Below are 72,089 nucleotides of genomic sequence, written 5' to 3' on the forward strand. Positions count from 1 at the left end.
AAGTGTAAAGCAGGGTTAGGTTATAAACAAAAATATTCCAATCTCTAAACATCTCATGCAGTCCTGTTCAATCCATCATCCAAAATGAAAGGAGTATGGCATAACTGCAAACCTACCAAGACATGGCCGTCCACCTAAACTGACAGCCCAGGGAAGGAGAGGACTAATTAGAGAAGCTGCAGAGGCCCATGGTCACTCTGGAGGAGCTTCAGAGATCCACAGCTCAGGTGGGAGAATCTGTCCACAGGACAACTATTAATCCTGTACTCCACAAATCTGGCCGCTGCAGCTATATGCTACGGGGATGTTTTTCTTCAGCAGGGACAGGAAAGCTGGTCAGAGCTGATGGGAAGATGGATGAAGCTAAATACAGGGCAATCCTGGAGAAAAACCTGGTAGAGGCGCCAAAAGACTTGAGACTGGGGCGGAGGTTTACCTTCCAGCAGGTGAGAGCTGGTAGAGACATCCCCCAAAATACTTGCAGCTGTAATTGCAGCTATAGGTGGTCCTACAAAGTACTGACTCAGGGGGTTGAATACAAATGCATGTCACACTTTTCAGATTTTTATTTATTAAACCTTTTGAAAACCATGTATAATTTTCTATCTATCTATCTATCTATCTATCTATCTATCTATTATCTATCTCTAGCGAAAGAAAAAAAATGTAGTGGGCAGCACAGCAGTAATGATATTAATCCGGAGTGCCTGCGGCTGAAAAGGCGATTCACCAATCCCAAGAATAAATAAAAAAAATTAACTCAACGTGCTATCTTTATCTATCTATCTATCTATCTATCTTCCACTAACCTGAAAACCCACCTCTTCAGACAAGCCTACAACCCGTGACCCTGCTGCCTCTATACCGCCATGACCAGCTTCACCCTCTCCTTCTGTGTCCTTCTCCCATAGCATGTAGATTGTAAGCCCTCACGGGCAAGGCCCCCTCTCTCTCTCCTCGTCTTGTTCATGCTTAGTGCAATTGTCTGTATTATGTATGTGCGCCGCTTATCATATGTACAGCGCCATGGAATGAATGGCGCTTTAATAATAAATAATATCTTTCTATCCTCTTTTTTTCTTTCACCTGTCAATACTGGGCAACAAAGACAGTTTGGGTTCCCTTCGATACCAGGGCCACTGCTTCCTCTGTGCATCTTATAGCTATCCCCTCCCCCGGCTGTAGATTATTCTACTTATATTATCTTAAAAGGAGTCTGTCACCACAATTTGACATTATACACCGCTTACTATGTCCGGGGCCGTTCGGGCTGTACTTGCCCACGGCTTCGCTGTAACGTGCCCAGGGCGTCGTCGGGCTGTAAGTGCCCAACCGCTTGCCTCTTACAGATAACCCCTCCCAGCCTCATGCCTGGCCGCCTCTGTAAGCCCCGCGGGTCCTGACACTGTACAGCCCCGCGGTCCCCCTGTACCCCTTGCGTGGTCCGCCCTGTAGCCCCTTTGCGTCATCCCAGTGTACTGGCGCGATGACCTATAACGCACGCGGCCCCGTGCGCACGCATACTGGGGCACGCATCGCCCCATGCCACGTTCCGCCCAAGCTGCCAGTACACTGATGATGGGCTTGGCGGCAAGCACCAACTGAGGGTGTGCATAGCGTCCCCCACGCGCCCCGACCTTACAGCCCAAACGCCGCCCCTGAGCACTTACAGCCCAAGCGCCGCCCTGGGCGCTTACAGCACAAACGCCGCCCCTGAGCGCTTACAGCCCAAACGCCGCCCCTGAGCACTTACAGCCCAAACGCCGCCCCTGAGCGCTTACAGCCCAAACGCCGCCCCTGAGCGCTTACAGCCCAAACGCCGCCCTGGGCGCTTACAGCACAAACGCCGCCCCTGAGCCCTTAGAGCCCAAACGCCGCCCCTGAGTACTTGCGAGCCCTCATTTACATATGAATAAAACAGCGATTTTGCCTCTGGTGAACTTCAGAACAACACAACAAAGGTACCATTTGACTCATGTATAGTTATGCTACAGCGCTATGTAAGCGGTGTTTAATGTGAAATTGTGGTGACAGACTCCCTTTAACTGACAGTTCTAACCATGCGTTCTGTAGCCACAAAGGGTTAAGTTACGAGGCCAGCTCTGCTACATCTGCATGGTATGTGTTTCCTGGTATTTTATAGTGAGGACTGTCAGTCCGCAGACCCTGTGCTTGTTAATCAGTAATATGTGGAGTCTGCTGGTAGCTGGCTAGCTGCACATTTACCACGTACTGACAATACTATGGTCAGGCAAATTTACGCCTGTTGGCGAGTAGTTTTTACGCCAGGCGCGCGGACTGCCATTGATGAGGCGCATGCCTCATCATAAATTAGGCAAATTTTATGGCAGCGTAGGGAAGAATCGAAGACTGGTGGAAAAAGCTGATCTTAGTAAATGACCCCCTCTATTTCCAAATAGGAGACAGGTTTTCGGCTGAGGAGATTAAAGGGGCATCTCCATCTCTGACAGCACAGGATAGGATCCCTAGGATATGTCACCAGATAGGTGCCCACAAAGTGGCCAAGAGGGCACTGCGCATGCACGTCGTGCTCTCCATTCATCACTGACGCGCCCAAAAACACCGGCGAATGGAGAGCACAAAGTACCGGCACGGCCACCGCTCCCTTCACTTCTATGCAGGAAATAGCCGAGCTGCCACTTTGCTATTTTCGAGCTCCCTTAGCTGTGAATGGAGGCTGGCAGGACTTGTGTGGTGCGCTGTCCTTTGGTTTGGGGACCCCGTTCTGCAGATAGGAGCGAGTCCCAGAGGTGGCACACATTCGGGTCGGGACACATTTACATCTTCCTATTAGGAGACAGAGGAGGAGATTTATCAAAACTGTTGAAAAGGAAAACTGGCTCAGTTGCCCATAGCAACCAATCAGATTCCACCTTTCATTTTCCAAAGGGGCTGTGAAATATAAAAGGTGGAATCTGATTGGTTGCTATGGGCAACTGAGCCAGTTCTACGTTACACCAGAGATCTAGCTGTTTGGCAGATTCGTTGATTTCTTTGTTACAGTTTGGTGGTTTTAGGTGTTTATGGACATTTCCACAATACTTGGTATTCTTGCTCCTCGTACTTACTCCTTTTTTTTGTCTACAACATACATGTAACACGCGGAGCGCTGTTCTGAACGTATGCGGTAATACTGTGTTCCCTGCTTAGCGGATGCATTTTTGGTCCCACTTAGATTTTTAATTTATTGCTCTGATTAGTCATCTGAACAGTTATCTATCTATCTATCTATCTATCTATCTATCTATCTATCTCCTATCTATCATCTATCTAATATCTCCTATCTATCTATCTATCTATCTATCTATCTCCTATCTATCTATCTATCTATCTATCTATCTATCTATCTCCTATCTATCTCCTATCTATCATCTATCTAATATCTCCTATCTATCTATCTATCTATCTATCTATCTATCTATCTATCTATCCATCTATCTATCTCATATCTATCTATTTCATATCTATCTATCTATCTATCTATCTATCTATCTATCTATCTATCTATCTATCTATCTATCTATCTATCTCCTATCAAATCAAATCAGCTTTATTGGCAGGACTAAATACATTTTTGGCATTGCCAAAGCAAGTGGTAAATAATTGGGTAGGGTTGGGGGTGGGGACAGGTCCAGGGTGGGGGTATAGGGGTCCATGGTATATCAGGCTCCTCTCAGTCTATGGCACGCAGTAATATATTGTGTATCTATCCATCTATCTATCTCCTATCTATCTCCTATCTATCCATCTATCTAATATCTTCTATCTATCTATCTATCTATCTATCTATCTATCTATCTATCTATCTATCTATCTATCTATCTCATATCTATCTATCTATCTATCTATTTCATATCTATCTATCTATTTCATATCTATCTATCTATCTATCTATCTATCTATCTATCTTCACATACACAGTTCACAGAACTCCAGAAATGATTAGGGCTCATTTACAAAGACCAGTTTTTTACGCCAATGTTTTTTCCCCCTCCTTTGCGCTGGTGTAGGACACCTCACCATAATTTAGGGGCACCTCTGCCAGCCCGTGCGCCAGGTGTAAAATCTACCCCAGCTCCTTCCCTGAGGTGGTTAATTGCCAACATTTGCTCGTGTTTCCAGGCGTAAATGTTGGTACATTTGTTGGGGCTGATGTCCCGAACCCTGCCACTCTCTTGACACCCCAAGTGTCGAACACAATGCAAAAATACCTGTACGAAAAATTATTGTTGCATGGGCATTTAAAAAGTAGCATTTTCATTTTCAGCGATTATAGTATAATATCACTTACCTGCAGGGGAGCGGAGCGGTGTAAAGAGCCTGTAGTATCCTGTCATTACAGATTTCATATTTGCAGTGATTGTCGTGTCTTCAGGAAAGAAGATTGTCCCTTTTAGAGTCACTGCCAAGATTGGGAAGAGACAGAGGAAGAGAAGCCGATCACCTCCTCTGATCCCTCCCACAAAATCTGAACCTCCTCTGATCCCTCCCACAAAATCTGAACCTTGCACTCCACACCACGTACCGAGACTTCACTCGGTCTAGGATTTGTTCATATGATATGTATTTTTTCTCATCTATCTATCTATCTATCTATCTATCTATCTAATTATCTATCTATCTATCTATCTATCTATCTATCTATCTATCTATCTATATCCTATCTATTATCTATCTATCTATCTATCTATCTTGTATTATCTATCTATCTATCTTGTATTATCTATATATCTATCTTCTATCTATCTATCTATCTATCTATCTATCTATCTATCTATCTATCTATCTTGTATTATCTATCTATCTATTGATCTATCCCATATCTATCTATCTATCTATCTATCTATCTATCTATCTATCTATCTATCTATCTATCTATCTATCTTGTATTATCTATCTATCTATCTTGTATTATCTATCTATCTATCTATCTATCTATCTATCTATCTATCTATCTATCTATCCTGAGTCACCTACAGTGCCCTCCTATTGCCACCACAATGTTCCTTAGCCCATTTTCAAGATCTCTGCTTACTGCTGTGAATATGTAATGCCCCAGGGTGCTGTTACCACCTGCGCACCTTACTACTGTCTCCTATGGTTAACCTACTGTCATCTTATGTATTTATTTCCAGGTCTTGCATAATGTGCATATCTATTTCCATGTAACTGTTATGTTCATGTAATATGCCTGGTTCACCAGCAGACGGCAGCAAGCATGGCAGAGCTACACTTGCAGAGGATGGCATCTTCTTTCCATTCTATTTTCTCCCTCTAGAGAGAAGTTTAGTTAGTTGAGGTCAGTCTAGTTTTACCCCCTGCCAAGGGAGGTTGTGCAGCAGGTGCTCGTCCTTGTTGGACGAGCCTTGTCTGGGCCAGCTTGAGCACCTTTAGCTCTGCTAGGACACAGAGGCCAAAGCCTGAAGCCTCAGAGACCAGGAGTAAAGTTTTCCCTGGATAAAGTTAGAGACAAATCAGACCACAGAAAGTGAAGTACAGCATAAAGAAGAAGCTGAGTTCTACTGGCCAGCCTGTTAGCATAGCAGAGCAGAGAGCTAACTGATGTAGCAGAGTTGAGATCGTTTGCCTGCCAAAGTTCATGCCAAAGCCTGCTGGAAACCAAGACAAAGCCTGTAAATCGTTTTGGAGAAAGGTTTATTCAAGTAAGGTCCTCATGCATACTGACCATTGTTCTGGTCCGCATCCGAGCCGCAGTTTTTACGGCTTGGGTGCGGACCCATTCACTTCAATGGGGCCGCAAAAGATGCGGACAGCACTCTGTGTGCTGTCCGCATCCGTGGCTCCGTTTCGTAGCCCCACAAAAAAAATACAACATATCCTATTCTTGTCCGTCTTGCGGACAAGAATAGGCAGTTACATCAATGGGCCATCCGTTCCTCAAATTGCGGAAGGCACACGGGCGACTTCTGTGTTTTGTGGATCCACAATTTGTGGACCGCAAAAAACTGAACTGTCGTGTGCATGATGCCTAAAGCTGTTATCAACCTCATCACAAGGTCTGGACTCAACCTTGTGATCTGCTGCGGACGAGACCGCCCGGAGTCCAGCGTATCCAGGTAGGAGCACCGTGACAAGTGCAACACCATTAAGGGACATTTAGGCCACCCACCACCACTCTGGCATTCCTACCCTGGGTACCATCCATATCAGTAAAAGGGGCCCTGTGCCCTTGTTGCTTCACTGCAACTGGCGTCACGACAAAATATTAATTCCGTTACTAAAAGGGGACCCCTGGCCGCGGTCGTAGCCCACCGCAAATAGGTTGAACACCTACCTTTACCTATAAGATTTTCTAATCCTGTACAACCCCTTTAACCTAAATTCTGCAACTAAAACCACAGCTTTAGACATAGTTTTCTCTACAACTGGTTCTGGAGGTTTTCGGTATTCTAGACAAAGCGCTGACCATGGGGGTTTGTATTGTTTGTTCCCTTCCTGATACTTTCTGTGTAAATAATGCATAGTTTCCGTGTACTGAAACTCGGTAGCTTTCTGTAGCTTCAGGATATACATGATATGAGGTTCGTGATAAATAAGGAAAAAGTGACTCGGAAATATCAGTCTTTTTTGGGGAGGGGAGGGCTGCAATTGTGAATTGTAAAACTATGACCACTGACCTACATTCCTGGAAAGTCGCTCGGCTTCGGGTTACTATGGAGAAGGCCCTGCTGTGAAGCTACCATCAAGGCAATGTGTGACAACTACTGAGGCCCGTGATATCATGTTAAAGTCAAAATATATTTGTACCGTGTTAGCCAATAAATAGAAGACAAAAAAGATTGAGATTCCTCAGTTGTTGATACCTTTTAATGGCTGACTGAAAAGAGGATGACACAATTGCAAGCTTCCGAGGGTGCTTAGGCCTGTTCCTCAGGCGTCTGTTAAGACAGTATCTGAAGATTTATACACAAAAGTACATAGGAGTAATGAGGAAGATGAGACACGTGATGTATGGCGGATCAATATGAGTGGTGGAGGAAACAAACAGCTACAGCAGTAAATTGTTGGAGCACTTATGGATGAGGATTAGAGATTCACACTTCAGACAGATGACAAAATCTATCATCTTGGATACGGACATACAATCTTATCATAACTAAACCAAAAGACACAGGAGGCACTAAAGTCATAATGAAGACATCTTTCTAGGCAACTGACAGACACATGCTACTATACAAAACTGCAATCAGACCCCACACAGGAGTACTCTACTGGACTATCTACACCGAACAACCTGATAGCGGAAACTCCAAGAGCAGGGACATTTTACTGGCTTCCCAAGATTCACAAACCTGGAAATCCAGGGAGACTGATAATTTTATGTGTGGACACCCTCACTGAGAACCTTTCTGGATGGGTGGAAGGTGTCCTTAAACCCCTGGGGAGAGATACGGCCAGCTACCTCCAGGACACAACTGACCTACTGTCTGTAGTAGGTCCGCTACCAGAGGGAACTATCCTAGCCACCATGGATGTAGAATCTTTATATTCTAACATCCCACACCAGGATGGATTAAAGGCCTGCAAGGTTTTTATGAAAGATAAAGGAATTGGCACAGAATCTGTGGTGGAACTTATAAAATTCATCCAGACCCATAATTATTTTTTCATTTGGTGAAAGCATATACCACCAGAAGACCGGTACAGCAGTGGGGAGCAAAATGGCACTACATTATGCAAATCTGTTCATGGCCAAGCCTGAAAGTGGCTTGCCCACCTCCTGCCCCATCAAACATTTGGCCTATTACCGTTACATTGATGACATCATAATTACCTGGACTGGATCTGAAAAACAACTAAAAACATTCCATGAAAGCTTCAATCAGTTTCATCCCAACATCAATTTAACACTCAACACTACTCCTTTACTGAAATATACTTTTTAGAGACCATCATCAAGATACAGAACAATGAAATAGAAGCACCGCTTTACCAGAAACCAACTGACTGCACAACATACCTCAGTTGGGACAGATTCCACCCCAAACACATACAGTCAAGCTATCATATATGACTGCATATGTCCAAGCTCTACAGACAGGGATGAACACCTTGGAAACCTCAAAAAGACATTTTTGAGTCAGGGATACCATCCAACTGCAGTGGAAAACCAAACTGCCAGAGTCACCAGATTACCAAGGAGTGAGCTCCAGGAGCTCCTACAATACAAATCAAGAAAATCATTGGGTGCCTTCAGGGCCGTCTTTAATATTGATTGTTCAAAGAAGTGGATACCATTTCTATCCCGTGCAACGTGCAAACAGAGTGAGTGCCGACTGTTTTTCCTTGTGATGTAATATTGAATGGACCCTGGGCAAGAATTTACTTGGGCCCCCTGGATCCCGCCTTCCCACACCCTAGCATGCAATTACGTCCTCCACCACAGCCTCATAGCAGCCCCCAGTAGCCTCATAGCAGCCCCCAGTAGCCTTATAGCAAACCCCAATAACCTTATAGCAGCCCCAATTAGCCTCATAGCAGCCCCCAGTAGCCTTATAGCAGCCCCTAGTAGACTTCTAGCAGCTCCCAGTAGCCTTATAGCAGCCCCCAGTAGCCTTATAACAGCCCCCAGTAGCCTTATAGCAGCCCCCATTAGCCTCATAGCAGCCCCATTAGCCTCATAGCATCCCCCAGTAGCCTCATAGCAGCCCACAGTAGCCTTATAGCCGTCTACAGTAGCTTCTCATCAGCCCCCAGCAGCCTTTCTATCAACCCCCAGTGCCTCTCACCAGCCCCCAGAAGTGTCCATCAGCCTCATAAATATAAAATAAAAATAAAACACTTACCTCTCCTGCTCCTGGATGCCGCCGCTCCTCTCCTCTAGAGCGATTTGCATCCTCCTGCTGTCACCTGTGCTGTGAAGGCTGCGCACAGCTTGACCTCACAGAGCGCCTCACTCTGTGCGCAGCCCTGCACAGCCGACAGCCGAGGACCAGTGAGTACAAAGCCTTCACCGCTTACCGGTCCTCCGGTACTAATGAGCGCTTCCATAATGGAAGCGGCTCATTAGTATTCATCCCATAAGACGCAGGGGCATTTCCCCCCACTTTGGGGGGGGGGGGGGGGAATGTGTCTTATGGGACGAAAAAGAGGCAGCTGCCTTGGGTCCCCCAGGAGCAACTGGGCCCGGGGCAGCTTCCTCTTTTGCCCCACGGCCCTGGGTGCCTCTAGTAGTCACCTATAACCCGAATCTAGAAATTCTAAGGAGGGTTGCTCAGAAAATTCATCCAATACCACAAAAAGATGACTGTTTGAAATCCATATTTCCAGACCCCCCCCCCTACTCCTGTGCTACAGACAGCCCCCTAATTTCAAAAACATCATTGTCAGAAGCTCACTGTCCTCTCCAACAACGGTGCCTTCTCAAACAGCTAATCAGGAAGGGGGGGAGGGGGGGCCCAGGTGTCTAACCCCCATGGATCAGATACTGATGACCTATCCTTGGGATAGGTCATTGGTATTTTTGTATTAAAGTTTTGGAAAAACTGACTGAATCTTTAAACCCTTTATAACCCATGACAGATGTATCCATACTGTTTTCTTTGTGGAGACCACTAGTTGGTCCAGGAGGAAGAAAGCTGCCAGCTTAGTGCCACCTACTGGAGGCAGCTGCCCTATAAGTCATTTTTCGACCCCTTGCAGCATGATTTGGATATAAGCCAAACCAGAGTCTTTCCCGTAAAGAGAAGACGCCCATCTACAGACAGCCATTTCGGGGTTCTTGCCCCTCAGCAGTGCAGAGCAGAGTCCCGGTTGGCTGGGTAAGAGGCCTTTGACATGGGTCTAGGAAGACACTGTTTCTCCTTATCTAGACCCCCAGTTGGATATATCTCATGAGTTTCCAGAGGTAGATCTCAGCGGTTGACCCTGTCTCTGCTGCAATCACAGCGATCGCAGCACTCTACAAGGGGAGGGGCCTCTCCATGTCAAAGGCCCCCCCGGGTTGTCTCCTGTTATTGCCTTATAAAATATGCAAAGTCACAAAGAAAAGTTATGTAGAATGATCAGTCCCAGCATGTTTCAGGACCGTCCCAATATTAAACCCATGTGGCTCACGTGTAAAGGTAGTTATAAATGTGGCCATACGAGATGGATACCCTCTGATGATGTCACTGTATCTTACCTGAGTGAATCCCGCTTGTGATGTCATAGCAGTTACCTGATGGATACCCTCTGATGATGTCATAGTATCTTACCTGAGTGAAACCCACTTTTGATATCACAGCAGTAAATGACCCGACTGAAAACCCCCTGGTGATGTCACAGCAGTTAGTGATCTGACTTAACCCTTAGAGGACCCTGAGATTTTCCCTTTTGTGTTATTGTTTTTCACTCACCACATCCCAGAGCCTTAACTTTTTTAATTTTCCGTTCATACAGATGTTTGAGGGCTTGCTTTTTGCGGGACAAGTTGTACTTTCTAATGGCACCATTCGATATTGCATATGATGTAGTGGAGAGCTGGAAAAAAATTCCAAATGGCGTGGAATTGGAAAACAAAATGCAATTGTGCAATAGTTTTATGGGTTTTTCTTTTTATGGCGTTCCCTATGTGATAAAACTGACCCATTCCTTTCATCCAGTACAATTACAACGATACCACACTTATATAGTTTTTCTTGCGTTTTAATACTGAAAAAATTTAACTAATTGAAAAAATTTTTTTTTTCTTTTCATTGCCATGTTCTGACCCCTATAATTTTTTTGTAGTTGTGTATATGGCGCTGTATAAGGGCTTATTTTTTGTGGGCGATCTGTGCTTTCAGTGATACCATTTTGGAATATGTGTGACTTTTTGATCACTTTTTGTTCAATTTTTTGGAGGAGATGAAGTGACCAAAAATGGCTAATTGGTCATTTTGAATTTTTTTCCCCATTTACGCTATTTGCTGTATGGGATAAATACTGTTATATGTTAATAGTATGGGTGTTTTTGGACGAGGCAATGCCTATAATTTTTTTGTTTATTATACTTTTGGGGGGTGATTTTAAAGGGAACCTGTCATGTGGACATTTGATTATAATCTAACTAATTATATACAATCATTAACTACTAAAAAGTGCCTTAGATGTATTCACTTACTGGTGTGACAGATGGTTACCTCATAATATACACACAAAGATGCCTGCATGCTAATGAGCTGATTTGAGTCCAGCGTGATGTCATCGAGTCCAGCGTATATTTAATTCAGAGCTATAGCCACTCCCCTGCCCACCTGCTGCTGATTCATATGGAAAATAACTGTCATCAGCAGCAGGTAGGGCGGGGAGAGTCAGGAGCTCATGAATATTCATGACTCATCATTATCAGCTGGAGCTTTTCAATACAACATGTTGGCAGATTGACTGGGTCAATTAAAGAAAGTGACCCAGCATTTTGCTAAGAGAATCAGTCACTTATTTATGTTGCCCTTAGTTAGGACACCATCAAACTGGTGACAGGTTCCCTTTAACTTTTTTTTATTTGTTTATACTTTTTAAAATGGCTCCTGTGTCTTCACGGCGGCATCTGAGGAGTTAAATGTCTGCGATTGGCCTTATGGCTGATCAGCAGATGTTTACCTCGGGCCTCAGGTGTTTGAAACAGCAGAAACCTGGCAGCGATGGAGCCGTTGCACTTGTGAACAGACACCATCTTTAAAGTGCCGACATTGTATGGCGGAGGTCGCGAAGGTGTTAAACCCTCTGATGATGTCACAGTCTCTTCATTGAGTGAAAGGCCACTTGTGATGTCACAACAGTTAGTTACCTAACTGAAAGTGACTTCCGCACCTTATGTGACTGAACCTACCTGTGATGTCACCGCAACTTACCTGACTGATGCCAGTAGTGATGTCACAGTAACTCACCTAATACAAACCCACATGTGATGTCACAGTAACTCACCTAATACAAACCCACATGTGATGTCACAGTAGCATACCCGACTGACACCCTCTTGTGATATCATTTTGGGGTGAGACTCCAGGCCCTGAACAAATAAAGGGCTTCTTGATTTCTAGCTTCTAATTTGATGGTAGAGAGGTAGAAACCATAGACTACCCCGTGCATGATGGTTTAGTAACTCCCTCAATACTGTACCAAGCCCCCATGAACCAAAAGCCATGGATAGGAGCATAACCCCTATTTGATAATAGGGAGCACTTAATGTAGTAGTGTATCTCCTTTCTCCAGGGCCTCTATGCAGCTGCCCAGATTGCATATATGATATGTTCATCCCTGCATTGTTTACTGGCTTTTATACCTTTTGACTCTTGGACCAATTTTCCCCTTTTATTAGTTTTCCAAGAGTGGGGACAGGTTCTTGCCAGACAGTAGAGGATGGGACCATCAGGACTGGGCCACCCATCGTCATGGGCCATAGCGTCTGTCACAATGGTGGATAGACCTTTGTCACGAGTGGTTCTGTAGTGATATTTTTGCATGCCGCCCTATTCTACCCATCAAAGCTGAGGGAGTTAGCAGTAGAGCCTCAAAATGCTAATCGTTAGCTAAGGTCACGGTTAAATAAAGTTCAGCCAGCCACCTTGTACCAAGATTTAGGAAAAGATTGACAAAGGAGGTTAATAAGAGAAACCAACTACACCACAAAACTACGGTCTTCAGAACTGGTATCTACGGTACTACTATATGGTCACTGTATGGTGGTAATGGTCTTTGTATAGTGGTTATTGCTCAGTAACAGTATGGTCATAATATTCAGGCACTCTGTGGTGGTAACATGTGGTCATTTTTTAGCAGTATTATGTGGTAACAGTATGGTGGTATTATTCAGACACTATGCACTTGTAACATGTGCTCATGATGGATCAGTATTATTTGTTAACAGTATGGAGGTTTTAATTAGTCATTTGGTGGTGGTAACATGCGGTCATGGTGTGGCAGTAAAATTGCACTGGTAAGAGGTGATCATAATGTAGCAGTATTATTTGGTAACCTTATGGTGGTTATTTTCAGTCACTGTGTGGTGGATATATGTGGCCATGGTGTAGCAGTGTAAATTGGTAACAGTATGGTGGTTTTATTCAGTCATTGTCAGGTGGCAACTTGCTGTCATGGGGTGGCAGTATTATGTGGTAACATTAAGGTGGTATTATTCAGACACTATGCACTTGTAATATGTGCTCATGATGTAGCAGTATTATTTAGTAACAGTATGGTGATTTTAATCAGTCATTGTGCGGTGGTAACATGTGGTCATGGTGTGGCAGTATTTTTTGGTAATTGTATGATAGCATTTTTCAGACACTATGGACTTGTAATATTTGTGGTGGTAACATGTGGTCATGGTGTGGCAGTACAGTTCGGTAACAGGTGGTATTATTCAGACAGTATGGACTGGTAACATGTGGCAGTATTATTTGGTGACAGTATGGTGGTTATTTTCAGTCACTGTGTGTGGATATATGTGGCCATGGTGTGGGAGTATTATTTGGTAACAGTATGGTGGTTTTAATCAGTCATTGTGCAGTGGTACCATGCTGTCAAGGTGTGGCAGTATTATTTGGTTATAGTATGGTGCCATTATTCGGTTACTATGTGGTGGTAATATGTGACTATGCTATGATTAGGATTGCATTAAAAACACATTTGAAATGTTCCAGCAGTCTGAATGCATCCCTGTTTGGTGTTTGTACATTTTGGCTGGATTTTAACTTGGACCAATAAATAAAAAATGTTACCGATCGTTGGCTGGAGTACCTTTCTGTATGCTATATCCTGTCCATCATTCTTCGTGCCCCGGGATCCTTGGTGGGAGCTGGCCGCATTGTTGGTAGAATATATGACTATGGTATGGCAATATTATTTTTCTTTGTATAGTGGTATTACTAGTAATATGGGTCTTGGTTTACTGGATTTTGTTCCGTGACTGGATTATGATAATATATGTTCCTTGTATAACTGTATTATTTGGTAACAGTATGACTGTATTATTTAAAAGTATATTATCATACATAGCAAATGTGGCTTATAGCTATGTGTTGTGTTTCAGATTTTCCCTGGGGCCCTTAAGACTTGTAGTTATTAAGGTTTCTGGTCTGGGATTTACCTTTAGGGGGTCGCGTCTGGGGTCTATAATTGCTTAGGGGGTTTGGTAGGGAGGCAGTGTTTGTTCATGCATTTGGTCTGGGGATTTTATTTAGGGGGTTATTCTGGGGTCTGTTTGTGTTTAGGGGTCCAGTCTGGGGTCTGTATTTTTTTAGGGATATGGTCTGGGGTCTGTATTTGTTTAGGGGGTCTGGTCTGGGGTCTGTCTGTGTTTAGGGGTCTGTTCTGGGGTCTGTATGGGTTTAGGGGGTCTGTCTGTGTTTAGAGGTTAGGTCTGGGGTCTGTATTTGTTTAGGGGTCTGATCTGGGGTCTGTCTGTGTTTAGGGGTCTGTTCTGGGGTCTGTATGTGTTTAGGGGTCAGGTCTGGGGTCTGTCTGTGTTTAGGAGTCTGGTCTGGGGTCTGTCTGTGTTTAGGGGTCAGGTCTGGGGTCTGTCTGTGTTTAGGGGTCTGTTCTGGGGTCTGTATGTGTTTAGGGGTCAGGTCTGGGGTCTGTCTGTGTTTAGGAGTCTGGTCTGGAGTCTGTCTGTGTTTAAGAGTCTGGTCTGGAGTCTGTCTGTGTTTAGGGGTCAGGTCTGGGGTCTGTCTGTGTTTAGGGGTCTGGTCTGGGGGCTGTATGTGTTTAGGAGTCTGGTCTGGAGTCTGTCTGTGTTTAGGGGTCAGGTCTGGGGTCTGTATGTGTTTAGGAGTCTGGTCTGGAGTCTGTCTGTGTTTAGGGGTCAGGTCTGGGGTCTGTCTGTGTTTAGGGGTCTGGTCTGGGGTCTGTATGTGTTTAGGAGTCTGGTCTGGAGTCTGTCTGTGTTTAGGGGTCAGGTCTGGGGTCTGTATGTGTTTAGGAGTCTGGTCTGGAGTCTGTCTGTGTTTAACGGTCAGGTCTGGGGTTTGTCTGTGTTTAGGGGTCAGGTCTGGGGTCTGTATGTTTTTAGGAGTCTGGTATGGAGTCTGTCTGTGTTTAGAGGTCTGGTCTGGGGTCTGTCTTTGTTTAGGGGTCAGGTCTGGGGTCTGTATTTGTTTAGGGGTCTGATCTGGGGTCTGTATGTGTTTAGGGGTCTGGTCTGGGGTCTGTCTGTGTTTAGTGTTCCGGTCTGGGGTCTGTCTGTGTTTAGTGTTCCGGTCTGGGGTCTGCCTGTGTTTAGGGGTCAGGTCTGGGGTCTGTCTGTGTTTAGGGGTCTGTATGTGTTTAGGGGTCTGGTCTGGGGTCTGTCTGTGTTTAGTGTTCCGGTCTGGGGTTTGTCTGTGTTTAGGGGTCAGGTCTGGGGTCTGTCTGTGTTTAGGGGTCTGGGGTATGTATGTGTTTAGGGGTCTGGTCTGAGTTCTGTCTGTGTTTAGGGGTCAGGTCTGGTGTCTGTATGTATATAGAAATCTAAGAGGGGGTGTGAATTTGCAAGTTACTCTATATCAGCCTAAGTTCGCCTTTTCAATAGAAAAAAATGGAATTTGAATTCAGTAAAAAAAAAAATGTGAGAGAAGAGAAAGTAATTTCAAATTGTTTTATTACAAATAGAAATAAATTTTGGAATTTTCTCTGAAAAAAACAAAAACAAAACAAAAACTGCAAAACCATTCATCAAGTGCTTCAGTGGCTCATACAATCATGTTTCATCTGAATGCATGCAATTATGCAAACAGCCTCGAGTGTAGTCATCGAAATAATCCGGAATCTATACGATCCCCGTGTGTTACTGTGATTAATACTATATTAACTACAGGGGTGTGGATATATATATATATATATATATATACACACAGCATTAATGTCTGAGTGCTACCACCACTTTAAATAAACTTTGGCAGCGGCTTGATAACCTCTTATTACATCAAGTAAAGCGGCGACATTCATAGTTCTGCGGTAAAGCGTCCGCACGGAATTGTACATCTACGTAGACAGGTGAAACATAGATATCTATATATACTATACAATCTGAATAAAGTACCTTTGCTTTCTGTACAAGGTTCGACGCACCAGTTCGGAGTCATCTCTATATTAAAGAGATTGTGCAGGATTAGAAAAACAGCGCCACTCCTGACCACAGGTTGTGTGCGGTATTGCAGCTTTGCCCCATTGAAGTGAATGGATTGCAATATTGCACACAACCTGTGGACAAGTAGAAAAACGTCGTCGTGATCTTCTCCTCCTGGACAATGGAGTTTCCTCAGGGTAGACATTGGTGTCATATGTCGTGAGGCTGTGCCCCCAATACCCAATTAGCAGAGGTGGGCAGTAGTGTTAGGATAAGGAATGGCCCTGCCACATCCACATGGTCTCTTCTCAGGTATTACTAGGGGCCCCATTCAGCTTCCAGAAAATGCCGCGTTCTTAGCAGTCAACGGCTGGACCTCCACCAATTGGGCACTGGTGGCATGTGCTAGTGATGTGCCATCAATGTCTGTCCCAAAACAAAAGAGAAAAAAAGGAGTTGTCCTAAATTTGGCGCAGTCTATAGGCTCTACCAATGCTGACACCGGTCAAGGAGCTGAGCGTTGCGTCTTGTGCCAGTCGCATCCTAACCAAAGGTAGAAAGTAGGCGTAGATTTAAAAAAATATATGTATCATTTACAATGTATCTTCTTCCTATCTCAAGTATCAAGAGGGATCTATGTTGTCTTCTGCTCCTCCCCCTCCCTTCCAATGCTAGTGCACATGAAACAATAAGCTTTGTAGAAACGGTGGGGCTCAGGCTGATTTGGCTCTGGAGTCATCTTTCTGTCTACCTATTCCCAATACTCTATGTGTATCAGGCCAAAAACTCTAAACCCAACATTCTTGGCTAAGCCTCAACCACTTCGGATCCCTAGGAAGAGATGGGTCTCTACGGAAAACCTTACATATTTCATATTGAGATTTTAGTGCCCTTTTTAATGAGGTATAATGACCTGACCCCAGAATTAGTGAAGTGATGTATTATGTATAGTGGAAAACCTATGCACCATAGGACTATGTTTCTACAAGAAAAAACCATTCATGGGCCAGTTGTGCATAAGAAGTAATAGAGTGGGCCACATGGCACTGAGGCATCTTCCTGTGTAAGGCTGGCCATCATCTTGATCATGTATGGCCTGCACATGCTCAAGAAAGGCATGCGGGCCAACAGTCAGTGTATGTTCTTATGGAGAACCATATTGGAGACATATGCAGAGATGGTGGTACGAGTGTCATGCATTGACTTATGACCACACGCATGTTCAGCCACTATATTAGGGTACTCATTAGAAAACTCACTGGGTTAGGAAAGAACTTAAGTCTCCACATTCACTACTAAGATGAACTTTTGTTGCTGGAGGACCCAACATGTCCATCCATTGATTTTACCGGACATCATGTAATGCATCATTTCTCCTCTAGAGGTGCTGTGGAGAAACTGAACACTTAAAATAAATCCACAAATATTAAAACCAATGTATCTGCTGAAAAAAAAACATACTATGTCTGACTTTATCAGAGAAGATTCGCTTATCCATGGGTTTGGCAAGTGGAACGCTACTCTTCGGAAGGACCTATAGAGCACCCTCTTTCCCTTTTCTCCCCCCCCCCCCCCCAGAAAAAAAGCGGTGCCATCAAAATGTGTGCTTTTTTACACTATAGGTCACATTTTTGGGCCTATCAAAGATGGAAATATTTGAGTAGATACATGATGAAACTTGTAACCAAAATCGTAATTTCATGTTTTGTAAAATAAAGTATAATCCAAATATCCGTAAAAGGATAAAGCATTATGCAAATCCGCAAAGTTGCTAGACCCCCTTATGTATCCGAAAATAAGCACTTTGCTGCACCAGTCCTGGATCTATATATCTATATTGCTCGTTGGCAACTTCCTGGCACTAAGCTCTCGAAGCACATAGTCCGCCAGCTACTAATCTAGCAGAATCCCTATACTTGGATATAAACGTAACACGTAGAGCGTGACCCGCCACATCCTTAATTCCGCTAATATATTACGTCATAGCTTTATCTAACAAATCTACATGATCCCGAGGCACATACGGCAGGAAAATCATAACGGTGTACAGGAAGTAAATGGTCCATGCAGAAAATGGCCACCTGTATCGAATCCTTCGTACCTGAAATGCTATCTTTCCCTATATCTTTAGCCTGAAGGTTATTATACCTTTGCGGCCATGAACTGTACTGAGCAATAAATACAAACCATAAGACGCATAGACAGAATAGTCAGAAAACCAGAATCACATTTAAGGTGAATCTCCACCTGTAAACACCATGTGGTTCTGATTAATTTCCTATTACATTATATAATATATATCTTTACAGTGGACAGAGCTCAGTATTCCTGGTACAGAGCTCCAAATCCTCTGCTGACACTTAGGCTACTTTCACACCAGCGTTTTTGCTATACTGATAATACAACCATCTGCATCCGTTATGAACGGATCCAGTTGTATTATCTTTAACATTGCCAAGACGGATCCGTCATGAGCTCAATTGAAAGTCAATGGGGGACGGATCCATTTTGTAATTGTGTCAGAGAAAATGGATCTGTCCCCATTGACTTGCATTGTGGGTCATGGGTCATTGCTCCGCATCCCAGGACGGAAAGCAAACTGCAGCATGCTTCGGTTTGCTCTCTGGAATGAGAACGGAATTGGAGCATTCCGTTATGTTCAGTTACGTTTTGTCCCCATTGACAATCAATGGGGACAAAACTGAAGCGTTTTTTTTTTTACGGTATTGAGACCCTATGACGGATCTCAATACCTGAAAATATTAACGCTAGTGGGAAAGTAGCCTTAGATTTAAATGATACATTTCTGGCTACAGGCAGCCACCACTAGAGGGAGCTAAGGGACTTATTGCATACATAAATATAAACAGCTACCACTAGAGGGAGCTCATTAGATTACTGCATACAGATATATACAGCCACCACTAGAGGGACCTCAGGTGATTACTACATACAGATATATACAGCTACCACTAGAGGGAGCTCAGGTGATTACTGCATACAGATGTATACAGCCACTACTAGAGGGAGCTCAGGAGATTACTGCATACAGATCTATACAACCACCACTAGAGGGAGCTCAGGAGATTACTGCATACAGATATATACAACCACCACTAGGGGAGCTCAGGAGATTGCTGCATACAGATATATACAACCACCACTAGAAGGAGCTCAGGAGATTACTACATACAGATATATACAGCCACCACTAGAGGGAGCTCAGGAAATTACTACATACAGATATATACAGACACCACTAGAGGGAGCTCAGGAGATTACTGCATACAGATATACACAGCCATTACTTGAGGGAGCTCAGGAGATTACTGCATACAGATATATACAGACACCACTAGAGGGAGCTCAGGAGATTGCTGCATACAGATATATACAGACACCACTAGAGGGAGCTCAGGAGATTGCTGCATACAGATATATACAGTCACCACTAGAGGGAGCTCAGGAGATTACTACATACAGATATATACAGCCACCACTAGAAGGAGCTCAGGAGATTACTACATACAGATATATACAGCCACCACTAGAGGGAGCTCAGGAGCTTACTGCATACAGATATACACAGCCATTACTAGGGGAGCTCAGGAGATTACTGCATACAAATATATACAGCCACCACTAAAGGGAGCTCAGGAGATTACTACATACAGATATATACAGCCACCACTAGAGGGAACTCAGGAGATGACTACATACAGATATATACAGAGACCACTAGAGGGAGCTCAGGAGATTACTACATACAGATATATACATCCACCACTAGAGGGAGCTTAGGAGATTACTGCATACAGATATATAAAGCCACCACTAGAGGGAGCTCAGGAGATTACTGCATGTAGATATATAAAGCCACCACTAGAGGGAGCTCAGGAGATTACTGCATACATTTATATACAGCCACCACTAGAGGGAGCTCAGGAGATTACTGCATACAGATATATACAGTCACCACTAGAGGGAGCTCAGGAGATTACTGCATACAGATATATAAAGCCACCACTAGAGGGAGCTCAGGAGATTACTGCATGTAGATATATAAAGCCACCACTAGAGGGAGCTCAGGAGATTACTGCATGTAGATATATAAAGCCACCACTAGAGGGAGCTCAGGAGATTACTGCATACTGTTTAAACATTGAACATTCAATAATAACACAGTATTTAGTAAGCTCCTCTAGTGGTGTTTGCAGGTAGCCAGAAATGTATGATTTAAAAAATACAAATGTATACTGTTGCACAATTTTGATCAACTTAATAACATTTTATTAAAGGCAACCTGGTAGTAAGTGTGAGACTAAGCAAGGGTTATTTTAAGGGGTTCTCCCTGGATTAGAAAAAATAGTTTTTTTTTCTCCATCAGAACAGTACCATTTCTGTGTGTGAAATGTGTCAGGTATCGCAGCTCATCCCTATTCTAGTGAGCAGTGATGAACTGCAATGCCAGATACTGCCTGTGCACAAGAGCGGTGCTGTTTCTGGAGCGAAAAAAAGTCAATATCTTTTATTTTTTTTGCAATCTCAGAAAAAACCCTTTAATTTTATACAATAGAAACTACAGCAGTGGTCATTATTAGATAAAGATCTGTTATATGAAATACAAGGTGCATATGTTGGACAAGTAAAAATATCTCTAGATTTGTATCAATCATAGTCTGTACCATAAATAGATCTTATATATATACACACTGTACTTTTATATCTTTTATGTTTTTAAAGATAATTATCTGTAAAATATAATGTAAAATCTCACAGCTCCTCACAGAATGGAACATAGCTATAAGTTCCATACAAAGGTATGTACTGTATACTTTTGCAACCATGTTTTTTGTTTTTTCTCTCCAGTGCATTTATTATTTAAATATATGCATCTAGAGTGGATTGAAAATATGCTACCGTTTCGTGTATGCAGCTCCTATATATCCCTAGTCTCTTCCTGCAGTCCTGTGCTACTCTTCTATCTGCAGATGTAGTAGAGTGGGGGAAAATACAGGTCTGCATAGGAGCTGTATACATAAAACGAAAAGATTACTTGCAAGGTTGCTTTATTTTCTTATGGTACATGCATTTAGACCAATGCAAATGGTTGCAAAAGTCTTCATACCCATGAAAGCTGGCTGTTATAGGAGCAGGAGAACGGAAAGGACGGATTGGGCACATAACTGAGCAGAGCGGAGCCTACGGACCCCATAGACTATAATGGGATCTGTTAAGTTTACGCTCAGAAGATGATTTTGGAGCGGAGACGAAAGTACTGCATGCAGGACTTTTGTCTCCGCTCCAAAATCATCTTCTGAGCGTAAACCTAACGGGCCCCATTATAGTCTATGGGGTCCGTAGGCTCCGCTAGGCTCAGTTATGTGCCCAATCCGTCCTTTCCGTTCTCCTGCTCCTATAACGGAGCAGGAGAACGGAAAGGCTGAACGCTGGTGTGAACGAAGCCTTAGGCTACGGCTGAAAAGTTAGTGGCAGTGGTGAAGAACAAGGTCGGACTCAGTTCTCTGCGTTAAATCTTAAACCAGCAAAATGCCGGGCTAACAAAGTACGATCTACGGAAAATGGAAAACCCCTTTAAATCTATGGGGGTATTCTCAAGAGTTAGAACTGCATCATAGACTGAGGCACTTAGAAAGTGGTTAGATGACCTATAAGACATTACAGTAATTTGCAGGTGAAGGCTGAAAACTGGACAATCCCTTTAAGAAAAAAAAAAAAAAGGAAACATGTAAAAGATTACAGGTGCAGCCTGAGTATTTTAAGCAATGTAGAACATCTGACAATGGACAAGAAACTGTTCGACATCCTTCGCCTCGGAGAAGATAATAACATAAAAAGGAACTGGGACAATATCAAGTTTAAAGAACTGCAGGTCCCAATTCCTGTAATGGAAACCTTCTCTGTCTAGGACTGGAGGAGAATTGTCAATTTCCAACATATAAGAATTATCTACAGCAGACAAAAGGTAACCTAGATTATTAAGGTTTGAGATTGCGCTGAGACTTGCTGCTGTGAGAGAGGGAGATAAAGCCTATAAGCTGGAAAGTATGTGACAATGCTGCGTAGCACTTACTATACAATTATACCTATGTAGGTGATGGGTATAGTTTGGACTGCTATTCATATTAGGGGTTATTAATTTTAAATCCTGAAATTAAATTGTTTTCCTGAGTGTCAGGTAAAGGCAAGAAGAACTTCTATTAAAGTGCACAAGCTGATGAGACAAAAAGTGACCTGTATATGTTTACTAATTAAAAGAGTTGCAGTATGCATCACAGTTCACTCATGTGACAATTGCAAGAGGTTTTGCAGCCACTAGGGTCTACATATTTGCTTAAAGTGGATCTCCGCTATCAATCAGTATATTTTTAGGTCCACCGTTCTGTGTTGATTCATTTCTTTATATACCTTTGCTGTAATCGTAGCTCAGTTGTTTTGATACCAATCTCCAAATCCCCTACATAGGTACGGGTTATAAAGAAAAAACATTCTGTCTTCTTGCAGCCACCACTAGGGGGAGCTTAGAAACTTACTGCATACTTCAGCTCTGTATATAAATAGTACATTCCTGAGCTCCCTCTAGTGGTGGTTGCAGGCAGACAGAATTTAATGTGTGTGTCTATGTGGGAAATTTGGAATTCTGTATCAGGAAAAGTATTGTAAGAAATTAATTAGCATAGCATTTTGAAGCTATTTTGATTTGAAAAATTACAGTGTGAAGTGTGATTTAAGGGTAGACCTTCACTTAAAGGGGTTTCACTGGGAATGAATAAATGTCATAAGTGCTTGTATACACTATTTGTTACTCCGGTATGTCCATAAGGGCAATCTTGAGAAACGCAGCTGAAGGAATGGAGTAGAGATAGGGATATATGTCATCCCCAAAATCAACACATTAGACCCAAAATTTAACAGGAAGTATATTAGGAACTATTGAGAATTATATTAGCCATATGACTAGGTTCCCATGGGTTGCCAGCAAGGTTTTAAATTATTTAATGTTCACTAAGTAAAAAAAAATTCTAGAATCACTGTGAGAAGTCCCTGCAGTACCTTCTTATGGCCAGCAGATGTCACTGCTGCTAAAGCCGAAGTCAGCAGTAGTACACGACTTACGACATGCTGGAAAGTGCAGTTCAGTGATAGCTGCAAATTCCAAAACCCTTCAATGTGCAGACTAGAAGTCGACAATATAAAGCATACGAGTAAAAACTTAACCCTTGAGTTGGCTGTCAAGTAGGACATGGAAAAACAAAAGTGACACAATATACATCTTATAAAAATATTCTGTTAATTTTACATCTAGCTGGTAGTTTCAATGCAAGTCGTGAAGGATAATGTTTAAGAATAAAATATCTATGGAGAGCACTTAAGAGAATAAAGGTAGAGCCTGAGTGTCATAGACATTCTAGAACATCTCATCCCAGTACACACTGCTTTACTTAAAGAGAGTCACAGCAAATGAACACTCCCTTTAAGCTCCATAAATGGAAGGTGGAAATTGCAAGTGTCATTATTTCTAACCGATCAGATAACAGCTTTCAACAGACTAAAGCGGCTGCTATTTCAATGAGGAGATAAGGGGCTGCCAGGCACATAAATCGTCACTTATCTCTTATGGAGAAAACAAATGAGGGCACCCCTCCCGGCCCCCCAGTGTGAAGAGTTAGGTTCTCAACACCCATGGGCTTCACTGAATGTCTGTGGATGCATGTATCTGATGCGGTTTCTATGGGATATTTCAGTTTTAAAGTGTGTACATTGCAAAACATAAAGTGACAAAAGTACAAGGTAGTCAAGAAAAAACACTCAACAAGGCAGAAAGCAAAACCTAATAATTTGTTCCGCTTTGGAATAGTGGGCCTGATGGTCAAAGCAGATGTGCATCTCTAGACCTGGAGTTTCACTTGTCCTATTCCGCATGTTGCCTTTGATAAGCCAGTCATAAGTAAACAACTCAATGAGTAGCTCCTCTCTCCTGCCCTTTTAAGAGGCTCAGCCCATACCGAAACTAATGATATCACTAATTCTTGAGGGATAAAGTGACTGTGTGATGACTCAAGTTCCTGGTGAGCCAAGCATCGGCGTCTCCACCATGGTTCTATTCCAACGGGATCAGGGCAAAAAGCTTGATGGGTCCATGTAACCCATTCCAAAACTTTTCATTTCACCTTCATTTACAACAGGTTTTAAAAGGCCCATGAGCTTTTCCGCTTGAGTTGTCTGGGTCTTTTGTATGAATTCCTTCATGACATCTCCATCACTCGGCGGACTTACCTGAGGCTCTAGGTTTTGCATTAACACTAACGTGCTGTCAGCCTCAACCCTTTCCACCTTGGAATATTCCTGGTTTGGAACCAGTATAGAATATTGGTCCGTTCGCACTTTGTTTTCTTTGTGTTTTGGTACTAATGCTAGGGCACTGTTTTGGTTCACCTTATGGACTTCGACATAGTCCATTGATCGAGGCGCCATGAAGGGCGTCTTCTCGTTGAGCAGCAAGTTCAACATGTCCGCCTCAACACCCTTGGAATGCAAATCTCCCAAGTCATTCTGTTTATTTGATTTATTGTCATCAGTGTTCTCGGTTGTTCGAAAGTACACAGGTTGTCTCTCGTCTTCCGTTGGCATTGAAAATTCCGACAGTCTGGCATTCATGACACCAAGCGCCAACTTACAGACGTCTGTGACATTGTGATAACTGGATTTTGGTGACTGGTTGCTGGATGTTTTACCATCAGACCAAATTAAAGAATTGTTATCACTGAAATTTGAAAATGTTGTGTCCAGTGCTTTGTTTTGTAGAGACCAAGGAGATTTGGCAGTCAAGTGATCATGGATACCATTCTGGATGCTTTCGAAACCCTGTGATGAGACTCTTTGGTCCTTAGTTCCTTCGAGAAGAGCAAAGGGGCTATCGCAGCTTCCACGGCCGGAATCATTGTCTGTATCCACAGGGTTGACTTTCATGTGTTGGCACTGAGGTTCTCTTTCTGGACTTGAAATGAGGTGCTCTTTGCTGTCATCTACCTCTAAAAATTCCACCAGAAGGTCTTCACAATCTGAGGTTGGAGGGAATCCTTGACAGCCAAGAGCACCCAACAGGTCTTCAGATTTTCCACTCTGGTAAAGAGAAGAATAATATTAAAATGATAAACACCCACATATACTTAGACATATCTGAAGACTCCACTGTCCACAGCCAATTTAAGTAGTGCTACTCTTTTTGCTGTTTCATTGATAGTTGAAGGCAGACCAGCAGTGGCTCACAGTTGTAAGAGGCCTCTGGGAAAAAAAGTTTGGTGGGGATCAGATACCACTTAACTACCAAAAAAACACTTGCAACCACATATACCACATATAACTGCCCTCTCCTACTGTGTCCTTCTCCCATACCATGTAGATTGTAAGCCCTCACGGGCAGGGCCCTCTCTCCTTCTGTACCAGTTTGTAACTCGTCTGTATTCTGTATGCATACCCCTTTTCATATGTCGTGATCATCTCCACTGAAGTTTATGGTAGTTACCAAGATTGCTGAGCCATTGACTCCTTGACTTCAATGGACAGGGTTGCATAGATGCCAGGCCACCTCTTCACACCTGCAGCTTACATGGGGAATGGTGGGGTTGGGAATCGAAAGCTCAGTTTCACCCCTGGACAGATGATGCAGTTGTGATTTTGAGAACTGAAGAACTGGCCTGGGCAGGGGATGTAGTTGGTGGAAACTCCATGTTCCCTCCCTATAATCCAGCCCTGTCTAAACAGGTAGTGCAGGACCATACATACCATAGAAGTTTCAGCTACCATGGACCAAGCTCAGGAATACCCCACAACCCTTCCCTAATCCTGTCATGGACTGAATCTTTCTATAGCCACCACCATTGTAAGCAATTAGCCTAAGGCGTTTTATGTCGGTAATAAAATCAGGAGATTTTGTACAAAATATAGCAGCACTTACCTTAAGTAGTTGAGTATCAAATCCCATAATTTTTGGTCCGGGAACAGGAGGACATATACAGGACATCCAACTAATGCAAATCAATAAATAATTAAAATAAGGCAAGGTTCTAAAAAATGTATTAACATAAATTATTATCGAGACTGAATACGATTCTGTAGTAGAAAATGTAGGCTACGTTCCCTGGTGTCGAGTGGGTAGGTGATGTTCTGTGGCTTCCAGTGGGTAGTGGGGGTTGTTACAGAGATGGAAGTTTATAGATGGGACCAAGTTAAGGTGAAAATTACAGTCCTCCCTTGTATTCAGTTCTTTATGAAAGGATTGTTAAGTAAGTTTCTTTGGTTTGCAGTAAATAGTGAGGGGGAATGGGGGTAGGTAATGTTCCCTGGTGTCTAGTTGGTGGAGGTAATATTTCCTGGTGAAAAGTTTTGGTGGAAAATCAATTTCTTTGTTCAGTGATTAAAGAAATGGTTAGGTTATATTCCCTGGTGTCCTGGTGGAAGGGAAGTACTGTCATGTTCTATGCTTTTAAAGTCTAGTGAGTGGACAGGGAAGTGAGAGCAACATCTATGATCTAGATAAATACATCATTCTGTGCTCAGCGATTGAGGAGAGGGTTAGGTTATATTCCCTGGTGGAAGGGAAGTAATGTTCTATGGTTTCCAGTTGGTAGTGAGGGGGATGTGGGTATGTCCTATACTTTAGTGTCTAGTGGGTGGGCAGGGAAGTGAGAGCAACATCTGATAAATACATCATTCTGTGCTCGGTCGGTGATTGAGGAGAGGGTTAGGTTATATTCCCTGGTGTCTAGTGGATGAGAACGAAAGCAGTAGGTAATATTTCATGTGTTGAGTGTCTAGTGGTCTCACAGGTGAAGTGCCTAGTGTGCGGGAAGGTTCCTTGGTGTCTAGTGGGTGAGGGGGTAATATTTTGTGACTTCCAGAGGACAGGGAGGGAGGAGGAGGTAGGTAATATGCCCCAATGTCTAGTCAGTAGGTGGAACATTTCCTGGTGTCTAGTTGAAGAGGTGGATACATTCATACCCCAGGGATAAGAGGGAGGGCAATGTTATATTCCCTGGTGGTCAGTGGTTAGGAGGGAAGTGCACACAGGTTTTCTATTCCCTGGTGGTCAGTGGTTAGGAGGGAAGTGGACACAGGTTTTCTATTCCCTGGTGGTCAGTGGTTAGGAGGGAAGTGGACACAGGTTTTCTATTCCCTGGTGGTCAGTGGTTAGGAGGGAAGTGGACACAGGTTTTCTGTTCCCTGGTGGTTGGTGGTTAGGAGGGAAGTGGACACAGGTTTTCTATTCCCTGGTGGTCAGTGGTTAGGAGGGAAGTGGACACAGGTTTTCTATTCCCTGGTGGTCAGTGGTTAGGAGGGAAGTGGACACAGGTTTTCTGTTCCCTGGTGGTTGGTGGTTAGGAGGGAAGTGGACACAGGTTTTCTATTCCCTGGTGGTCAGTGGTTAGGAGGGAAGTGGACACAGGTTTTCTATTCCCTGGTGGTTGGTGGTTTCTTCTGCAGCACATCTACTCATATATCATCTCTTATCAATGTATTTCTCTGTATAATAACCAGTGGGTACCTACCTGTATCCTTTCAATGCCAATGTCCAGATCAATGTCAAGCATATGATGACCGACAACACAGCGATGGATATCCAGAGTGTCAGGTCTCGTTTCTTTGTGACTGGAGGAAAGATAATGTCATTGATAGGTTAGTATTTGTATGGGTGGCATATGACTGGGTCACAAGAAGGGAACGCCCATCCAATACATAATACGTCTAGGGACCTGGCATTGGTACATACAAGTCATCGGCACCATGTGCAAAGGATGGGCACAAAGGTCATTCTGCAAGTGCAATGAGCTATGAGATATGATGGGAATGAATCTAGAGGGGGCAGTTTAGTTCTAGCTTTATCCCAGGGGTGCACTAGAAACCATTCTCTGAGCTCTTCATAAGAAACGTAGTTGCGTAAAAAAATTATTTGTGCTGCCATTAGGGGCAGCATAGTTTTATTATTGGGCTAATTATTGGGAGTGTTGAGCTCCCCCTAGTGGAAGCTGCAGGCAAAGATAAATTGCGCATTTTCCCGAGCGAGTGCAATACATTTTAATGCGTTTTGCACGCGTGCATGAGAAAAATCGGCATGTTTGGTACACAGACCCGAACCCGGACTTCTTCACAGAAGTTCGGGTTTAAGTTAGGTGTTGTGTAGATTGTATTATTTTCCCTTATAACATGGTTATAAGGGAAATAATAGCATTCTTAATACAGAATGCTTAGTACAATAATAGCATTCTTAATACAGAATGCAAAGTACAATAGGGATGGAGGGGTTAAAATAATAAATATAAAAAATAATTTAACTCACCTTAATCCACTTGTTCGCGCAGCCCGGCTTCTCTTCTCTTCCTCTTTCTTCAGGACCTGGGTAAAGGACCTTTGATGACATCACTGCGCTCATCACATGGTCCATCACATGATCCATCACCATGGTCATGAATCATGTGACATACCATGTGATGAGCGCAGTGATGTCACCACAGGTCCTTTTCCTCCTGCACAGCAAAGAAGAAGAAAGGAGAGAAGCTGGCTGCGTGAACAATTGGATTAAGGTGAGTTAAATTATTTTTTATTTTATTATATTTTAACCCCTCCATCCCTATTGTACTTTGCATTCTGTATTAAGAATGCTATTATTTTCCCTTATAACCATGTTATAAGGGAAAATAATAATGATTGGGTCCCCATCCCGATCATCTCCTAGCAACCGTGCGTGAAAATCGCACCACATCTGCACTTGCTTGCGGATGCTTGCGATTTCCACGTAGCCCCATTCACTTATATGGGGCTTGCGTTGCTGTGAAAAATGCACAATATAGAGCATGCTGCGATTTTCACGCAACGCACAAGTGATGCGTGAAAATCACCGCTCATGTGCATAGCCCCATAGAAATGAATGGGTCCGGGATTCAGTGCGGGTGCAATGCGTTCACCTCACGCATTGCACCCGCGCGGAAATCTCGCCCGTGTGAAAGAGGCCTAAATGTTTCCTTCTTGAGCAGCAAGTATTTTACACAGTTGCAGAACTTCCTAATATGCAAGGACTAAATCCATTTACGGTACATAAAACTGGCCTTTCCTTTAAGGCCATGTTCACACTTTGCAGTTATATTGCTGTTGCATTCAGTCTCAACAATGCTCTGGAGTCCAGACTGATACATTGTAGCAAACCAGTAGAGAGATTTGTGCAGCAGCTACTGATGGGTTTAGCTCACAGAGCATTGTCTAGACTGGATACAACTGTGCTAGTTTGTTACAATGTATCAGTCTGGAGTCCGGGCTGTTTAGCTCACAGAGCATTGTCTAGACTGGATACAACTGTGCTAGTTTGTTACAATGTATCAGTTGCTAGTTTGTTACAATGTATCAGTCTGGAGTCCGGGCTGTTTAGCTCACAGAGCATTGTCTAGACTGGATACAACTCTGCTAGTTTGTTACAATGTATCAGTCTGGAGTCCGGGCTGTTTAGCTCACAGAGCATTGTGTAGACTGGATACAACTGTGCTAGTTTGTTACATTGTATCAGTCTGGAGTCCGGGCTGTTTAGCTCACAGAGCATTGTCTAGACTGGATACAACTGTGCTAGTTTGTTACAATGTATCAGTCTGGAGTCCAGGCTGTTTAGCTCACAGAGCATTGTCAAGACTGGATACAACTGTGCTAGTTTGTTACAATGTATCAGTCTGGAGTCTAGGCTGTTTAGCTCACAGAGCATTGTCTAGACTGAATACAACTGTGCTAGTTTGTTACAATGTATCAGTCTGGAGTCCGGGCTGTTTAGCTCACAGAGCATTGTCTAGACTGGATACAACTGTACTAGTTTGTTACAATGTATCAGTCTGGAGTCCGGGCTGTTTAGCTCCCAGAGCATTGTCTAGACTGGATACAACTGTGCTAGTTTGTTACAATGTATCAGTTGCTAGTTTGTTACAATGTATCAGTCTGGAGTCCGGGCTGTTTAGCTCACAGAGCATTGTCTAGACTGGATGCAACTCTGCTAGTTTGTTACAATGTATCAGTCTGGAGTCCGGGCTGTTTAGCTCACAGAGCATTGTCTAGACTGGATACAACTGAGCTAGTTTGTTACAATGTATCAGTCTGGAGTCCGGGCTGTTTAGCTCACAGAGCATTGTCTAGACTGGATACAACTGTGCTAGTTTGTTACAATGTATCAGTCTGGAGTCCAGGCTGTTTAGCTCACAGAGCATTGTCAAGACTGGATACAACTGTGCTAGTTTGTTACAATGTATCAGTCTGGAGTCCAGGCAGTTTAGCTCACAGAGCATTGTCTAGACTGGATACAACTGTACTAGTTTGTTACAATGTATCAGTCTGGAGTCCAGGCTGTTTAGCTCACAGAGCATTGTCTAGACTGGATACTATTGTATCCACAGGTGAGAGCAGGATTACTCCCTCTGAATGTAAACTACAGTGTTCTCATTCACTGCCAGCAAACAGATTTCTTAAAAAGGCGAAGAATTGAAACTTAAACTGTTATAATAGTATTAAAGAAAGTATAAAAAACTTTTAATTTTACATTACGCCGGCATAAAGCTGGAGAACTCCTTCAAACCAGCATCTGGATCTGAATACTTTTATAATTGCATGTAGTTAAAAACGTAGTATATCCAGTGAGTTATTCAATAAAATGTATCCGTATAGCGCCACCTGCTGTTTGTTCCTTTCCTTATTTCTTGTCCACCTCACTGAGGTGGTCACATGCACTCAGTTTGTCACCAGCCCTATCTTCTGTTAGAATCTGTGGCAGTTACAAGAAGATCGCCACAGCAAAAATTACATGCCCCCTAAGCAAAGACATGCCCCCTGTGCTGCCAACTTGAAAGAAATAAATCTAGCAGAAAAATGGGGAGACCTCTGGATACATGGGAACCTTGAGATCTGTAACCCTACATTGCTGTACAGGCTCATGGTCAGATGCTGTAAGATACTGTCTGATCCTTACCTCCAGGGATTTGAACATAACCTTCCTCACCCCATTCGCTCCATTTTCCGGTATCGGCCTTGCATTGTACTTGGACCACGTAATTTTTTCCTGGGGTTAAGCTAAATAATTTCAGCTTGGTTTGTTGTTCAACTATATGTTCCTAGAATGGGGAAAAAAATTTGGAAATCATTTAAAAAAAAAGATGTGTATTTGCAGTAATAAAACATTGCAAATCAAAAAATTATTAAAAAAGGGACACCTTATGGTACCTTGAGATTAGACAAACGGCAGGCGGACTCGAGCCCATCTGCCTGTTTATACAGCAGCCTTTTTGCAGTAAAGCCAATGTATCTAAACTGATAAATTTGCTTGGTTAATGCACTGTAGGAGTCAGATACATGGGGATGCTGGATGTGTAAATCAACATAAAATATTGGAATCGGTCGAATTTCACGAGTTACATAATCTACTTGAATCACTTTTAAAGCTCATTTCGGATTTCTCTTAGATGACCAGAGAGCAATGCATTGTAGAACTTCAGATGACAGCAGCAGAGTTTAGAGATAGTGGTATTGTATTCATAGTGATCGGGGGCGTAACTACCATAGCGGCAGACCAGGCGACCGCTATGGGGCTCAGGGCAAGAGGGGGCCCAGTCATAGTTGGGATCATCTCCTCTTCTACTGGAGGTGAAACTGGAAAACTTGGTCAGGACTCTACCCTCTAAAGGAACAACTTTTAGCAAACGAGGCAGTGGAAGAATGGCCCAAGGGTCATTAAAAGGGTTTAGGCAGAAACCCTTCTGTCCTGTGTGGGGGGCCTGGTTGGATCCTTGCTAGGGGGTCCTTACTTTCTCTATGTACAGCCACTGATAGTGATGTAACGTCCCATGAAAGCCACTGAATGCCACCATTGATGTTACACTGCAGGGGCTTACAGCCATCAGGATTACAGTTTGTCATTAAAGCACAATCATTACGAGAAAAAAATTGGATGACAGTGGTCGGAGGCTCAGAGAGACTTGGCAAGTATCACAGTTTTTTTCTAGATTTTCTGAAAACGATCCCGGACGAGCCCCCAAGTTTTTAAAGGTCTACAATGAATAAGCCCTATAAAGCTCATTTTACCGTGACTTACCTCCCAGATTTGCTTCTTCTCCTCTCTAAGGCGCACTTGATACTTTAGTGTCATCCACCCGGTTTTAACATCAGCCTTCTCTGGTGGCTTCCATTTTACCATAAGAAAGGGCAAGCTGGATTCTAAACCCTCATAGGAGAAGGAGAGGTTTCTGGGAGGGTAAGGTTGCACTAAAAAGAATAAAGAAGATGAACATAAAATTATTCAATAAAATAATTAAGAATTTATTTTCTATAATGGCAGAAGTGCAACTTGAAGCTCGTAGGTCATAGAGCCCTAGGTACCATGTGCTAGGTGACCCTAGGTACAGGGGAAATCAGTTCTACTACAGTGACATCTGTATCTGGTAGGATCCCCAATATCACTGCCTCGTGTGACCCAGGGATCAGTAGTGTATATTTATAATTCTAATGACATAAAAAAATCTTTTACTTATTTTCCAAACAATTTGTGTGTACTGAGGTGAAGACGTGCTACGTGATGTCTACAGCTACTGGGGAGGTCAACCTAAAACTGCTGATAAATATAAAAGGGACATATTTATAGACGCCATGGGATAAATATACACAGGCTATAGGATGGTACAGCTCAGCTTCTAAGCTATGGCCTATTTACGGAACGTATAGATGCAAGATGACAGCTCAAGAACAGATGTTACATCCATAAAGAGAGAGGCAGGGAGAGAAGAAAGGAAGAAGGAAAGAAAGAAAGGAGATAGATAGATAATTACATAGATAGATATGAGATAGGTATTAGATAGATAGATATATAGATAATAGATAGATAGATAGATATAGATAGATCTGTAGATAGATAATTAAATAGATGTGAGAGATGGATAGTTGTTTGCAATATAACAATGGATTTGTATTTATGCAATGTTTCTCACACTTATTGATATGAATACTGTATTTTTATACACCAGATTTATTAAGCACCCACTTAATAACATAATTGACATATGTGTATATACAGGTCCTTCTAAAAAAAATTAGCATATTGTGATAAAGTTCATTATTTTCTGTAATGTACTGATAAACATTAGACTTTCATATATTTTAGATTTATTACACACAACTGAAGTAGTTCAAGCCTTTTATTGTTTTAATATTGATGATTTTGGCATACAGCTCATGAAAACCCCAAATTTCCTATCTAAAAACATTAGCATATTTCATCCGAGCAATAAAAGAAAAGTGTTTTTAATACAAAAAAAGTCAACCTTCAAATAATGATGTTCAGTTCTGCACTCAATACTTGGTCGGGAATCCTTTTGCAGAAATGACGGCTTCAATGCGGCGTGGCATGGAGGCAATCAGCCTGTGGCACTGCTGAGGTGTTATGGAGGCCCAGGATGCTTCGATGCGGCCTTAAGCTCATCCAGAGTGTTGGGTCTTGCGTCTCTCAACTTTCTCTTTCCAATATCCCACAGATTCTCTATGGGGTTCGGGTCAGGAGAGTTGGCAGGCCAATTGAGCACAGTAATACCATGGTCAGTAAACCATTTGCCAGTGGTTTTGGCGCTGTGAGCAGGTGCCAGGTCGTGCTGAAAAATGACATCTTCATCTCCATAAAGCTTTTCAGCAGATGGAAGCATGAAGTGCTCCAAAATCTCCTGATAGCTAGCTGCATTGATCCTGCCCTTGATAAAACACAGTGGACCAACACCAGCAGCTGACATGGCACCCCAGACCATCACTGACTGTGGGTACTTGACACTGGACTTCAGGCATTTTGGCATTTCCCCCTCCCCAGTCTTCCTCCAGACTCTGGCACCTTGATTTCCGAATGACATGCAAAATTTGCTTTCATCCGAAAAAAGTACTTTGGACCACTGAGCAACAGTCCAGTGCTGCTTCTCTGTAGCCCAGGTCAGGCGCTTCTGCCGCTGTTTCTGGGGAATGCGGCACCTGTAGCCCATTTCCTGCACACGCCTGTACACGGTGGCTCTGGATGTTTCTACTCCAGACTCAGTCCACTGCTTCCGCAGGTCCCCCAAGGTCTGGAATCGGTCCTTCTCCACAATCTTCCTCAGGGTCCGGTCACCTCTTCTCGTTGTGCAGCGTTTTCTGCCACACTTTTTCCTTCCCACAGACTTCCCACTGAGGTGCCTTGATACAGCACTCTGGGAACAGCCTATTCGGTCAGAAATTTCTTTCTGTGTCTTACCCTCTTGCTTGAGGGTGTCAATGATGGCCTTCTGGACAGCAGTCAGGTCGGCAGTCTTACCCATGATTGCGGTTTTGAGTAATGAACCAGGCTGGGAGTTTTTAAAAGCCTCAGGAATCTTTTGCAGGTGTTTAGAGTTAATTAGTTGATTCAGATGATTAGGTTAATAGCTCGTTTAGAGAACCTTTTCATGATATGCTAATTTTTTTAGATAGGAATTTGGGGTTTTCATGGGCTGTATGCCAAAATCATCAATATTAAAACAATAAAAGGCTTGAACTACTTCAGTTGGTGTGTAATGAATCTAAAATATATGAAAGTCTAATGTTTATCAGTACATTACAGAAAATAATGAACTTTATCACAATATGCTAATTTTTTTAGAAGGACCTGTATATATATATATGGTGCTGGGAACACGATTCATTGCTTGACAGAGGCTCCATTGAGTTGAGCTGAAACGTTGCAGAAGTATGGACTCTGCTTATACACAGAACTGCATTATTTCAACTCATCGAGCGTTATGAGGCACAACTCGTACTGTCCCAATTAGTATTAAATTCGGCTCTGACACCCCTGTATTTAACTATGGCAGGGATGCCCAACCTGTGGCCCTCCAGCTGCTGCAAAACTACAACTCCCAGCATGACTGGACAGACTACAGATATGGGTCTACAACAGGGCATTGTGGGAGTTGTAGTTTTACAACAGCTGTAGGGCTGCAGGTTGGGCATCCCTGAACTAGGGAATCTGTTTATAAAGCTGATACAAGGCTGAAACTTAAATGTTACCAGCGTGGTACCTCCATATGTCAACCATTAGTCATGTGTCTGTGTTATTTTGCAGATTACTTACCTATGTCAAGTGCCTCAAATCCAAAGAGTTTAGATGCGTTCCACCCGAGAGCATTGGAGGCGTTCACGATGACAACATAATACATCCAAATGGAGACATGAGCTTTACTGAAGTAGCAAGAGTTTGGACCTGAAGTGTGATAATCTGGACACTCAACTGGTGTTTTATTTCTGCATTAAAAAAAATCATGAGATATTTAAGTTAGACACTGCTTCGTGAGCAAAAAACAAAAACCTTAAACAGAAAATAACTATTATAATATTGCTATCTACGGTATTTACAAGAATATAACTACTATAATACTGCCCCTATATACAATAATATAACTACTATAATACTGCCTTCTATGTACAAGAATATAACTACTATAATACTGCCTGCTATGTACAGGAATATAACTACTATAATACTGCCTCCTATGTACAATAATATAACTACTATAATACTGTCTCATATGTACAAGAATGTAACTACTATAATACTGCCCCCATGTATAAGAATACAACTACTATAATACTGCCCCTATATACAAGAATATAACTACTATAATACTGCCCCCATGTATAAGAATACAACTACTATAATACTGCCCCTATATACAACAATACAACTACTATAATACTGCTCCTATGTACAAGAATATAACTATAATAATAATGCTGCTATGTGCAAGAATATAACTACTACAATACTGCCTCCTATGTACAAGACAATAACTACTATAATACTGCCTCCTATGTACAAGACAATAACTACTATAATACTGCCTCCTATGTACAAGACAATAACTACTATAATACTGCCTCCTATGTACAAGAATATAACTACTATAATACAGCCTCCTATGTACAAGAATATAACTACTATAATACTGCCTCCTATGTACAAGAATATATCTACTATAATACTGCCTCCTATGTACAAGAATATAACTACTATAATACTGCTCCTATGTGCAAGAATATAACTACAGTACTGACTCCTATGTACAGGTATATACATACTATAATACTGCTCCTATGTATAAGAATATAACTACTATAATACTGCTCCTATGTACAAGAATATAACTACTATAATACTGCTCCTATGTACAGGAATATAACTACTATAATACTGCTCCTATGTACAAGAATATAACTACTATAATACTGCTCCTATGTACAAGAATATAACTACTATAATACTGCTCCTATGTATAAGAATATAACTACTATAATACTGCCCCTATGTACAGGAATATAACTACTATAATACTGCCTCCTATGTACAAGAATATAACTCCTATAATACTGCCTCCTATGCACAAGAATATAACTACTATAATACTGCCTCCTATGTACAAGAATATAACTACTATAATACTGCTCCTATGTACAAGAATATAACTACTATAATACTGCTCCTATGTACAAGAATATAACTACTATAATACTGCCTCCTATGTACAAGAATATAACTACTATAATACTGCCTCCTATGTACAAGAATATAACTACTATAATACTGCCTCCTATGTACAAGAATATAACTACTATAATACTGCCTCCTATGTACAAGAATATAACTACTATAATACTGCTCCTATGTACAAGAATATAACTACTATAATACTGCTCCTATGTACAAGAATATAACTACTATAATACTGCTCCTATGTACAAGAATATAACTACTATAATACTCCTCCTATGTACAAGAATATAACTACTATAATACTGCTCCTATGTACAAGAATATAACTACTATAATACTGCTCCTATGTACAGGAATATAACTACTATAATACTGCTCCTATGTACAAGAATATAACTACTATAATACTGCTCCTATGTACAAGAATATAACTACTATAATACTGCTCCTATGTATAAGAATATAACTACTATAATACTGCCCCTATGTACAGGAATATAACTACTATAATACTGCCTCCTATGTACAAGAATATAACTCCTATAATACTGCCTCCTATGCACAAGAATATAACTACTATAATACTGCCTCCTATGTACAAGAATATAACTACTATAATACTGCTCCTATGTACAAGAATATAACTACTATAATACTGCTCCTATGTACAAGAATATAACTACTATAATACTGCCTCCTATGTACAAGAATATAACTACTATAATACTGCCTCCTATGTACAAGAATATAACTACTATAATACTGCCTCCTATGTACAAGAATATAACTACTATAATACTGCCTCCTATGTACAAGAATATAACTACTATAATACTGCTCCTATGTACAAGAATATAACTACTATAATACTGCTCCTATGTACAAGAATATAACTACTATAATACTGCTCCTATGTACAAGAATATAACTACTATAATACTCCTCCTATGTACAAGAATATAACTACTATAATACTGCTCCTATGTACAAGAATATAACTACTATAATACTGCTCCTACAGTCATGTGAAAAAATTAGGACACCCTTTGAAAGCATGTGGTTTTTTGTACCATTTTTAATAAAAGGTTATTTCATCTCCGTTTCAACAATACAGAGAGATTAAAGTAATCCGACTAAACAAAGAAAACTGAAGAAAAGTCTTTTCAAGATCTTCTGTAAATGTCATTCTACAAAAATGCCTATTCTAACTGAGGAAAAAGATAGGACACCCTTGCCCCTAATAGCGAGTGTTACCTCCTTTGGCTGAAATAACTGCAGTGAGACGATTCTTGTAGCCATCTACCAGTCTTCGACATCGGTCTGAGGAAATTTTACCCCACTCCTCAATGCAGAACTTTTTCAGCTGTGAGATGTTTGAGGGGTTTCTTGCACGTACAGCCCTTTTCAAGTCACCCCACAGCATCTCAATGGGATTCAAATCTGGACTTTGACTTGGCCATTCCAGGACTCTCCATTTCTTCTTTTTCAGCCAATCTTTGGTTGATTTACTAGTATGTTTTGGGTCATTGTCATGTTGCATGGTCCAGTTCCGCTTCAGCTTTAATTTTCTAACTGATGGTCTCACATGTTCTTCAAGCACCTTCTGATACACAGTAGAATTCATTGTGGATTCTATGATGGTGAGCTGACCAGGTCCTGCTGCAGCAAAGCAGCCCCAAACCATGACACTTCCACCTCCATGCTTCACAGTTGGTATGAGGTTCTTTTCTTGGAATGCTGTGTTTGGTTTACGCCAAACATGTCCTCTGCTGTTGTGTCCAAATAATTCAATTTTGGACTCATCTGTCCAAAGAACATTATTCCAGAAGTCCTGGTCTTTGTCAACTTTATCTTTGGCAAATGTCAGTCTGGCCTCGATGTTTCTCTTGGAAAGCAAAGGTTTCCTCCTTGCACACCTCCCATGCAAGTTAAACTTGTACAGTCTCTTTCTGATTGTAGAGGCATGTACTTCTACATCAACAGTAGCCAGAGCCTGCTGTAGTTCTCGAGATGACACTTTAGGGTTTTTGGAGACCTCTTTTAGCATCTTGCGGTCTGCTCTTGGGGTGAACTTGCTGGGGCGACCAGTCCTGGGCATGTTGGCAGTTGTTTTGAAAGCCCTCCACTTGTAGACTATCTTCCGGACAGTGGAATGGCTGATTTCAAAATCTTTTGAGATCTTTTTAAATCCCTTCCCAGACTCATAGGCTGCTACAATCTTTTTTCTGAAGTCCTCTGACAGCTCTTTTGCTCTCACCATGGTGCTCACTCTCACTTCAACAGTCAGGAGCACACCAAACTAAATGTCTGAGGTTTAAATAGGGCAAGCCTCATTCAACATGCAGAGTAACGATCTACTAATTATGTGCACCTGGTGTGATATACCTGTGTGAGATCTGAGCCAATTTAAGAGGGAATACATGTGAGGGTGTCCTATCTTTTTCCTCAGTTAGAATAGGCATTTTTGTAGAATGACATTTACAGAAGATCTTGAAAAGACTTTTCTTCAGTTTTCTTTGTTTAGTTGGATTACTTTAATCTCTCTGTATTGTTGAAACGGAGATGAAATAACCTTTTATTAAAAATGTTACAAAAAACCACATGCTTTCAAAGGGTGTCCTAATTTTTTCACATGACTGTATGTGCAAGAATATAACTACAGTACTGACTCCTATGTACAGGTATATACATACTATAATACTGCTCCTATGTATAAGAATATAACTACTATAATACTCCAATCTTACTTTTCTGTCCAGTACATTAGCGAGTGGTTAGTCGGGAGTCCACCATCAGACCCGGGCTGCCACCAGCAGGTAAGCGTTTCCTTCTCATAGGATCGGCAGTGACTGACACTTGGTTCTCCTGGGGGTGACTGAGCTGCAGGATGATACTGAATGAGTAATCAGCTTTCTAAGAATCTGATACATCTAAGAAATTGAATATTAATGGAAAAGACAGGATGTGATAACTTTTTTTTTTTTTTATTAAAATACTTGCCATTTAATGCTGTTGCTTTAAATACAAGTGGTACCAGCAGGATACAGATCACCTTCTGCAGCATTATGGCTGCTGGTTTCAAGTTCAAAGCTGGACAATTAAGGTTTAACTATAAGAGAAAAAAACATTTGGTTTCATGGATGTATTCGTTGCATGAGCATTGCTTTTTAAACCTGGGAGTGTAGTACCCTCTCTGGCCTGCAGATGTCACTGTTGTTTTACACAAAGGCCATAAAACTTGCAACAATGCAAAACACTGACCCCTAGTGGCTGCAATTTAAAAGCACCTAAAACAAGGGCCCCCAACGTAGCATGTGCTATTTATTATACTGTTGTCTTATGTCGCAGAGGGGCTGTAAGGGCCCCCATCAGACACCCTGGCTGGACTACTCTGTTCATTGTGGCCTCTTATGACAGAGAAACCAAAGTAAGGATATGAGCAGGATACAATAACCCGGTCAATATGAAGCATCAGGTTACGGTATGAAGCTCTCTGACAATGGCTTACTGGAATATATCCAGGCCGGGTTACGGGAAGCCTTCCAGACCTCCATGTACTGGAGCTCTATCATAAAATCACTCCACTGCATGATCACAAAGATCTGTGTACATTTTATGGAAACACAGTTTAAGTACTGATTGCAGATCTACCGGATTCCGCATCCTAACCCAAGACGCCCCCGGTACCACAGGCCATGTGAAAAGGGTTCAGTACAGTAATATTCAGTGCAGACTCTCTGCCCTATCATAACAGGGCTCTGTAATGCACCCAAAGTATTAAATTCGACATATTACAAAAATAACGGATCTGTAAATGATGGTTTCCACGTAGTAAGATGTCACAAATGGAAAACAGTAGAAATTGTAAAGTAAAGGGGTTGCTTTCTTCCAAAGGTAGCCCCTCCAAGGTCGACCAGTTGTGTGCGATATTGCATCCCTGCCCCATTCACTTCAATGGAGCCGAGCTGCAATACCAGACACAACCTATGGGCGGGGGAGGCGCTGTTTGTAGGAAGAAAGCAGCCATGTTTTTGTAATACTGGACAACCCCTTTATTTAACCCTTTGATTTATTTAAGGTGGTTATCATTCCTGCCTGCTTGTAGTATCCTGGCTAGTATTCCACCCTTTTGGCCGTCACCCCCTAGGATTTTAACCTGATACCCACCATTTTGGACATGTCCTTCTGAGTACTGACCATTGGCTGCCCAGAACTTTGCATCTGGCTCATTATCAGCAGTGGGCTTGCTGTCAATGGCAGTGGGAGCAGTGGCCAGACTGGGAAAGAACATTTTTCCATGAATGGGGTCAAGCGTGGGACGATCCCTTACACTCTGCTAGCCGGCTGTCTAGGTAAGTTCCATAACATAACCAATAGCATCTCAAAGTGGAGGTTCACTTTAAGGGAATAGTCACCAGGGATATATATTTAAAGGGCCCCTGTCATTTATTTTTATTTTTTTGACACATCACAGTCACATGACAGAAGTTTGGATCGGCGCGGTCTAGGCCCTGGGATCCATTTAATCGCTCAAATGAAGGACTAGAATCACTGAGCTGATCCCTGTGTCAAAGCTTTTCTAAAATAAGAGGTGCCCTTTAAAGCATCATACACAGCGATACATTGTTTCTTTACATAGAAACATTTGGCTCTGAAAGAAAACACAAAATTCTAAAATTAAACAAAGGAATCCACGGTTTCAGTAAGAATGTGAGGTAAAGTATGAGGAGCGCGTCCTCCTGAGAGCGCCGGAATGTCCTACAGTAACAGGATCAGGTCCGAGAATTCCTGCCGTAATCCCAACAAATGTGTGACAATAAGCAGCGGTTCACGGATTGGTCACAAACAGGGAGCAATTCATTAACCTCTTACAGAGGCTTCATTTTTAAAGTTAAAGGGGTTGTCCGGGTTCAGAGCTGAACCCGGACATACCCTTATTTTCACCCCGGCAGCCCCCCTGAGCCTAGCATCGGAGCATCTCATGCTCCGATGCGCTCCAGTGCCCTGCGCTAGATCGCGCAGGGCACGGGCTCTTTTGTTTTCAATAACACACTGCCGGGCGGTAACTTCCGCCCAGCAGTGTGTTCGGTGACGTCACCGGCTCTGAGGGGCGGGCTTTAGCTCTGCCCTAGCCGTTTTACTGGCTAGGGCAGAGCCAAATCCCGCCCATCAGTGCCGGTGACGTCACCGGGGTTCCTGTCAGCCCCATAGAGAGCCCGGTACGTCACCGGAACTCAGAAAAATGCCTTTGCCCTGTGCGAATTTAGCGCAGGGCAAAGGAGAGCATCGGAGCATGAACTGCTCCGATGCTCATGCGAGGGGGGCTGCCTGGGTGAAAATGGAGGGATGTCCAGGTTCAGCTCTGAACCTGGACAACCCCTTTAATATTAACTATTGATTGGTGTATAGACTAATCTACTTTGTGTTTCAATTTCTCACTTTTTTCAAGATATGTGCCTACTGTCAGTGAATTGAGGACACCTTAGTTTCCATTCAGAAGCAGTAATCCTGTCCATAGCTACTTCTGCCCTCAGCTGAGAAGTGGATACAAATGTATCCAGTCTAGACAATGCTCTGTGAGCTAAACTGCCCGGACTCCAGACTGATACATTGTAACAAACTAGCAGTTGTATCCAGTCTAGACAATGCTCTGTGAGCTAAACAGCCCGGACTCCAGACTGATACATTGTAACAAACTAGCAGAGTTGTATCCAGTCTAGACAATGCTCTGTGAGCTAAACAGCCCGGACTCCAGACTGATACATTGTAACAAACTAGCACAGTTGTATCCAGTCTTGACAATGCTCTGTGAGCTAAACGGCCCAGACTCCAGACTGATACATTGTAACAAACTAGCAGAGTTGTATCCAGTCTGGAGTCCAGGCTCTTTAGCTTACAGAGCATTGTCTAGACTGGATACAACTCTGCTAGTTTGTTACAATGTATCAGTCTGGAGTCCGGGCTGTTTAGCTCACAGAGCATTGTCTAGGCTGGATACAAATCTGCTAGTTTGTTACAATGTATCAGTCTGGAGTCCGGCTGTTTAGCTCACAGAGCATTATCTAGACTGGATACAACTCTGCTAGTTTGTTACAATGTATCAGTCTGAAGTCCAGGCTGTTCAGCTCACAGAGCATTGTCTAGACTGGATTGCAATGCATTAGAGTGTAGCAGGGGCTGACTGTGTGGGTACAATGATAACCACTTCTTTTGCTGGTGCCATGGTCGTCAGAGGGTATTACTGAAGTCAAGCACCCTGCATCCAAATTTTTGCCAAGCCCAGCTATTGCTGGGGTGGCGTCTGTCAGCCCCAGCTTCCCCTTGTGGGTGATTGTGCAGGATCAACCATAATTAGTGATGTTCTATTAGAGGGGTGTGGCTAGTTAGTCACAATAGTTGATATTTCAATTACAGTTTTTTTTCCCACTGTCTTTGACCTGGGATTAAAAAAAGTTGCATACACCAGGTGGCGCTGTTGTTTCAATCAATACTACAAACAACCTGCTCTTCGCACACAGCTCAGCTATGTAAATAAAGCTAAGTCGGATTACAGGGGAGTTTCTTTTTTAAGAAGCACTGATGCTTTGTCTTTGTTTACACAAGCGCATGTGAGAACACCCCGTCCTACAGTTACCTCATCGCGGTAGGACTGAAATCACACAGCTCTGTTCAAATGCCTAGAGCAGTGCAGACTTTATGTATCCGCCCTGCCTTCCTGAACTGCAGCGACAGCAAAATAGTGAGAATGTTGCTATAGACTATGCGTCATTTCATACAGCTGCCAGAAGAGGGTGCAATTTGCAAAGGTAAAGGGGTGTGCTGTGTGTTCATTATGAATTACAGAGGATTGGGAACCGCTATGGGGTCGACATGAACCCCATGCATAGGTTATGACAATATTTTACATATACTAATCAAAGACAAACCAATTAAAGTGGATGGAGGTTTGGATCTACATATTTAAAGGGGCTTTGATATTGATGGTCTATCCAATAAGCTGTTTGAAGACGCCGTTCTGGTGAGATCACATTCATGAGACTTCTACTGTAGACTCTGTTATAGCGGTTATAGCCAGTGTACATCTATACACATGACAGCTGCCCCAACACACCCAGCACTGCTATATCTCTATATGACAGCTGCCCCAGCACACTCAGCTCTGCTATATCTCTATATGACAGCTGCCCCAGCACACTGCTCAAGTGAATGGAGATGAGCTGCAGTACCAAGCATGGCCCCTATCCATTGGACAGTGCTGTGCTTGGTAAGTGGTGAGGAGGCTGCATCCCCCACCAGGGTACCATGGTCTCCTCAAACAGCTCATCAGCGGAGTTGCCAGGAGTCAGACCTCAGCCCATCTGTTAATGATGACCTAACATAAGGTAACCAATATCAGAATCTTGGAAAACCCTTTTAAGGAGGCATCAGCACCATAGAGGCAGACAATGTAGTTCCTTTGGAGCCCATAGGAAGAAACAAGCCTAGCTTGGGCTAACCTATATCACAAGTCCAAGCCCCAATTTGCCCTAGATAGAGGTTTCCAAATGGGGAGCATGCCTATCGCAAAGCTAAACAATCCCAGACAAACCAGTAGTGTTGTCATGAGGACACAGACATAGAGGAGCTTCAGACCAGGGGTGGACCAAGACCTCAAGAGGACCCTTGTGCAAGAAGGTATATGGGCTCCTTGCTCTCTAATAGCCCAGCCCTGAGCCCACATTAGGTCTTCTCTCTAAGGAACTTTATTAGCTTTATGCGTTTTAATAAAGACAGTGGGCCCCGTTACCTCCTGGGCCCCTGCCCTACTGCATAGGTTGCAGGTACATTATGTCCATCCCTGGCCTGAACCATCTGAGTAACAACATAATGAGAATGCTGAGGCTATTGCACATGGCTGCCAGCAGAGGGTGCAATATGGAAGGGTAGAAGAATATACGGTGGAGGATTGGGCACCGCCATGGGGTCTTCACCAAGCCCATATGGTGACTGAAGTCAAGGGGCATCCGTCCGTGTAACTGCCCCTATGATAAAGCTGAACAAGGCTAGGCAGGAAGTGTTGTCATAAGGACATGACCATGTAGTAAAGTAATACCTTTACACACACACTCTGGACAAAACTGATACACTGCGTCCCACTTGGAACCTGAGGGGCGGAGCATGACACAGGGATTCTGTGGGGCCCTCAAACCTCAAACAAATGGGTGTGTTTAAAGGGGTTGCTCACTTTGAAAGCCCTTCTTAATTAAATAGTCCCCCCGGGACTAACGGTTGATATCTGCAGCATCCCCTCACTCTGTCTAATAAAGGGTGTTGTCCCCCCCCCCCATTACATCCAGACTAATAATTTGCAGAGAGAGGACAAACCCTTTAAGCCTATATATAGCACAATAGAAACCAGTGACGCCTATGGCTATGCTGCTTACATCACCGTCATGTGCGTCCGCCGCACAACCAGAAGTACGTGAAAGCTTTTGCATCAGGTTATTCTGCCTCTTGCTTTGCTCTCTGTTGAAATGACTGGAGGCTGATGGGGGTTGTAGTATTATTATATTTTATTTTTTTACAGCAGGTGGAATGCCATTTTCCTTGTACGTTTGATTCGACAATGAAACCCATCACACGTCGCTTCATAACATACACATGAAAATTGCAGATTCGGCAGAGCTGAGTTTGTCAGACGTAAAGCTAGCAGATGCAGAAGAGCTGAGCTTGTTAGATGAAGGTCCCCGGAGAACTGTCAGGTGCAGCAGAGCTGAGTCTGCCACTTGTACGTGCTAGGAGTGCTGTCAGATGCAGCAGAACTAAATTTGTCAGGTGTTGGTTGTATTAGAACTATTTGATGTAGCAGAGCAGAGATTGACAGAAGTGGGGTCTAAGGCCTCATGCACACGGCCGTTGTCTTGGTCCGCATCCGAGCCATTGGATGCTGCAAGGCCAAGTTTGTTAGCTGTAGGTCCCTGGAGAACTGTCAGATGTAGAAGAGCTGAGTTTGTCACATATGTTCTAGGAAAATTCAGCTGTGGTTGTGGTTGTCAGATGCAGAAAGTCGTGTTTGATAAGGGTTATAGTAGAGGTGTCAGATGCAGCAGAGCGGAGTAATTGTACTTCTAGCAGAGCTATCAAGTCGAAATGTGTCAAGGCATCACTTGTAGGATAGCTAGCTGATGCAGCAGAGCTGAAATTGTCAGGTGGGAGTTCTAAGAGAGCTGTCAGAAGTGGCATAGTGGAGTTTGTGGGATGTCGATTGCAGACAAGCTATTAGATGCAGCAGTGCCGAATTTGTCAGGTGTCGGTTAAAGGAGATCTAGCTTATGCAGCAGAGCCGAATTTGACAGATGTAGGTTCCAGGAGAGCTATGTCAGATGTGGCATAGTGGAGTTTGTGAGATGTAGATTGTGTAGACTAGCTAGTTTATGCAGTAGTGCTGAATTTGTTAGGCTGGTTTTTACAGGACATCTAGCTGATGTAGCAGAGCTGAATTTGACATAGTTAAGTTCTAGGAGAGCTGTCAGATACAGCCAAGCCATAGAGATCTCAGTCACAGCAGAGCAGATGATACGTAGTTGTCAGGAGAGCAGTCGGATGTATGCGAGCTGTTTGTCGTTTGACACCTATAAAAAAGCCTGGTGCACATATAGATTAATGACAAACTCTGCTCTGCTACATCTACACGTCATAAATGGTGATTGTGAGCTCCTAAAACCAAGATTTTTTTTATTTCTTGAGGGAAATGTCATGAAGTAAACTAGATAAATATCCAAGTCAACAGCAACACAAAGGAAGCCATCCAGATGTAGCAGAGTTGTTTGTCATCTGGAACAAGTCATTGAAAACTCAGTAGTTTTAGACAGGACTGCAGGTAAACCAGAGCACGTTCAGCACTGCTACATCTGTAGATTGCCTGTGTTATTATGCCTAACAACCCAGCAGCTGGTAATTCCACTACAGATCCTGCATCTCTCAGGGCATGTTGGGGGTTGTAGTCCAACAACAACTAGGGATCCAGAGTGGCGAAGGTAAAATTCTATGTTCTAAAAAGTGCGATTTCAAAACAGATATAGCAGAGCTGACTTAGTAATTTGGTCTCATGATCTGCATGTTCACTTCAAAGTCTCAAAGAGTTCATAAAGAGGATTAAATGACAAAATCAGATCTGCTACATCTATATACGGACAGTATTGTATTTGCAATCTACCACACATTAGCCCCACAGGACGCTTGTGCCCCCTGAAGGTAATCCCAGGTATTACATGGGTAACACTCACTTTTGACATAATTTGGTAACAGCAGTCGGATGTTACTGTTTCTCCGAAGATGATGTAGTGTCGGTGCGCCCCATCCATTGCTCTACACCAGGGATGGACAACCTGCGGCTCTCCAGCTGTTGTAAAACTACAACTCCCACCATGCAGTGCTGTAGGCTGATAGTTGCAGTCAGGCTGGGCATGCTGGGAGTTGTAGTTTTGCAACAACTGGAGAGCCTCAGGTTTGCCATCTCTGCTCTACACCTTCATAATCCTGGGATGGAACAATGCGTATCCATGAAACATCTGTCACTGCCCCGAATGACCAAACCTTACATCCTATATGTAGCAGAGCCGAATTTGTCATTTGACGCTGCATCATAATTACTCTCCCTGTCCAATATTTTTATTCTAGTCCTTAAAGGGACATGCACAGAGATCTACAAAGATGCTGCACACCCAACTTGGTACCCTGATGACTAGCTGAATATGGGGGGACCCCTTCGCAGCCCTTGGGTGCCACCGCTCGACACACCAGACCCTCCAGAATGAGATCACTTCACGTGCTCAAATTGCCCAGACATATTGCTAATGATCGTTATTATCTGTAAGGCCCCGCAGTCCAAGGTAAAACCACAGAACAGCATCCTTATCGACCAGTTGTGCCAAATGACAAACTCAGCTCTGCTACCTCTGTACATTTAGAGAGGACTGTTCTCTTCCAGACATAAAGAATGAGCATAATCCCACTTCTCTCCTTGCAGACTGCTGGCAGGATGACAACGCCACCGCCGCTCACCGGTCAGGTTCACGCCCATCACACCCTCCATCTTATCCAGTAGGACAGTATTCTGACCAGGCGCAAGGAACAGCTGAGTGCCAGCCACTTGTGCCAGAGCAGGTCCAACAGCGGCCACTGGGTGGCGCCAAAGGCACTAGTGTAGTCTGATTGCCAGTCACAGGCCCTGTTAACCCCTCGCTTTCCGCTTTTGTCAGGTGCTGTGCAACATATGGTAGCATACGAAACGCCTCCTCTAACGCATTATATAGCAGGACACGTAATAGACGTGATATCGCTCCGTAAATCCGTAAATTAAGGAGAATTTCCCTCTAAAACCAACTCTTGTGCCACGGAGATACTAGTGATGGGGGTCCTACGGCGGACATGGTCACCCAGCTTTCCCACATTCCTGTTATACTGGGAAAGCTGGGTAATCTGATCTTCCAGAATCATCCGCATGCCCAGCATGCCCACCGTCATACGAACCCTGGCACATGGTGGCGCGTCCCTCAGCTCGCTCCCGAGCCCTATCTGGCATCGCTGGGCCCAGCGTCTTCACCTTAATTGTGGGTGTATCGCCCCCTCCCGAAAATACAGCGTCCTCCTGGTAATTAAAAGATTCTTGGAGGCCAGTGAGCGGCGGATCTGGTCCGTGCACATTGCAGCGACGCCGCGGCCGAGAGCGACGTCAACCGGCATTCCGATTCCCAGCTCTGATGAAATTCTCATTTTAGTTTTAAGAACGGGAGTAATCTGGGGGTACAATCCTAAACTGGACGGGGCAGGCCACCAGTCCCCATAGGGGGAGCACAGATTTATTCTAATCTGGAAATACTCTTAATCCAGAGGTTCAGTCCACTAATCCTAATCCGGGGTGGGCAGGCCACTACTCCTAGTCCACCAATCCCAATCTGAGGAGGAATAGGGACAGACCACAAATCATAATCCGTCAGTGCAAGACACAAATCCCAATATGGGGGGATGAAGTCCATTAGTCTCCAACTAAAGGGGTGCAGATCAATAGCCCCAATCAAAGAGCACCAATCGTAATCTGGGGGTGCATGTGTTTTAAATCCAATGTAAAAGGTGCTGCCCACTAATCCTGATCAGAGGGGTGCTGCCCACTAATCCTAATTGGAGGGGTGCTGCCCACTAATCCTAATCAGAGGGGTGCTGCCCACTAATCCTATACAGAGCGGTGCTGCTCACTAATCCTAATCGTAGGGGTGCTGCTCACTAATCCTAATATAAAGGGTGCTGCTCACTAATCCTAATCGGAGGGGTGCTGCCCACTAATCCTAATCGGAGGGGTGCTGCCCACTAATTCTAATCGGAGGGGTGCTGCTCACTAATCCTAATCGAAGGGGTGCTGCTCACTAATCCTAATCAGAGGGGTGCTGCTCACTAATCCTAATCGTAGGGGTGCTGCTCACTAATCCTAATATAAAGGGTGCTGCCCACTAATCCTAATTGGAGGGGTGCTGCCCACTAATCCTAATCAGAGGGGTGCTGCCCACTAATCCTATACAGAGCGGTGCTGCCCTCTAATCCTAATCGTAGGGGTGCTGCTCACTAATCCTAATATAAAGGGTGCTGCTCACTAATCCTAATCGGAGGGGTGCTGCCCACTAATCCTAATCGGAGGGGTGCTGCCCACTAATTCTAATCGGAGGGGTGCTGCCCACTAATCCTAATCGAAGGGGTGCTGCTCACTAATCCTAATCAGAGGGGTGCTGCTCACTAATCCTAATTGGAGGGGTGCTGCTGACTAATCCTAATTAAAGGGGTGCTGCCCACTAATCCTAATCGGAGGGGTGCTGCCCACTAATCCTAATCAGAGGGGTGCTGCTCACTAATCCTAATCGGAGGGGTGCTGCCCACTAATCCTAATATAAGGGGTGCTGCTCACTAATCCTTATCAGAGGGGTGCTGCCCACTAATCCTAATCGGAGGGGTGCTGCCCACTAATCCTAATATAAGGGGTGCTGCTCACTAATCCTAATCGGAGGGGTGCTGCTCACTAATCCTTATCAGAGGGGTGCTGCTCACTAATCCTTATCAGAGGGGTGCTGCTCACTAATCCTTATCAGAGGGGTGCTGCCCACTAATCCTTATTAGAGGGGTGCTGCCCACTAATCCTTATCAGAGGGGTGCTGCTCACTAATCCTAATCAGAGGGGTGCTGCTCACTAATCCTAATCGGAGGGGTGCTGCTCACTAATCCTAATCAGAGGGGTGCTGCTCACTAATCCTAATCAGAGGGGTGCTGCTCACTAATCCTAATCGGAGGGGTGCTGCTGACTAATCCTAATCAAAGGGGTGCTGCCCACTAATCCTAATCGGAGGGGTGCTGCCCACTAATCCTAATCTGAGGGGTGCTGCCCACTAATCCTAATCAAAGGGGTGCTGCCCACTAATCCTAATCGGAGGGGTGCTGCCCATTAATCCTAATATAAGGGGTGCTGCTCACTAATCCTAATATAAGGGGTGCTGCTCACTAATCCTAATATAAGGGGTGCTGCCCACTAATCCTAATATAAGGGGTGCTGCCCACTAATCCTAATATAAGGGGTGCTGCTCACTAATCCTAATATAAGGGGTGCTACCCACTAATCCTAATATAAGGGGTGCTGCCCACTAATCCTAATATAAGGGGTGCTGCCCACTAATCCTAATATAAGGGGTGCTGCCCACTAATCCTAATCTGAGCGGTGCTGCCCACTAATCCTAATCTGAGGCGCTGCCCCCTAATCCCAAGAAATGTTTATAGGCCACCTATTCCAATCTGCAGGCCACTAATCCCAGCTAAGGGGGGGGGGGGGTACAGACCACCAATCCCAAATAGAAGGGTACAGACCACCAATCTCATAAAGAAAGCGCGACCATTTATCATACTCTGGCAGAGCAGAACACTAGGGGCGCAGGCCACTAATCCTAATCAAAGGGCTATTGCCTACTAATTCTAATATGAGGGGCGCAGGCCACTAATCCCGATCTGAGGGGCGCAGGCCTCTAATCTCACACTGGAGGGGTGTGGTCCATTGATCCCATCAAAGGGGTAACGGCTACCAGTTCCAGTACGGGGCTGTGGGTACAGACTACTAATCCCAATCTGGGGGTGAAGGTCACGCATAACATAATAGCAATTTGTATCCAAGTGCTGCTGTTGCTAGGTTACGTGACCCATTATAAACTGCCCCTATTCAGTCTACAAATAGATACAGTCTATATCGGAGGAGTCATACACAGCGCGATGGGGGTCGTCATAACTTTGCGGTCACTGCGATCGCTGCCATAGGGAATGTTCTGTTGCAATGTGCCCTGTATCTGTATCCTGGCAGTAGCCGCCCTGTATACGGTATATCCTCCTGGAGAGATACATTGTAACGAGATGTATATGTATACACATACACACACACATACCGTACCTATGTACATGTAGCAGAGACAAGTTTCCCATTGTGCACAACTCACAGTGCCATCTTGTTACGAACAGGACCGCGACAAAGAATGAGATGACAAATCCAGCTCTGCTACATCTATACGTATAAGAATGCGCAGGCGGATACGCCATACAGAACATCTATTACCTGTCCATAGCAGCAGAGGGCAATCCTTGCCGTGCGTTACCGCATAATCCCAGGCAGCAGCGTCCTGTTCTGCGTCCCCCATATTCCCAGGGATTTTCGGCTGCGGATGAGCCTCCTGTGCCCGGGGCAGGAATGGTCGCCCTGTGCCCAGCAGGATTCCCAGCCTTCTCCCGGCTCTTCTTAGGTTTAAAACCCTTCACTTCTCATCCTGACCGTCCCTGCCCATGATGGGAACGTCACAGCTGCCAGCAGAGCCCAGCCTCCTCCTCCTCCTCCTCCTGGAAATGCACTCACACATTGTGATTTACAGGAGAGGAGGCTGCCAACTGCAACAGTGCTGCTAAACCAGGGGCATCTGCTGCTTCCTGGCCTAGGTGCCTATTTGTTGTATCATGTAGATGTAGCAGAGCTGAGTTTGTCATTTAAAGAGGTATTCCCATCTTATAAGGTGATAGGCGCATATGGCTAGGGTCGTGAGACTGGTGAGGCTGCAGTTCTGATTCAGCGCTGCGACCCCTTTACCATCTTTTCCTGAGCAGGCGTCCAGACCACCGGCAGCTCCATGCAAGTCAACAGGGAGGACTGCAGTTCCCTGTACCGCACTACGACCCCCTCATTCCCAGGATCACTGAGGGTCCAAGAGGTTCAACCCCCAACCAGTACTAGACATATGCCATCGCCTTATGGGATGGGAATAGCCCTTTAACTCTTTTGGGTGGGGGGCACTGTTTGTGCATTCTAGGAATTAAAATGATGCAGTAAGTTAACCTGCAGTCCTATGTAAAAAAATAAATAAAAAAAGTGTAATTATAATGTGGTGTGACAACTGACAATGTCAGCCCTGCTACCTCCATATATTCTGTACTTACAGTCAAGAAATCAACTCAGCTCTGCTACATCTATATGTATAGTTTACCTACAGCTTCATATTCTTGCACTCAAGAAGTGAATTCAGCTTTGCTACATGTGCATATAGTTACTAAACGTAACTCCACTACATCTGTACATACTGTAATTACACTCAAGAACTGAATTCAGCTCTGCTACATCTGCATAGCACTGTAATTACACTGAAGAATTAAACTCAGCTCTGCTACATCTGCATATCACTGTAATTACACTGAAGAATTAAACTCAGCTCTGCTACATCTGCAAAGCACTGTAATTACACTGAAGAATTAAGCTCAGCCCTGCTACATCTGCATATACTTACACTCAAGAACTAAACTCAGCTCTGCTACATCAGTTTACTCAAGAACCGCCTTCCTATTTGTGTAGAAGGAGCTGTTTAAACTGTTTCCCTATGTAACCCACACATAACATATTGTGATATCATAATCAGTTGTGCAAGATAACAAACTCAGCTCTCCTACCACATTATTTCAAAATAGTTGTTTTTTCAATGATACTTCCATACCTTATGTGCAATTGGTATACAGTGCTGTGCAAAACAACATGTGACGCAATCATCAGTTGTTGCAGATGACACACTCAGCTCCACTACGTCTGTATATAGTGCAGTGTAAAGTAAGTGTTGTGTAATAAGCATTGTCTGTAGAACATTTTCATATGTGAAGAACATTTCCTCTAGATAATAAATCTTTGGACGATGTAAATCTGTGAGTTATATCTGCTTCAGGGAAAGCTGAGTGACAAGTATAACCCCCAGCGGAATTCCCCTGGGGCTGTCACACAGCTTTATTGCTGACTTTATGGGCTCATGCACACGGCCGTGGCCGTATTGCGGGCCGCATACAGGGGGTCCGCAATACACGGGCACTGGCCGCGTTCATCCCGCTTCACGGATCGCATCACTACGGAGTGCTTCCGTGGGTTTACTGTACGTGCCTCCGCACCGCAAAAAAAGTAGTGCATGCTCTCCTTTTTTGCGGTGCGGACCGTCAGATGCGGATCAAGTGAACAAGTCCGAGATCTGCAATTTGCGGTCCACAGCACGGGCACGGAGCCCTTACATTTGTGGGCATGAGCCCTATCCCTGCTACACATTTGGCTCTGGGACCCAATGAACTCCATCCCAGACAGGTCTCCACAGATGTCTCCACCTCTTATCATCCTGACTAGAGATGAGCTTTGTTTGGTGGTAAAAGCAGAATTGCGTTATGGATTCCGTTACCACGGACCATAGCGCAATCCTATGACGGAATGCCTTTAGAAGCATTCTGTTATTCATTCCGTCATAGAAGAAGTCTAAAAAATGGGACGGATCCGTTTTGCAGCCCATAGACTTCTATTAGAATTGCGCTATGGTCTGTGGTAACAGAATCCACAGTCTGTGCTAATGGTTTCTTCATATAGCTTTATAGTAATCAGTGCTCTGATACTGAGCTACAAATCCCCTGCCTAGACATAAATAATATAATTCAGCTGCTACCAGCCACCACTAGAGGGACCCCAGGAACTTACAGCACAATGTATTATTATTGTGCTCCATTTATAAGTATGCAGTAATCTCCTGAGCTCCCTCTAGTGATTGCTGTATATATATCTGTATGCAGTAATCTCCTGAGCTCCCTCTAGTGGTGGCTGTATATATCTGTATGCAGTAATCTCCTGAGCTCCCTCTAGTGGTGGCTGTATATACCTGTATGCAGTAATCTCCGGAGCTCCCTCTAGTGGTGGCTGTATATATCTGTATGCAGTAATCTCCTGAGCTCCCTCTAGTGGTGGCTGTATATACCTGTATGCAGTAATCTCCGGAGCTCCCTCTAGTGGTGGCTGTATATATCTGTATGCAGTAATCTCCTGAGCTCCCTCTAGTGGTGGCTGTATATATCTGTATGCAGTAATCTCCTGAGCTCCCTCTAGTGGTGGCTGTATATATCTGTATGCAGTAATCTCCTGAGCTCCCTCTAGTGGTGGCTGTATATACCTGTATGCAGTAATCTCCGGAGCTCCCTCTAGTGGTGGCTGTATATATCTGTATGCAGTAATCTCCTGAGCTCCCTCTAGTGGTGGCTGTATATATCTTTATTTTATTTTATTTTCCTTTACATCAGTTTTGATAAATCTCGCCCCAAAGGGTGGACTTTCAAGTTAAACAAGAACTTGGAGCTACAGGTTGTGCGAAGTTCTGAGATAAAGTATTTTGTGCTACATTTTAGGAAAGGTAAAAATGGGACAATGTTCCTTAATGATTTTATTATTTGGCGGAATTATTTGGTCACTGTGTAGTAATATTAATTGGGAACTGAATGGGTGTGTTATTTAGGTACGTTAGGCTGGTATTATTTGCACTCTATGGCAGAATTATTTGTGAACAGTATGACGGTATTGTTTAGTTATTGTGTGGTAATGTTATTTGGGCACTGTATGGCAGTACTATTTGAACACAGTATGACAGCATTATTCAGACACTGTATGACAGTATTATCTATAACTGTATTTTTTGTGCACAGTATGACAGTATTATTTGGAAAAGTATGCCAGCATTATTTGGGCACTAAAAGGTTGTGTCATTTGGGAACACTATGCTGGCATTATCTGAGCACTGTATGGCAGAATTATTTTGGAACTGCATGGCTGTTTTATTTGGGATTGTGTGGCAATATTATTTGGGCACTGTATACCAGTATTATTTAGGCAAAGTATAACAGCATTATTTGGTCGCAGTATGATTTTATTATTTAGTCACAGTATGACAGTATTATTTGGACACAGTATGACAGTATTATTTGGGTGCAGTATGACAACATAATTTGGGCACAGTATGACAGTATTATTTGTACACAGCATGACATCATTATTTATGGCGATCCCCAGCAAAAAAATGCTTACAATGGAGGATGCGCGCAGCGGACCACAAGTGCCACAGAGACATCCTAAGACCAGATAGCAAAATGTGTGTATGTCTTTGTGGCACTTGTGGTCCGCTGTGCGCATCCTCCATTGTAAGCATTTTTTGCTGGGGATCGCCATTAGCAACGGACCGCATGTGCAGGATTTGCTCCCCCGGGTATAGATGCACAACTGCATATGGGGTTGAGCATTTCCTGCCTCTTAAGACCACGTTATCTTGTTATGTAGTTTCTATGTGGGGATTCGCTCTGGTGGACAGGACAAGCGGACGCAGTATAGAGGCAAAGACCAGTTTGTAATAAAAAAAACATTCTTTTTTTTATTCACATTTATGGCAACAACACAGTACGGCAGTCCATTTTCAGTTTTGGTGTTCGTTCACACCTAGACAGTTCATACAGCAACACAGTCACCTGTTATCCTAGGTCAGGGTTTCTCAACTCCGGTCCTCGGGACCCACCTACCAGACATGTTTTCAGGATTTCCTTAGTATTGAGCAGGTGATATAATTAGCGTCAATGTATCAGGACTTACCACTGGTATTCATTCTGTGGGATATTCTCAAATCCTGACCGGTAGGTGGGTCCCAAGGACCGGAGTTGAGAAACCCTGTCCTAGGTGTTCACACCCAATCGGCATTACTCAGGACAGAGCAGACCTCCCAAACTCAGGCCTCCAGCCTAGCACACGCCTCAGATTCCAATCCAGAGATTGCCAGCGCTCCTCTGTCAGAGAGAGGTAATCACACACAGCTGACACTGCCGGCTGTTTTTTTTTTATAGGCCACTCAAGACCCGACCTGGAACGTGGGGAGTAGTCACCCACCCAGCACTTTGACTACTCCCAGTAAGAGCCGCCCTGGATCAGCTATACAGCCATACTAAATAGCTAGGTGTCAAACAGCAACTGCTGCTGACACATGAAAACTGGCTCTTACTCCACTGAGGCCAGGAACCTCGGTGACACATACCTTCCGTCAACGACGGTCCTGCAATGGGCACAGTATGACAACATAATTTGGGCACAGTATGACAGTATTATTTGTACACAGCATGACATCATTATTTTGGTACAGTATGACAGCATTATTTGGGCACAGTATGGCAGTATTATTTTGGCACAGTATTATTTGGACATAGTATGACAGCATTATTTTGGCACACCATGACAGCATTTTATGGACACAGTATGACAGTAGTATTTGGGTGCAGTATGATGGTATTATTTGAGCACAGAATGACAGTAGTATTCAAGCACAGTATGATAGTATTATGAAGGGCACTGTACAGTATTAATTTTTTGACACTATATGGTAGTTTCATTTGTGCACCATCATGGACCACTATTTTGACATATGGCAGTTTGACAAAGCAGAATCTGATGCTTGTCAGGTGAATGGAATACTAGAGTAAGGCCTCTTGCACACGACCGTATGGCTTTTTCAGTGTTTTGCGGTCCATTTAAACGGATCCATTTTTACGTTTTTTTGTTTCAGTAGTGTTTCCGTTTCCATTCCGTTTTTCCGTTCCGTTTTTCCATTTGGTTTTGTTTTTTTGCGGATCGCAAACGGAAACGGAAGCATGGCATATACAGTAAACAGTAATTATATAGAAAAATTGGGCTGGGCATAACATTTTCAATAGATGGTTCCACAAAAACGGAATGGACACGGAAGACATACGGATGCATTTCCGTATCCGTTCCATTTTTTTTACAGCCCCATTGACTTGAATGGAGCCATGGAACGTGATTTGCGGGCAATAATAGGACATGTTCTATCTTTGAACGGAACGGAAAAACGGAAAGCATACGGAGTACATTGTGTTTTTTTTGCGGACCTATTGAAATGAATGGTTCCGTATACGGACCGTATATGGAATGCAAAAAACGGAACGTAAATGGAAAAAAAAAAAAAAGGTTGTGTTCATGAGGCCTAAGTAGTAGCATCCTATGGCTCTTCAACTCTTGGGATACTACAACTTCTAGTATACACTGACTTCCATCCAGGGAGTTGTAGTTTCTCACCATTTCACTGCCAGCATTGCATTTCAGCAGAGTATGCAGGACAGCGCACTTGTAGAACCTCACAATCACCCCCGTTTTCGTGTAACGCGCTCCGCTGTCGCACAGCACCATGTACACTGCTTGCACCATATGAACAGGCTGTAATAATAAATGCAAAACAAATCTGATGATTATGATTTGACCATATAAGGTGTCCCTTTAAATAAGACCTTTCTACTCCTGAGAGATAATCTGGACTTTCTGACATCAGAAGATGATCTGACGTTGTACTGGATCCATGTGTGATCGCGGGGCTGGTAATGTCTGCAGGACTAGGACCCCGGGGACTTCCTCGGAGCAGTGCTCTCCTTCTTGGCTTCTGCTCCTCCTCTCCACACAGTCAGTTTCTAAAAGTTACAGTATTTGGCCTCATGCACACGACCGTTGTTTTATTCCGTGTCCGTTGTTCCGTGATTTTCTGCGGACCCATTGACTTTCAATGGGTCCGTTGAAAACTCGGCTAATGCACCGTTTTTCATCCGCGTCCGTGATCCGTGGTTCCAGTCCGTCAAAAAACTATAACCTGTTCTATTATTTTCGCGGAAAACGGTTCGCGGACCCATTCAAGTCAATGGGACCGCTAAAAAACACGGAGGCACACAAAATTGTCGTCCGCGTCCGTTTTTTTCCTATCATTTGCATGGCAAACCTGTCTTAGATTTTTTTTTTACTTTCCTTTATGTCTGGTGATCCTCCAAAAATAAAGGAAGACACACGGAAACAAAAACGGAAACGGATCACGGAACAACGGAACCCCGTTTTGCGGAACGGAACACAACAACAGTCGTGTGCATGAGGCCTTTCCCATATAGTACAAGAGAATAGTTATAAAATGATACTGCCATATGCAACCCATATAAAATCACTATATAGTGCCAGAATAAAATGCGCTATCCAAATTATACTACCTTAAAGGGCATCTGTCAGCAGTTTTGTACCTATGACACTGGCTGACCTGTTGCATGTGCGCCTGGCAGCTGAAGGCCTCTGTGTTGTTCCCATGTTCCTAATGAAGTTTTAATATATGCAAATGAGCATCTAAGAGCAATGGGGGCGTTGAAGTTACACCTAGAGGCTCTGCTCTCTCTGCAACTGCCCCGCCCTCTATATGTTAAGGGCCTCTGATTTTGTGTAGTTGACTTTGAAGTTGGAAAGTCTTCGAAACTCTTCCAACAACTTATTTATGTGCGGAAAGGCTGTTTTAGGGTTAGTGATCAGGATTAGCAGATCATCTGCATTTTGGGGAATAACATCTCCTACTTGTAGGCCTTTAATTTGTTTATGTTCTCTAATAGCTTGAAGCAAAGTTTCCATCACTAAAATGAACAATGTGGGGGAATAAAGTAATGGTATATTTTAGCCCCAGTCTTGCACCATTGGCACAGGGGTGGCTGCAGCAGTGTCATGTCGTCCATAGCTGTTGAATGAAGGAGAACTTTTTGCACCACATCTGATCTCCGGGGAGAGCAAAGAACAGCTGACAGGTCTGATCTTGAATCATGCTCCTCCGAGACATCCCAATTCCCATTGTGAAAACACAGATCCTCGCTTACACACTCGCCAAGACACTAGAAGAAAACAGAACATCCAGTAATGGTGAGCGTCCCAAACCACCCGCCACATCCAAACAAACCGAGCTCCACTCAGAGGAGAACGCTCAGCGCATCTCAAATATACAAACTGAGCATTGCCTGTAGGACTCCTTGCCTGTAGGACTCCTTCCTTCGTGAGAAACCAGTACCTCCTACCAAAAGGGACGGAGCATCCGAAATATTAAAATATGGATTTTTTTTCTAGTCGTCTATGTAACTAAAATCTAAATCACAAATCCTTCAGTTTTCACACTCAGCCTCATAATAAGCTGACACTTCTGGTCACTTGTCCTTTGTACACTGGGGGTAATAGTGATAATTTGTGTTATAATATTACATATATATAATTTATTTATTCCTCACCCCCCTGCTAAACCCTCCAGGGAGAGTCCAGACCTTTGTTGAAGCTCCTGGCTGACGCCCTGGGGGGCAGCCGAGGCGAAATCCGGGAGCATAAACGGGTGTACCCTCGGCTTCGGCTGAGGGTTGCTATTTGTCCCTTTCCCTTGCAGGTGCCATAGGCCCGAAAGGGGTAGGGAATGGTTTGTGGGGGGCCCTTCTCTTACGGAGAGGGCCTGCGATAGACCGCAACCTAGTGCACGTTTTTGTGTGGCACGCTGCACGATTTGGTTGCACGGGGTGAAGAAAGCACGTACTTTGGGCTTTCATAAAAAAAATAAAAAAGAAGAATTTATTTATTTATTTATTATATCTTATATATTATGTTATTATAGCATTATTATAAAGCTGGAGGCACCATTGACAATAGAACACAGGGACAGCTCAGATCATCCTCCCTCCTCCTCCTCACCGTAAAGACCACTGGGCGTGGACAGCGGAGGATGGAAGGAGTGGTAGTAGTACTCACAGTTAACTCCACCATGGCTCTCCGTAGGGCCGTGCATTGACCTGGAGGATGCACCTTTTCTACCCTTGGAGCACACGCTGGTGTTGGGGTTCCTGCCCAGGATGCCCAGGCAGATGTGGAGGTCGACGGAGGGATGGTGGAGTCAATAATGGTTGCCATAAATAAAGTCTTTCTTCATTGGATTTATGATAGGAGCAGTAGTACAAGTAGCGGCAAAAGGCACAGTATAGTCTCCTCCGAGTCACTGTGCATGGGCAGCAACAATGATAGTAGTTGTAGTACTCCCTACTTCTCTCTCTGAAGACACTTTGCAGTCTCTCCACAGAAGCAAAGGCATGCAATCGCCTTCTTATTAACTCCTGCAGTTCCGGGGCTGAGGGGTGCAGAACCAAGATATGGGTGGCCACTCCATCTCAAAGTATGGGGGATGCCTAAGCAATATTCCCTTTTCACAGCAGCAAAGTGTTTCTGCCATAAACTAGCACAATACCTGGCTGAGTCCACTGCATGGCCTGGTTGGTTTTTGACCTTGTAAGATGTCTGATCTCCTTTTTTCAGGGGTATACTCTCTGGCAGCTGTAGTCTCTGAAGGAAGTCTCAGACACATGTCCTCGGCTCAGACTAAAGTCCACAACTATATAACCAGGGGGTTGACCTAGTCCATCACCCTGGTAATCTAACCAGTCTGACATTTGTTGCCTATACATTGCTATCAGTTGTCTATAAGGCATAAAGTATTAAACAATTTAACAATAGATCACAACTTTTCACAGAGTAACATAAAATTGACTCTTTTAGCCCAAGTTAACCCTTTGCAGTAGTTCTCTGCGGTACTGCATATGCCCACAGAACTTTTCTGTAGAAGTCACTAGGTTGTTTTTCTGGTGGAGCTTCCTCATGTCTACGTGACTGCTGTAAAGCAATCCTCTGAAATGCTGTCCGTTAGGGATGAGCGAACTTCATATTTTGAAGTTGGAGTTCGTGTTCGGGTTGGGGTATATGCTGAATTGCGTTATGGATTCCGTAACCACGGACCATAACGCAATTCCGCGACAGGAATACATTTAGAAGCATTCTGTTATTTATTCCGTCATAATAGAAGTATATGGGCTGCATAACGGATCCGTCCGGTTACGTTATGCAGAAACGGGACGGATCAGTTTTGCAGCCCATAGACTTCTATTATGACGGATTGAATAACGGAATGCATTCCGTTATGGAATTGCGTTATGGTTCGTGGTAACGGAATCCATAACGCAATTCACCTTTTACCACCAAGCGTGAACGAATTTCAAAATATTAAATTCGCTCATCTCTACTTATAACCATTGAAAAAAATATATAAAATACTGCATGGTTAACCCTGGCTAGCCTGAACTACGTAGATCAGGGCTCATTAACCTTTGGCACTGAAGCTGTTGTGAAACTACAACTCCCAGCATGCACACATGCTCTCTTGTTCTCGGAACTTCCATAGAAGTGAGTGGAGCAAGATGGGAGCTGTAGTTTAGCAACAGCTGGAGCGCTGAAGGCTGCTGACCCCTGAACTAGAAGATACACAGTAGGCAGGCTCAGACAACACAGGGTTTGTTTTGTAGTCTGTTGCCACGGAGACACGTAGATCTCAAAACAATAGGAGATTTCTAATCAAAACTATTTGTAAAGTTGCTTCATAAAAAAATAATAATAATTTTTTGCATGCATCTCCAGCTCGTGTGCATGAACTCTAAGAGCATAACTGAAATGGTCTTCCCTAATCACTGAAATCCTCTGTGCTGCTGTGAATATCCAGTCCCAGAATGCAATGAAGCCTCTGAGGAGGTAATTTGTGACGTGGTGTGAGGTCCCAGGGCTCATTTTCTATACCGCCTTTACCAGATTGCTCTTTTGCAGTGCTCATACGTGTGATCGCACGCAGCGTTTAGTGCCCGTAGGCTGCTCAACAGGGTGATGTAGACGAGGGACGGACATATTGGATTATAGTCGGCATTAATATTTAGCTCTTTAGACAGATTTTACTGTTGCTGCAAATCCTAATCCCATTTCATTGTGCGGCTCCTCCTGTGCCATATGGAGGTTTACCAGCGACAGATCGTTACGCTGATGACATTTACTAACGGCGGGGTGCCAGGGAGTCGCTGCCAGGGTGACTGTACAGCAGCGGGTACAATTACTGGCAGGTAGGGGAGAGACGGAGCACCAGCTGCTCGGAGGGACCAGCGGGCAAGAATTGCAGCCTGCATTGAAAAGGGGGCCGGGGTAGATGGGGGGTAACTATAGCAATGTCAACACTGGCACGACGGCGCGTCGCCAAAGACTTGCAGGTTTAGTCTTTGCTTAAAGGCACAGTCACTGAGGGGTGCGGGATTTTAACTCTGCGTTGTCTCATGCTAGTATTTAAGGCAGAGCTAACTTTGTCATGTGCAAACTGCAGGTAAGGCTTCTTGAAGGGACTAAAGCAAAAACAAACACAAGGCAACGGCAACACAAATAATCAAGTAAACACAACAGTGCCATACTCACTATAGAAAATGTCCTAATTTGTCAATGCTACGTTATAAATGTGAGATTCTTGTACAAAATCATTTGTGCCTGTCCGCCAACGATAAAGCGATCTCTTTAGGATGGAAATCTACACTAAATACTACCTCTGGAGGTGCCATGCTGGCCTCCATTAAATTCAGGGAATGCAGGTCCCACATGCATGCTGAGCCCACACTATATTATACCTCTCCTGGTGCCAAGCGGGCTCCAATAAATGTAGGGCTAGCAGGCTACAGCTTTATAATTGTACTAATTAAAATCAGCCCTGGGGCAGAAAGGTAAGTTAGGAGTGCACGACCAATGGAGTCATCACACCTCCAATGCAGACTGCAAAGATAAAAGGGGGTCAGTCAGCACATCCCAGCGCACAGGTGCATGTCCAGGGGCGGATTGACCATAGACCCTGCAGGGAAACTTCCTGGTGGGCCGAAGCCCAGGGGCCTGCTTGAGCCGTCCTCACGGCCGCCAACAGTGGTGAGTAATGATCTAACTCTACACTCCTGAATTGAACTCTATTGCCATCCTAAGGACCCTGTAACACGAGCGAGTTTTCCGCGCGGGTGCAATGCGTGACGTGAACGCATAGCACCCGCACCGAATCCTGACCCATTCATTTCAATGGGTCTGTGTACATGAGCGTTGTTTTTCACGCATCAGTTCTGCGTTGCGTGAAAATCACAGCATGTTCTATATTCTGCGTTTTTCACGCATAGAGTGAATGGGGCTGCGTGAAAAACGCATTGCATCCGGAAGCAAGTGCGGATACAATGCGTTTTTCACTGATGGTTGCTAAGAGATGTTGTTTGAAAACCTTACGTTTTTTCATCATGCGTGTGAAAAACGCATCAAAACGCATTGCACCCGCGCGGAAAAAACTGAACAACTGAACGCAATTGCAGACAAAACTGACTGAACTTGCTTGCAAAATGGTGCGAGTTTCACTGAACGCATCCGGACCTAATCCGTCACGCTGGTGTGAAATGGGCCTAAGGCAACTGGACTGGGAGGACAGAATGTGGCGGCTGGAAATAGCCACCACAGAGCAGCAGTTTTTGGGGGACATATTTTGTGCTGCTGCGGCAGTATTTTGTGATTCACTGCGGTATTTGGCTCTGCTAGGGTGGGCCACGTCTGTCAGTTTGGGCCCCACTACAGAATAGGGCCACTTATTTTTTTTCCCACATCACCGTGGCTGAAAGTGCAAAAGCAAAGACAAACACAAGGCAACAGCACTCTGCAAACACAAATAAAAAATCAAATAGAAAATATACCAATGCTAATGCTACGTTATAAGGCCTCATGCACACAGCCGTTGTTGGCCAGTGCCCGTATTGCAGGACCCCAAACAGCGGGTCCGCAATATACGGGCACAGGCCGTTTGTGCACCGTACCATGGATGCGGACCCATTCACTTGAATGGGTCTGCAATCTAGAATGTGAGGTGCGGAATAGAGGCACGGAACCCCACGGAAGAACTACGGAGTGCTTCCATGGGGTTTCTGTCCGTGCCTCCGCACCACATGCACTACTTTTTGCGGTGTGGACCGTCAGATGCGGATCTCGGACACCTTCAAGTGAATGGGTCCTGCGTCCGCATACAGTGGCCGTGCCCTATGGCCATGTGCATGAGGCCTTAATGTGAGATATAGTTGTAAAAAAAACATTTCTGCCTGTCCGCCAATGACAAGGCGATCTCTTTAGGAGAGGAACCTAACACTAAATACTACCTGCCTGATTATGCAAAGCCATTTCCGCCTTCTTAAAGGGGTATTCAGAAGTGACTCATACCAATGTCGAGAACGGGGCTCCCTAACCAGCATGGGGAGGTGCAGAAGGAACCCTCTGTTGTGAGGCAGTTATGTAAATGGTAAAGCACATCATCTATCCAGTGGATGCATCTCACATCACACAGACACCCAATCAATTTTAATTCCTTTTTTATGACACAACTTCCCAAATTTATTTTTATTTTTTTCCCTGCCTTCCCAGAGCCATAACGCTTTATATTTTTCCATTCACATGTTTGGAGGACAAATTGTACTTCCTAATAGTACCATTTAATATAGCATGCAATGGTGGTGGGAAGCTGGAAAAAGATTCCAGATGGGATGGAATTGGATACCATTCATGTACTGTATTTTGTAACTTTATTTAGAATTTTTACTGGGTATTTGGTTTTTGCTTTCTTTCTGTTTTTATTTTAATATTTTTAACCATTTTATTCACCTCTGATATAATACACTGTAATACTATTACATACCTCCCAAGTGTCCCTCTTTTGGAGGCACAGTCCCTCTTTTTAACCCAAGTCCCTCTGTCCCTCTTTGCTCCTTAAATGTCCTCTTTTTTTCGACCTGAGGAATAGTTTTGCATTATTACATTTACAATATTGATCCAGAATGTGTTTCCCTGGTTCCTATCTATATATAATAAAGCCCACCTTGCATATTATTTCCTTATTTGATGTCATTTTGATTTTAGAAATCTTTATATCCAGATAATTTTTGCTCTATTGTGTAAAACAAAAGCTATTGAAGTATATAAATACCAAAAAGTTGGGAGGTATGCTATTACATCTGTCAATATTGCAATGACAGCCAGCATATTAGACTCTGCTACTGCCCCGGGCGTAATAGGCTTCTGTGGATGGCAGACGTTAAGATCATTTTTAGTCCTATGACTGCAATCAGTTCTCAGGGAGGAGGGGGGAGAAATTGGTTATTGAGGCGTCAGTCACTCTGGCATACCCCTTAAATGCTGCAGTCACTAATGACCAAAGCATCTATAGAAAAAAAACACCATTCTGCTATTGTGTATTGGGTTAAGTTTTTATGGTGTTCACTGCACGGTATAAATAACATGTTACCTTTATTCTGCTGATCAGTACTATATAATTTATATAGTTTTAATTATGTTTTACTACTTTTAAAGAATTGATCAACTTTACTTTTTTTTTATGGCAGTCACGATAAATGACATGATATTATTTCGGACGTTTTCAGATGTGGCAATACCAATTATGTTTATTTCTATGTATATAATTAATGGGGAAAGGTTTTTTGTTTTAATTTTTATGGGTTGTTTTTATATTTAAAAAAACATATTTTTGGGTAACTTTTAAAAAATTCCCCCAAGAGAACTTGCGATCAATTGATAGCTTGTACAATACACTGCAATACTTCTGTATTGCGGTGTATTGTAATTTTACTAGCATCCTATTACACCCTGCCGGAGGCATAATTTTGAAGACCTTCACAAGCAGGTGGTCTTTCTATATACAGTGCAACGATGTACAGGTTTAGTGATTTGCATTGCATGGTTTGGAGGTGATGAGAAGAAAGATTGTACAGACCAGAAGGCTGCTATGAGGCCCTTAAAGAAAAGGAGCCCTGCCTTGGTTGGTCATGTACCCTTTGCTATTAGATGGCGGAAACAGCTGAGGACTCCCCTCTGCAGTAATCAAACAAGGGCGAAGTGGGGTAGAACTGGCCGAAGTTCATGGAAAAGGGGTGAAGAGGGAAGCAAACTTTGGGCGGCACCAGAATGGACAGACTTCATGGAAAGAGGGTGAGGGAGGAGGCAAACACTGGGCAGCACCATAATGGGGGCCTATTTGGATCTTGAACCTAAACGCCAAAAGTCAGCCGTCCTAAATGGGTTAAGTAAAACTAAACAATAGGAATCATGAGAAGCTTCAGAGAAAAAATACATTTCCGCACATACACAAACTTGTGAAGGAGTAAATTAGTGTGAAGTCAAGGGCAGGTGGTGAGGGAGGCTGGATGTGAGCGCAGGGCGATGGTGCACAACAGAGATAATTAGCGTGTGAAGGAACACACATCCGTGCTGCTATTGTCAATACAATATATTTAGCATCGTCATCTGAAAAGCAGCTCCTCTTGTGTGGATTTATTAATTCTCAACTATAGGGACTCTGTGTGCTGCCATACAGTGCCCATGTATGCCGTAATACCACATGCATGTGCAGCAGGCTGGACTGCTGTGGGAGACGTGGGGGTGGAGAGCATGGGAGTGATGGTGTCAATGAGTGTGGTGGTAGCCCTCACAGTGGCTAACCCTGCCCCAGCCCTTACCTAGGCTGGTCGTGCAGTGATGGGAGGGACATACCCTTTCTTCTGCTCAGAACACACCCCGTGATGTGCAGAAGAATGCAGTCTATCGCAAGGCATCTCCGAAAAGAGAGTGAGGCGTCTCTGACCTATTCTCCAACCCTCTGAGCCATAAGGCCCTGGTGGAAGAGTCAGAGACAAGTGACTTCCCCTAGCCCTGTCTGAGCTAGGTGACAGTTCACACTGCCCCCGAGCTTCAAGTCTAGATTTACCTCCCCCAGAAGGAGCAGTTGGGTTGTAGGAGGAGAAGAACCTGGTGACCACAAACACCTCCGGGATGGACAACCAATCACACCCAAGAAAATTAGAAGAGATATGTGTCGCGCCTAGACAGCCCGGACATCGATTACAGTTATAAAAGTTTTTTTCTATATTTCTTAGAAGGTCCAGGAAAACAGAAGTATCTGCAAAAGCGACGTCAGTCAGTGGCATCCCATCCCCAGCGATTTCAGGCACTCCAGGGTCACCACTTCTGGTCTACTTCTGTGCCTCAGGCTTTCAAACTACAGAAAGAAAAGAAGACCCCAGAGGTCCCCTAGCATATATAACAGAGGCAATGCCCATAAAATAAACAGATATAAGGGGACACCTAAAAGAGAATGACTCGGTACAAGGGGTAGCGCCATCCTGGTTTTTCCGTTCACATCTGGTCCCATATCGGTGAGTGTTTGATCATAGGTTTCCAGCCATGGCTATGTGCTGCCAACGTTGAGCTATTTCGCCTGGTCCATTATTGCTGATTTATTGGTACACTGTCTACACTCAGCATGACCTATGTCTCTTGTACCATACATTATGCACTATAGCCATGGCGGTTTGACCATTTTTTGATCTCCACTCACCCTCTACAATCAATTATTTATCAGGTCTGCACCTATGGGTTGGTCATTGTACCATACATTAGTAGTTGTTTTTTCCCATATCTGCAGTAACCTTACTGACAGACCATTATATGTTGTGACCAGTGTGTCCATCCAGGATGGCGCTCGTTTTCTCTTCCCCTGCTCCCTTACCCTATTCTTGGCATTCATTATGTGTGTTTTTATCATGAATTTAATAAAAGCGTATATTTTTCTAACCAATGGTACTCTAAGCTCTTTTCTTCTGTTTTCTGCTTTCAAACTACAGAGTAGTCCACCCTCACGGATCCCCAGTTCCAGCTTCTCTCCACTTCTGGTTCCAGTTGAATATGCAGGAAATGCCTGGAGATGCTGGTCAGCCAATCACAGGCTGACACAAGTCAATCATACTGCCAGTGATTGGCCAAGCAGGCATTTCCTCTTTGTCTAACTGGAACCAGAAAGCTGAGACCAACAGAGACCGGTAAGCGTCAGAATGGCATGGGTGAAAGGTGAGGGTGAGCATGACTTTTTTTTTTTTACCCCACTCTGGGCCATATATAAAAAATGTATTCCCACTGAACAACCCCTTTAAATTTCAATCTTCAATCCAGTGCGATCTGGTCACCTATGGGGCTGCGGTTTAGCCCCTAGCACACTGCAACACTTCTTCACAATGTCCCTTTAAGAACAGATGATACACTAGACCAGGGATGCTCAACCTGCGGCCCTCCAGCTGTTGAAAAACTACAACTCCCAGCATGCTCTTATAGCTGTAGGCTGTGCAGGCATGCTGGGAGTTGTTGTTTTGCAACAGCTGGAGGGCGGCAAGTTGGTCATCCCTGCACTAGACCATGTTTCAAGTGGTGGACATTGACTTAAAAATTACCTGTAGGTGGCACTAAAGAAACATTTTGTTTTTTCCTTCTGGAAGAGAGCAATTTTGCATATTCATTTCCCAGGGTGCATTGCCCTACATTCACCCTAAAAGGTAGCTTCCTTAAAGGGATTTTCCAGGATTACTGTTTGTGACAGCTATGCTCATGTAGTTACTTACCTCATGTACATCTTCCCGTCCCTTTTTTCTTTTTCAGTTTGAACTCTCCTGACCCATTTTCATCCTGTAAACCAATCCCTCCGATTTCTTTCCTTCATGTGGGTAGCACTTCCTGTTCCTGTATCCCACCAAACCCATGATGCACTTCTCCTTCCTCTGCCACAGCTCCAGCACCGCCCAGGTAGTTTATAGCTCCTCCTATCCAGCTAGTTACATAGACACTCCCCTATCACTGCCCTGCCCACGGACAGGAAATAAGAAAGAGCTGCATGGACGTGATCATGTGACCACAGAACGGAATAGAAGATAGAAGCAAAGGTACAAGAAATATATCACAAAATTATTTTATTTTTAATGCAATCCCGAACCCCTTTTTAAGACTGTAAACCAGGCATCCTCAAACTGCGGCCCTCCAGCTGTTGCAAAACTACAACTCCCTGCATGCCCAAACAGCCTACAGGTATCAGTCTACAGCAGGGCATTGTAGGAGTTGTAGTTTTACAACAGCTGGAGAGCCGCAGTTTGAGGATGCCTGCTGTAGACCATAGTAAATGTGTATTTACTTGAAGGAGGATCCTACTTTGTAATGCACCAAACCCAGAGATCTAATCAACCCAAAAACTCCAGAAGCAATGTTTTATATGAGAATATAATTTATCTACAGGGATCAGGGAAGGGCACGTCTGATGTTGAGTCACCCGGTTAATTATAACACAGGCTGAGACTAGTGATTCGTGATATCTCGTTAGAGACCTGATCATGAACAGTTTGGTGAAATGCCATCTGTAATCACAGTGACTCATTCGAAATTTTTGGGCATCTCATATCTAAGGCTGCTCTTCTATGAACCCCCAGTATTTAGATATAAAATGTTTTCTATTACTTAAAAAGAATCTCCACTTTTTTTATTGGGAGAAAAATATAATTTAAAGGGATTGTTCAGTTTAAAAAAAAGATACTTGACACGATGGGGAGTGGGGTGAACCCCCACCATACAATGTCTGAAATTACGGAAAGCCACTAGGCCTGGAAGCCAGGATAAGGGAGCAGGTCACCTCCTATCGCCACCATCATCCTATCCCTGACCTCGTAACCGAATGAGCGAACCCAGATGGTAGGAGGGCTCATGCACCGGAACCTGGGCCCTAACTAGCCCTGATGATCGCTGGTATTAAGGTCTGGGCAAGGAGACAACCGGTTCATCCACGACATGGATGAACCAGAGTCTCACACAGGCCTAGCAACTGGGAATAGCAGACAGTGCACAGCTACTGGATCGGCAGGTAAGCCAAGAACAAAAGCACTTACCTGCCGCAGCAACAACGATGGCTGGACTCCATGAAACAGTACTGGAACCTGAACACCTAACAGGACACAGCACAAACTACTCATACAGGAATCCAGCACACCGGTACCTGCCTGGACCCCCATGCGGACAGGATGCATGGTGGCCCCCGGCAGAGCTGCGCACTGACATATGGTTCCCCTCCGGGGAACCCCAGGGACCCCCTTCTGGAGGTATAGACAAACAAGGGAATGTCTAGCATACATGTTTGACAACAAACAGACCACACATGTAACGTCAACTAGACATAAACAACAAATCCTCAAATCAAACCCACACCAGACATAACAACAGATAAGGTAGGGAAAAGACAAGAAGGAGACCAAGGGATGACATCACAGATGACATCGGACAGTATGTCCCATAAGACATAATATCTGACATTGTATGGTGGGGGTTTCACCACTCATCGTGACAATACTTTGCTCAGGACCCACATCTCTTGGTCAAAGTGCAGAGCGGCTACAAAGAGCGTCTCCATCCCTGGAGGACCTGCCCTGTCCTTTATGACACAGCCAATCCATTGATATAAAAGGACACTGTGTAATACTTAATTTCTCCTTTGGTGGTGCCACAGGAAAGTTGAACACTTACTTACCAGGTCTCTTGACAGGTTACAATTGGATCTAGTGTCAAATTACTGTCAAGGGTCCCAGTAGAGATGGTCCAAAGAGGAGAATCTCTCTAATAAGATAGGTTGAGACGAGGTATGCCCTGCTTCATGCCCCCCACCCCCCATACATCATTGATCTTGGACAGACTGGTTGCTATAGATTTTCTGCCTGACAACCATAACATGTCCTATGGGATTGTCAGACAGTATTTCCCCAGCTACTAGCTCAGCAAGGTTCATAGCGAAACCACGGGGAGAGCGGATTCGGTGTTACCTGATCTCACCTCTTTTCATCTGTTAATTCCAGATTGATCAGATTTTTTAATTCAGTTGGCAAAAACTTTATTTTTTCTGAATATAGTGCGTGAGCTGACGCATCGATGAGATGTATAGATGGCGGCTTTGATCTTTAGGAAGGCAATTGATGTTGAGTTAAAAGGAGTTTTCCAGTTGTATTTCATTTAAACCTAATCTCTGGGCAAATGAAAAGTTCTACAACTTTTCTAAAGACTTTGGGGAGATTTATCAAAGTTTTACGCAATTTTTTTAAATCTGCACGGCTGGAAGATGAGCCTAATTTATGAGAAGGCGCCTAGACTGAAATCAACTGCAGCTTGGAGCTCGGAACATAAATGTCGGGCCTGCTGACTCCACCCACTCTCACCACGCCCCCTTTTTTGGAAAGTGCTGAGGGTGGCGTAAAAATATCACTAGTGACAAAATGTATCACAGGTGGGGCTTAAAAGGTCGCAGACATTGCGTATGTGGCGCTGGGAAATGATTAATTTCCCCTATATATTTCAATTTCTCACCATTTTCAAGATCTGTGCTTGCTGTCAATTAATGAGAGCACACGGGTTTCCATTCAGAGGCAGTAAACCTGTCCATACCTAGTCCTGATCTCAGCTGAGAAGTGGATAAAATTGTATCCAGTCTAGACAATGCTTTGTGAGCTAAACAGCCCGGACTGCAGACTGATACATTGTAACAAACTAGCACAGTTGTATCCAGTCTAGACAATGCTCTGTGAGCTAAACATCCCGGACTCCAGACTGATACATTGTAACAAACTAGCACAGTTGTATCCAGTCTAGACAATGCTCTGTGAGCTAAACATCCCGGACTCCAGACTGATACATTGTAACAAACTAGCACAGTTGTATCCAGTCTAGACAATGCTCTGTGAGCTAAACAGCCCGCACTCCAGACTGATACATTGTAACAAACTAGCACAGTTGTATCCAGTCTAGACAATGCTCTGTGAGCTAAACATCCCGGACTCCAGACTGATACATTGTAACAAACTAGCACAGTTGTATCCAGTCTAGACAATGCTCTATGAGCTAAACATCCCGGACTCCAGACTGATACATTGTAACAAACTAGCACAGTTGTATTCAGTCTAGACAATGCTCTGTGAGCTAAACAGCCCGCACTCCAGACTGATACATTGTAACAAACTAGCACAGTTGTATCCAGTCTAGACAATGCTCTATGAGCTAAACATCCCGGACTCCAGACTGATACATTGTAACAAACTAGCACAGTTGTATCCAGTCTAGACAATGCTCTGTGAGCTAAACAGCCCGGACTCCAGACTGATACATTGTAACAAACTAGCACAGTTGTATCCAGTCTAGACAATGCTCTGTGAGCTAAACACCCTGGACTCCAGACTGATACATTGTAACAAACTAGCAGAGTTGTATCCAGTCTAGACAATGCTCTGTGAGCTAAACAGCCCGGACTCCAGACTGATACATTGTAACAAACTAGTACAGTTGTATCCAGTCTAGACAATGCTCTGTGAGCTAAACACCCTGGACTCCAGACTGATACATTGTAACAAACTAGCAGAGTTGTATCCAGTCTAGACAATGCTCTGTGAGCTAAACAGCCCGGACTCCAGACTGATACATTGTAACAAACTAGTACAGTTGTATCCAGTCTAGACAATGCTCTGTGAGCTAAACAGCCCGGACTC

The 72,089-nt window shown here is 43.7% G+C and overlaps 2 protein-coding genes across 2 annotated transcripts in view; both read right to left on the reverse strand.

Annotated features, from left to right (window-relative positions):
• The window catches only part of AGXT2 (alanine--glyoxylate aminotransferase 2), a 45,558-nt gene extending 41,100 nt beyond the window's left edge, over positions 1–4,458 (reverse strand). The window contains exon 1 of the mRNA XM_044276416.1: positions 4,313–4,458. Coding sequence (XP_044132351.1) covers positions 4,313–4,370 — 58 coding nt within the window. The 5' untranslated portion in view covers positions 4,371–4,458. The remainder of the gene's footprint in view (positions 1–4,312) is intronic.
• A 16,970-nt stretch (positions 4,459–21,428) lies between these two features.
• On the reverse strand, positions 21,429–51,465 carry PRLR (prolactin receptor). The gene is made up of 9 exons (XM_044276417.1): positions 51,238–51,465; positions 39,624–39,732; positions 39,371–39,503; positions 35,208–35,377; positions 32,184–32,353; positions 31,065–31,206; positions 27,622–27,721; positions 26,031–26,100; positions 21,429–25,195 (listed from the first exon to the last, which is right to left on the reverse strand). Exons 2-9 carry the CDS (start codon positions 39,685–39,687, stop codon positions 24,188–24,190), a joined length of 1,857 nt encoding a protein of 618 aa, XP_044132352.1. The 5' UTR covers positions 39,688–39,732; positions 51,238–51,465; the 3' UTR covers positions 21,429–24,187.
• Positions 51,466–72,089: the final 20,624 nt, after the last annotated feature.

This window comes from Bufo gargarizans, chromosome 1 (assembly GCF_014858855.1).
Source record: "Bufo gargarizans isolate SCDJY-AF-19 chromosome 1, ASM1485885v1, whole genome shotgun sequence".
Lineage (NCBI taxonomy): Eukaryota > Metazoa > Chordata > Amphibia > Anura > Bufonidae > Bufo > Bufo gargarizans.

Coding starts and splice junctions, on each gene's coding strand:
- PRLR (XM_044276417.1), bottom strand. CDS start 39,687: ATGCTGCAGAAGGTGATCTGTATCCTGCTGGTACCACTTGTATTTAAA. Junction 31,207..32,183: donor AGAAGAAGCAAATCTGGGAG/GTAAGTCACGGT, acceptor TCCCCATTCTAG/GAACATATAGTTGAACAACA. Junction 25,196..26,030: donor TTGATACTCAACTACTTAAG/GTAAGTGCTGCT, acceptor TCTCTTTACCAG/AGTGGAAAATCTGAAGACCT.